Source organism: Lathyrus oleraceus, chromosome 2, assembly GCF_024323335.1.
Source record: "Lathyrus oleraceus cultivar Zhongwan6 chromosome 2, CAAS_Psat_ZW6_1.0, whole genome shotgun sequence".
In the NCBI taxonomy this organism is placed as follows: domain Eukaryota; kingdom Viridiplantae; phylum Streptophyta; class Magnoliopsida; order Fabales; family Fabaceae; genus Lathyrus; species Lathyrus oleraceus.
In genome coordinates, this window is record NC_066580.1 from 50,067,166 (window position 1) to 50,139,254 (window position 72,089).

At 35.0% G+C, this 72,089-nt stretch overlaps 3 protein-coding genes across 3 annotated transcripts; 2 read left to right on the forward strand and 1 right to left on the reverse strand.

The window, feature by feature from the left end:
• The first annotated feature begins 8,363 nt into the window (after positions 1 to 8,363).
• Positions 8,364 to 25,395, forward strand: LOC127118036 (E3 ubiquitin-protein ligase BRE1-like 2). Its single transcript, XM_051048168.1, has 19 exons — positions 8,364 to 8,589; positions 9,780 to 9,941; positions 10,082 to 10,169; positions 10,247 to 10,477; positions 10,632 to 10,799; positions 19,359 to 19,552; positions 19,633 to 19,716; positions 19,831 to 19,950; positions 20,035 to 20,221; positions 20,305 to 20,465; positions 21,959 to 22,030; positions 22,667 to 22,743; positions 22,967 to 23,158; positions 23,617 to 23,689; positions 23,950 to 24,036; positions 24,272 to 24,409; positions 24,510 to 24,712; positions 24,847 to 25,009; positions 25,177 to 25,395. Exons 1-19 carry the CDS (start codon positions 8,479 to 8,481, stop codon positions 25,306 to 25,308), a joined length of 2,643 nt encoding a protein of 880 aa, XP_050904125.1. The 5' UTR covers positions 8,364 to 8,478; the 3' UTR covers positions 25,309 to 25,395.
• An 11,346-nt stretch (positions 25,396 to 36,741) lies between these two features.
• Positions 36,742 to 45,165, forward strand: LOC127118037 (triacylglycerol lipase 2). Its single transcript, XM_051048169.1, has 13 exons — positions 36,742 to 36,959; positions 37,035 to 37,107; positions 37,203 to 37,267; positions 37,487 to 37,599; positions 41,274 to 41,391; positions 43,299 to 43,400; positions 43,491 to 43,631; positions 43,725 to 43,835; positions 43,933 to 44,076; positions 44,170 to 44,210; positions 44,341 to 44,420; positions 44,515 to 44,610; positions 44,693 to 45,165. The coding sequence occupies exons 1-13, from the start codon at positions 36,840 to 36,842 to the stop codon at positions 45,010 to 45,012; spliced, it is 1,524 nt and encodes a 507-aa protein (XP_050904126.1). The 5' UTR covers positions 36,742 to 36,839; the 3' UTR covers positions 45,013 to 45,165.
• Positions 45,166 to 46,783: 1,618 nt separating this feature from the next.
• On the reverse strand, positions 46,784 to 49,064 carry LOC127118038 (triacylglycerol lipase 2). Its single transcript, XM_051048170.1, has 9 exons — positions 48,760 to 49,064; positions 48,539 to 48,640; positions 48,322 to 48,462; positions 48,128 to 48,238; positions 47,887 to 48,030; positions 47,731 to 47,771; positions 47,548 to 47,627; positions 47,348 to 47,443; positions 46,784 to 47,260 (listed from the first exon to the last, which is right to left on the reverse strand). The coding sequence occupies exons 1-9, from the start codon at positions 48,934 to 48,936 to the stop codon at positions 46,941 to 46,943; spliced, it is 1,212 nt and encodes a 403-aa protein (XP_050904127.1). The 5' UTR covers positions 48,937 to 49,064; the 3' UTR covers positions 46,784 to 46,940.
• Positions 49,065 to 72,089: the final 23,025 nt, after the last annotated feature.

The window sequence follows — 72,089 nt, forward strand, 5'->3', positions numbered from 1 at the left end:
CTTAGGAATAAGATCTTGACCCTTACTTTGGGAGTTGGTGATTTGAGACCTTGAGATTCATCTGGTACCTTTGACTTTGGACTTCTTTTGAAGAGTTGGCATGGTTATCCTGGTTTCATTTGATACATGGTATATTCTTTGATTATTCGGCTTGCTTGGGGCTTAATCTAAAGGAGGAAATTCTTGCTTGGCTTATGTCATAAAAGTTGCTATCTCTTAGTTAGATATTTCCTCCCTAACTTTTACTTTATGCTCTAGGATAATCTCTTTTTCTCCTCTCCTTCTTTAATTTTCAAAATCTTCTCTCTTTTTAAAAACCTTCTTGTTTTAAACTTGAACCACTTTCTTAATAAATCTTGACTTTTGTCAAGTAATTTTCAAAAAGGTATTATTAATAAATGCTAATACATCTTAAGCATATTCAGACTAATTTCAAAAGAAGACTAAAAAATGTATAACTCATTTAAATCATTTTGTGTCCTTGGTGAATTTTTTCTTTTAAACTTTTCTCAAAACTTAGACATGAGTCATTTCCATAGTTGTGATGTAATTCTCCTATCCCCATAGTATTTATGATAATTTTTTTCAACCCAAGAGAATTAGTGACATACTTGTTGATCTTTATCCAAGTTGGAGCCCTTCTCTATGGTGATGAAAAGTCCTCATACTTGTGAGTGACTAGTTGAGTATTTTCCTTAAAATGACAAAATAAATTTTCATTAAAAATGAATCAAAATAAACATCTTCCATTTTTTTATCATAAACTACGAGGTTTTGATCATCCATTGCACTTTGTTGGTACGTAGGCATGAGAATACAAAAGTCTTGGCAAACATAAAAATTGTAAAAAAAAACATTTCTTTTTTCATCTCCCAAATCATTTGTAAACAACACCATTTTTAAGACAAAATGTAAAGATTTTCAAAGAGGTTCCTATATAGTACTATAGATGTTTAGGGTGCTAATACATTCCCTTTGCATAACTAACCCCCAAACCCTTATCTCTTTTTTATTAGTTTTGTTTTAAAACTTCTTTGGGTTTTGTTCGTTCTTTTTCCCTTTCCTTTGGAAATAACAAAACCACGGTGGCGACTCTTGCTTTATGAGTTAAGTTAATCAACAGCTTAATCTAAAAAAATTTACCGCTACAATTATTAATCATTATCTACCCTTGATTGAGAAAATTGTAGCTAGAATCGATCATTGCAGCTCGAGGTTGTTGTCTTTTGCAGGTAGAACTCAACTTATCAAAAGTGTCTTGTTTGCTTTAACTAATTATTGGTTGTAACTTATGCTTTTACCTAATAAAGTGATTAGAAAGATTGAAGCATTTTACATATCATTTCTTTGATTAGGCAGTGAGAAAATTACCAGAAAATCTCCCATAGCTTGGAAGAGATTTTTTTGCCCCAAGAAGTAAGTCAGTCTTAACATTATAGCTTTGGAAGATTGGAACAAAGTTAATCTTGCCAAATTATTATGGAACCTGAATGGGAAAGTAAATAGCATGTGGATCAAGTGGATTCACTACTATTGTGTCAAGAAACAGAACATCATGACAATGGAAGTAAGAATCAACACATCTTGGATCCTCAAAGATATCATGAAGCAAAGGTAAGTTGCCTTTAATATTCAAATTTGGAATACGATGATGCGGGGAGACAAATTCCAAACCAGAGGGATATATGAACATCTGGTAACTTTTTAGGAGGTTAGATGGAGGAAAATATTTTATAGTAATGTTGTTAGACCCAAAACATTATTCTCCCTTTGGATAGTCTGCCATGAAAGAATGGCCACCAAGGATATGCTTGTTAGGTTCAGAATGATAGCATATGACAAGTGTTGTTTCTACAGGGATAGAGAGACCATGAATCATATATTTTTCCAATGTAGGTAGTTGAAAGAGATATGGAACCACATCTTGTGTTGGCTGCAGATTGACCATTCTCCTAGCATATGGAGTGATGAGATCAAGTGGATAATTGACAAGAGTAAAGGCAAAGGTTGTAAAGTTAGCATTCTCAGATGTGCATTTACAGAGACAATCTATGAGACTTAGAATTACATTATTACGAACTATTTTGGGAAAGACACTAGTAAAAGCTCAATAAAACCCAAAATCATTGACATTATTGTGTATAAATGTTGGCTCAAACCTAAACATATAAAGTTTATTGGTAGACTTATGATGCCAAAATAGGTTGATCTTGTGTTTTGTGTGGTTTCCTTGTTTAGCCGGATCCCCTTTGGAATTGTTTCGTTATAATCGTTTTTTTGGTTGAATAAAGTATTCTCTCTCTCTCTCTCTCTCTCTATATATATATATATATATATATATATATATATATATATATATCGAGCCTAATTCAACCCTACAAAACCGGTTGGTAGAGTGAGGACTGCCCCCACTTATAAACACATGTTCATGCCATATATTGTCCGATGTGGGACTCTTAACACACCCCCTCACGCCCAGGACTGGACATCTGAAGCGTGGAAATAAATGGTGGGTGGCCCAATAGCGGAAACCATAGTAGGTGGCCCACCGGATCTTAGACGAGGCTCTGATACCATGTTAAGAAAAAATCCACTTTTCAGATTAATTTTCAAATTACCCCACTTTGAAGAGGTGACGTCAGATGAATTGGCGTCTGCTCTCTAAGTTAAAAGGTGACGCCAATTGGATTGGCTTATGCACATGGTGTCGTCAATCCAATTGGCGCCCATGTGTAAAAAAGGAGAGGAGACGCCAATTGGTCTCGCGCCTCTGTGTATTGCGTAATTTTTTTTTGTATAAATAGAGATGTTGTGTGATTCATTTTTTCACATCTCTTTTCATTATATTGCAAACATGATTCGTCTTCGTCGCCACTATGGAAAAATGATTTATTCAAGAGATAAGTCTCCGATGGAGATGCTCTTTTGGAACATATGTCGTTTCGAGGAACTACAGAGCGAGTTGGTTTGTTGGTTAGACGAAAATATATACCTAAAGGCAAAAAAATAGAAGTATTGAGAGACTCGATGCCTTACGTGGATGGGTGCAAGTACAACATGATAAGGATGCTAGGGAAGTGATGTTTTGACCAAATGATATTAGTTTGATTGTTGTAATCAGTTAGAAATGTTGTTTTTAAATGTTGTGGTTGTCACGCAAAAAGTCAATTGTTGGCCAAAAGTCAACTATTGTATAAATGGTCAATTTTGTAGTCTTTGTACATGTATGGACTTTGAATGTGATTGTATGAAATGATATTTGATATTTGAATGCATTGACTATTTAAAATTAATTATATGGATATGAAAGATATTGAAATGAATGAACGTGATAACATGAATCAATGGACACAAATTTTGAATGAATCAAGACCTAAGGACCAAAATGGATAATGATTAGGACCTATCTAACGATTCATGAACCAAACACCAATGAAAATGACATGTAATAAACTAAGTGATGAACTTGATGAATACCTAATCATGGATCAATAGACATGACCATAAATTGGATGAACAATGTCAATCATGAAACAAAAACTCTAGCAAGACCCAAGATGTACAATGAACTAGGTCATAATCAAAGATTCATAGACCAAACAACAATGACAATGTGCATGGTATGAATGACATTGGCCAAATGAAACAGGTTATGCATGGACTAAGCATGAGGATATGATCAGATACAATGCTAGGGATGAATTGAACCAAGTGGAAGTTGTGATGCCATGGAAATGGGCTTGAACCAATGAACATAGACAAGTAAAAGATGAACATGTAAGACCATGAAGTGAATGCTAAACAGATCAAAGAAACCACCATAATAGACCATGAACAAGTGGGCCTTGAATGGATCTTGACCAAGAAACTAAAGCATACACAATGGATGATGCAACAACCATATGGCTATTAAACACCACAATAATCATTTCAAACTTCCCTTGACGCATCATTCACACCAACGCATCCCTTTAATCGTCCTGATCTCCCTCCAATAACTCAAACACATCCCAATTACTTTGGCATGGGTCACGAACTCAGCTATGGCGGTAGCGCTTTATTGCAGGTGGTGGGGATGTTCCTGGGCCCTCAAATTCCCATACACCTTGGGTAGGCATGACAACATAACCCGTACCCGCGGGTTCCCACCCGAACTCGCCCCGAAGTTGACGGGGAAAACCCATTTTGACTGGGTTTGGGTTTTCCCCGATTATAAAATATGGGAACGGATCGGATAATGGGGATACTAGTACCCACCCCGAACCCGCCCCGTTTACTTAATTATGTACATTATTATTTATTTTTGATAATTTAGAATATTAAATAAGTGACCAATGTTTTGATATTTTGATTTATGTTAATTATTTAAAATATTCAAAATGTATGTATGAAATTTTTTTAGATTGTTTTATTTTATTATTTGTAATATAATTTGATTTTTAAATAAATAAATATTTCTATTTAAAAAATTGATTTTATTAAATGGATGGTGGCGAGGTGGGGATACCCGAACCCGTTTGGGACGAGTTTGGGTTTTAATTCACCATCCCCATTTGGGTTTGGGGCGGGGAACAAAGATTGTTTGGGAATTCGGGTTTGGGTTTGGGGGAGGTAAAAATCGTCTCTGACCCGCCCCGTTGTCATGCTTAGCCTTGGGTGAATCATCAACGTGGGTTAGGACCACGCGTTCGGGTAGCTAGGGAATGTGGCATCGGAGGTCGGTTAGGTCACCCCGGTCAACGACATTAGTCTTTATGGTATTCGTATGTAAACGCATACTAATATTAATATCAATTGGTCTGATTTCGACTTTTATTTAAAACATACATTATTTTTAAAAAAAATCACGCAATACACAAAGGCGTCATACCAATTGGCATCTCCTCTCCTTTTTTACACATGGACGCCAACTGGATTGACAACACCATGTACATAAAGCAATCCAATTGGCGCCACCTCTTTAACTTAGAGAGCAAACGCCAATTCATCTGGCGTCACCTCTTCAAAGTGGGGTAATTTGAGAATTAATCTGAAAATTGAGTTATTTTGGGATTTTTTTTTGAAAAAGTGGGTTAGTTGAGTAAAAATTTCTGATATAAAATTATCATTTATTAATAATATGAAAATGATAAATTAAAAACTTAATTAATCTCTTTATTCTTTAATTTAATTATATTAGTCTCATACTTTTAAATCTACTTCTGTTAGTCTTAACATTTAAATTTAAATATTTTAGGTGGAAAAACATTGTTGAGTGTCCAACATGAACATTTTTTTTAAAATTTAACCGTTCAATGGTTTTAACAAATATTACATTAATGGATATTGGTAATCTATACAATCTAAATGTAAACTATCACAACCTATTTTTATTTATTTATATGTTTTCATCTTTTTCCCCTTTCTTCTTCATCTCCTTCATCATCTTCATTCAAAACCTTAGAAAACTAAAAAAAAATTATAATTTTTTTCTTAAAACAATAAATCAATTAAAAAACAATAAAAGATTAAAATTTCTCATATACGTCTTCATAAAAAATACCTTAATTACATGGCTAACTAAAAAGATGGATTTACAAAGAAAACAAAGCAAATATTTTGAAAGTACACTTTTGAAAAACGTGTTTGTGTCCAAACAAGCGTTCAATAAAACATGTCTTCTTTGAATGTATGTAAGTAAGACTTGACTTGTAGTTAATTTTATGGTTCTATGTGTCATGCAGGTTAATGTCTTCTAAAGATTTTGATGATGACAACTGAATAAGGAAGAATAAATCATAAGTATCATCAGTCAAGAGGCAAACACAATATAAAGTGTTCACGTTTCAGTTGAAAGTGTTAATCAAAGTTAAATCAAGTAACGGAAAGAAACTGGAGTTGTGAAGTTGTGAAAGTTTGTCTAATCTTGCGTTTAATATTTTATCTTGTAGTTTGATCAATTAAATATAAATGAAACAATAATAGGTCTTGAAGTATTAAGTCGGTGCACACATACACCAAAAGAATTTCAAACCCTTCATATTTCTCTTAAAACTTATTAAAATTAATCTTTGCAAGAACTTAATCTATTAAGAAACTTTTTAATTAATTAGAAAAGGAATTCAACTGCCTAATCAATTAAGCCCTTCATCCAATCGCTAAAGCAAGAGTAACACTTCATAATCAATTAAGTAACCTTGTTAATTTATTAATTGTATTAGGTTTCTTTTTCTATCTCAACATAATCGATTAGGTTGATGTTCTAATCAATTAGGAAGTGACCGAGTCCATGAATTGTTACCTTTTGAGCCATTTTTTTTCAATATAAAGGAGTTCTTCCGCCACTTCTAAATACACCAATTTTCTATGCTTTACCCTCTTTTTATCTCTCTCATTTTCATTATATTATCAATTTTTTTACTAGAAATTGTCTAAGTGTTGAGAGAGTAAAAATCTTTATCTGAGAGTTGTGTTGTTGTACTATTGTGTTGATTTTGTTTATTCAAGAGCTTAACTCTCTTGTGTTGTTGTAGTAAATTTGAAGGTTGAAAGTTAAACCTATAAAAAAACTTTGTATAAGGTTGTTATGTTGAACTTGTAAGAAAAATCAAGTTTTTGGTATAAGGTTTATTGTTATATTGAATAAACCACAAATATTCAATTGTGTGATATTTGTTAAAAATTTTGAATGGTTAAATTTCTCAAAATAATAAAGTCTACGATAGACACTCAACAATATTATCTCACCGAAGACATTTGAAGTTAACCGTTAATCGAATGAACTAACTTGACTAACGGAAGTAGATTTAAAGGATTTAAAAGTAACAAATATTAATTATGAGACCACTATAAAACCAACAATTTAGTTAAGGGATTAAAAGTCTAATAAAACCTGAACTAAAAAAGTGAAAGAGGAAAAAATAATAAATACTTAAAGGTGCAGTAAAAAAATAACATTATTAATTTATTGTTATTATAAAATAACTTATAATTTGGTAGACATTTTGAAACAAGATTAATGAAGATAAGTGTTCATGTATGGTTCATACAAATGTCTTTAGAGAGCATTTTATCCTTACATGACTCATTTTGATGGGTCATTTGGGTTAGACCGACCTATGTATAATGCATGGTGACATTTGATTGAGATATGCTGGAGAACATATTTATGGATGATTAAGGATATCATAGGCCAAGATTTGGGCAATCAAGCCTGACTTTCAATCACCATAATGAGGTCGAACTAAACAGATGCAATCACATTCAACTGTATCTGGTGAGATTTCTTATAAGAAAAGCTCTATGAGAAAAGATATAAACAACTCACAAGAGAGAATTTGAATGTGATTTTATCGGTTCTCACTAGTAGAGTTATCATTGATATACTTTTACGAGTACATTTGACACCTACTGCAGGAACCAATAAAGGTTACTTAAGCCACACACACCAATTCCAAAGATACACTGACCCTATCTTAAGATTAAGAGTTGTATCGTCAGAACAATATCTTGTAGGATAATGCCCATATTTTACAATAACAACAACATGCAAAATCAAATGTGGTCGAAGAAGAGGAGCCCAAAGATCCCTAACCACTCACATGGTGATTTGGGATGCTTCGATGCCCAAAAATTTCAATCCATCATTTATGATGTCGTTCTGACGACAAGAGCAATCTCCAATGGTACATAATTGCATTAATATCCAGATAATTACCATTGGAGTGGATGACTCGCTGAAATGCAATGCAAACTAATGACATGAACATTCAAGAAGACACATCTCAATTGACTTTATTAATTTATTAATATTATAAAATAAGCTTTAATTTAATAAAATAATTTTTTCAAAATGACATACAATAAAAAAAAAGACAGCATATCAACATATTATAGAAAATGAAATAAAAAAGATCTAAATTATAGTTTCTTGAAAAACAATGTTAATTTTTTAATATATTTATAGTAAGAATATTTTCTTGGTCAAAATATTTATAATAATATAATAAAATACAAAGAGAGTATCAATATATTTTGAAATAAAAAAATAAAAAAAATATCTTCATAAATTTTAATATAGTTTTTCTAGAAACAATCTTAATTTTTTAATATAGTCATAAAAGAATATTTGTTTGGTCAAAATATTAATGTTTTTATAAATAATTTATATTCAAATTGAAATAAGATTTACACACTTCCGTAAATTTTTTAATATAGCTTTTCTAGAAACAGGCTTAATTTTTACTATAGCTATAATTAAGATAATTTTTTGGTCAAAATATTTACAAAATATATATATATATATATATATATATATATATATATATATCTAAATTTAGCAATTTACGACGCTAAATTTGAGTAATACAGTATGTGATTTTTACCTATGCTTTTTCCTTCTCTATTTCTCGTTCATCTTAAAAAGAGTTTAGCAATTTTCCACTCTCATATTCCTAATGCTTCGTTTGGTTTCGTTTGGTTCAAAATTGCAGAATCCAAATGGAAAATTCAGACCACGACGAACCCGACAAGAAGAGGCCTCATCTTCTCACTCCCGTTTCTTCCCGCATCTTCAGAAACTCTTCCAACCATTCTCCTAACACCAAAAATGTAGCCGCTTTTTCTCTCTGTTTTTTTTTGCAATAAATTGTTATTGAATCATGCTTATATATGTTGCCTTTGTTTCTGCTACTGATCAGTTATGTTATGTTGATTATATAGTTTTGAATTTTTGAACTGGTTAGGGTTCTGGCAACCTACTGAATTGAGTCTCTTTAGTTCATATGGAGTGGAATTTTGGATATAATTTGTTTTTAAAAACAAGGGGGTGAATTGGGGTTGATGTCTGATTTTGCTCGGTGCTTCTCACTTATGAAGCACAAACACTTGAAACACAACACCGACACTAGTAACACTGATAATAATTTGAAAAGAATAATAAATTAAACATAATCATAAGAGTCTGTGTCGGTTTCGAACATCGTCGACACTGATACACATTTTTTCAGAGGTGTCGTTGCTACGGAGATTCATCCTAACTAGTGATTAGGGCTTTGAAGAGTAGTAAGGGTGAATTTCATGTCATGTGATTCTTTACATTAGGTTATGTATGTTAGATTTATACTATGTCATAGTTTTGGGGGTTAAAGCTACTTGGCGTGTGCTTAACTATGTAATAACAATACTTATGTCATAGTTTTGGGGGTTAAAGCTACTTGGCGTCTGCTTAACTTTGTAGTAACAATACTTATGTCATAGTTTTGGGGGTTAAAGCTACTTGGCATTTGCTTAACTATGTAGTAACAATACTTCAGATTATATGTCAAAGTTTTGGGGGTTAAAGTTCTTGTCATGTGCTTAACTATGTAGTAACGAGTAACGACACTTCAGATTGAAAGGTTTTCCTTTGGTATCTGATACTGATACAACATCTACACACCAACACTGACACATGTGGTTTCATTCAATTATTCCATTATTTCAAATTATTACCGGTGTGGATTCGTCAGTTTCAGTGTTGTGTTTGTGTAAGTGCTTCATAGGTGCTTAGTATTTATGAAAGGGGATTTTTTCATGTCATTGAGAATCCTTCATTTTAGAGAAGTGGTTATTTTTAAGCAGAAAAAAATGTATAAGGGTTTTTACCGGCTTGAAAGTGCTAGGCCAGAGGTATAGAGGTGAAAGAAAGGACGGTTTGGATTAAATAAGCTCTCTATCTGTGTGTGGCTGGCAACAAGTTCTTTTTAACCATGATTTGTATATATGTTTTGATTGCATAATAATTGGAGATGCTTCCCCAGGCTGATGCAGAAGCCTTACAACTCCAAAACCAGAAGCTTGTTCAACAAACAGAAATCCAGAAACAGGCTTTACAGGATCTTGAAGAAAAAACAAGAGAATTAAAAGAAAGACAAAATTCCTATGATGACTTATTAATTGCATTCAACCAACACTGGGAACAGGTTATTTCCTCTTTCAAAATTAAACACTATCATAAGTAGCGCATGTTCTGATGGCCTTGTCGGGGATCATAGGTGGAAGACTAGGCACTTTTTTCACATTCTTGTATGTGCACATTGGTTTAACTTTTTTTCTCTTCTAGCTGGTTGATGATATGGCTCTTCTTGGTATACAAGCCTGGAGGGACAAAGATTCTTTGCAAACTTTAGATTACCTTGATAATCCTCAAGGTACGTTAACAGGCATGCCGATTTCTTTCATGCAGTATTAAGAAAAACCAAGATACTGAATTTACTTTTCTTTTTAGGTTCTCTTCCTCCTTGTCCTCCAAACGATCTATTTCTATGTAAATTAATCCAGAAAGATTCTATTGAAGGAAGCAGTAATGATGAGATAACTTATTTTGTTGAGGAAGCCCTTGCTTTGCGTCAGTTATCTACTAGGGAGTTGTTGGAACTCATTCATAGTACTGTTGATGATCAGATGAAAAGAGTTGAAGATATGGCTCATGTTTTACATGGAGATTTATCTACGGAAGGTATGATACATATGAGATACCATGCAATGATGGAACTATATTGCTATTATTAAGGATTGAATTGATAGTTTTCTACCATATATCATTGATGTTGGATTACTTAAGAGAAATATGTATGATAAATCTTTTCCTTTTTTTATACTTGGGTTTACAGATGTTATCATCCAAATGTCTAAGATTGACGATATGAGGAAAAAGGAGGTTGACAATTTTTGTGAAGTAATTAATACTCTCCATGCAAAACACAAAGAATATACTGCTGGCATTCAGAATTATATAGACGAGTGCTTACAAGATCAATCCGACATAAAACGCCTTAAAGGTATTTGAAATGTTTTTTTCCTTTTATTGTTTTAACTACATCGGTTATTATGAAGTTAGGAGTAACTAAACATTGATTTAAATGATCTTGATTACCATATAATGTGGTTTTTAAATGGTTAGCGACACAGTTTAATAAAAGGAGGGTTTCCTTTTGTTTAATGATATTTGTTTAGTTATAATTGACAATTATATTGTGTGTAGATCTCAAATTTTTTAGAACATCAATTTGACCTTCGGAAAATTAACAAGGATGATTTTTGTTTACTACATGACATCAATTTGGCCCCCACAAGCACTAATATTTGTCAAATATCATTCAAGGACCAATTTATGTGATAATCTTTTGAGGGACATATTGAATGTTTAGAAAATCATTCTAGTATTTAAATGGGTTTATCATAAATTTTATTAGGGTATCTCTGGCTGCTATAATTGCACAAGAATAATGTCTGCATGCTGTTTATTTGTTATTATTTTGATGGTTGGTTAATGTTAGAATAATAGAAAAATATCTCAAACTCAATATTTTTGCATCTTAAAACAAAGGCTGCTGCGGAGGAATGATTTCCATAAATCCTTATATTTCATGATTTGTTTCCTCATTTAATCCAAAAGGTTATCTATGAGGAATGATTTCCATAATTCCTTATATTTCATGATTTGTTTCTTCATTTAGTCTGGTCCAAGAGTCCAATTCAAGTATAAATAGGGTTTAGTATTTTGTCTCTTGTAAATCTCACATTAAGAAAATATGAAATTTAGGGCATTTTTTCTGTATTATCTCCTTTTTCTCCTTGTTTGGATAAAATGAAGTGGGACTAATAAAGTAATAGCTAAGTATATGCAAATATAGCTTAGCCAAACCAGGACTGAAGGCTTGTAATAAATTGCAGCTGGGCTGAGTCAGCACAGTTTGATAACCTACTGAGTATTGTAACTAATTCCCTTTGAGATTTTATAATAACAACAAATAAAATACTTTCTCTCCCTCTCTCTCTCTCTCTCCATATTTTCTAGGTTTAAAGGTTAATGAGCAACAAGATTACTCTCTTTTCCTATCTCAGGCCAAGTACATCATGAATCTTCTCTCCAAACCAACATGGCTGATTGCGTGCGCTATAACTCCTATGGCATCTAATTTGGAGCTTTCGAAGCGTGACTTAGGTTACCTTAATGATCCCATTGTTTATAGATCCTTTGTGGGAGTTTTACAATATGAACCATCATAAGGCCTGAAAATAGCTATGCTGTCAACAATGCTGGCCAGTTCTTGTCTCAACCCTGGGATGTCTATTCTCTAAACAATAAATCTAAAACTCCATCATTTGAAAAAGGCATCTCGTCACTGACATCAAGATGTGATGGTTACTCCTTTACAACTAACCTAGAAATTTGTCACAAATTAGTTTCATTGCCTTGACGTCCGATGTCAATCATCCGTCCCGAACTTCGATCCTGCAGGGTAACATTACCGTTAGTGAAGGTGACAATACAATCAAGAGAACGTGTTAAACGACTGACTGAAAGTAAATTAAATCGGCAATTAGGTACATAGAGAACAAAAGTAACAAAGAGAGAAGGTAGAATTTGAACAGTACCAATCCCTTCGGATCGTGTTTGAGAACCATTGACAAAAGTTATAGTAGGTAAGAAACCAGAGGTAGAGAGGGAAGAGATAATACTTTTATTATCGGTAACATGATTAGATGCACCAGAATCAAGGACCCAAGGGTCAAGGGAAAATGACTGAGAGAGGCAAACAAATGGATTACCAGTGTGTGCAACCGAAGCAATAGAACTAGAGTTCTGATTATTCTGACACCACCCGATGAAATCATCGTAGCTTGGCGTAGAGCTCTGAGGAGAAGGTGCAGCCTAAAGAGTGACTGAAGGATAATTTGAGTTGCATTCACTTGGCGTGCAGGTGGGGCCTGCCATGCAGTTTCTAATAACGGTTAATAGTATGTCCAAGCCGGTTACAATTCACATTTGGGACGAGGTTTGAAGTTGGTTGTTCCTCCTCGAATGCGATTCTGATTGTTGACAAGGGATGCAAGAGCAGCAGTATCACCTGGTGTAGGGGCGCCAAGAAATGGAAGGGAGAGCGGTCCAAAAGCATGAGGTGTAGCCGAGCGCAATAGTTGTTCACTAACTGCGTCATAGTTAGGAACAATAGATCCTGATAAAATCTGGTTACGAACGGACTTGAGTTCTGGTGGTAGTCCGATAAGTGCCATGATCATGAAAACCTTACTTTGTTGTTCGACATGAGTTGTTGCATCTTTTGCGAAAGGCATCAGGGTTGCGAACTTTGCTTACAAGGCATCAAGCTTACTCAGATAGACTTGCATATCCATATTCTCCAATTTCAGAGAATTGAGGTTGAGAATGACACTATATAGACAATGAACATCGTTGGATTCACTTTCTTGGCCTTTTCCAAACCTCGTAGCAAGTGGAGAATGTTTGGTACTGTGCTCGGAGATTAGGTGCTATGGAAAATCATAATATAGGGCACAAAGAGACATCGGTTTTGTTCCATTTAGCGAGTTTGGCGGGTACATCAACCAATTTTGTGGTTAGGAGATCTTTGAATCTTTGACCGTGGAACCACATCTTGACAGTACGAGCCCAAATGTTGTAGTTGGATGTCCCGGTTAGTGTATATATATATATATATATATATATATATATATATATATATATATATATATAGGATTTTGAGATGACCTGTTACCTTTACGGAGAGCAATGTGTAGGTTCTTGTGTAGGATGCAGAGGCTGAGAATCCGTCAGAGTAGTGCAAGATTCTTGAGGAACTAGTGGTGGACGTGACCTTCGTTGATAGGTGCGAAAAGCGAGGATAGAGACAAGTGCGGGGATAAAAACAAGCGTCGCTATAATAGAGAAAGTTAAGACCTTTGGAGAGAAGGATTGTGACTGACAATAATTATTGGGCTCTTCAAGTGTAGAAGGGAAGAAAGGATGGGTCTCGAAGAAGCTAACACCGACATAGACAATGTATCGACGAAGATCTGGGGAATAACATCAATAGCCTTTCTATAGAGAGTAGCCGAGGAAAAGACACTTGAGGAATTTTGCAGCAAGTTTATCTTTACCTTTACCTGGAGTAAGGTCATGAACAAAATATGTCTGTTCGAAGACACAAAGTGGTAGAGAATAAAGATGTTGGGGGAACAAAATAGAATGTAGTACCTGGTTGTTGAGTACTGGGGAAGGCATGCGATTGAAGTAGCATTCTATAAGGATCGCATCTCCCCAAAAATAAGGAGGTACATTATTGTGAAGGAGCATGGTACGAGCCGTTTCAAATAAGTGTCGATTCTCTCTCTCTCTCAGCAACACCTTTTTGTTGAGGAGTATGAGCACATGAGCTGATGGAGGATTACTTGTGAAGCCAAAAAAGATTGAAAAGAGAGAGACAAATATTCACGAGCGTTATCACTTTCCAAAATTTTAATTTGGTTACAAAATTGTGTGTTTATTTCTAAGCAAAAAGTTTGAAAGATTGAGAATACATCCAAGTGTTTTTTCATCAAAAATGTCCAAGTGCATCTAGAAATCTCATCAATAAAAGTAACAAAACATTGATAATCCAAGAATGTAACAACACGGCTAGGACCCTGAATATCAGAATAAACTAAAGCAAAATGAGACGTAGCTCTTTTATTGACTCTGTTGTGAAAGAAACTCCTAGTATGTTTCCAAAATTGACACGACTCACACTTTAAGGTAGACACTTTTGACAGACTTTAAGGTAGGGTACGAGTGAGTTTCCTGATGGATATTAAATTAAATGGACAATCAGGAACATAAAGCACAGAGTCCAAGGAAAGTTTAGTATGAGATTTGTTTGGCCAATGCCTTGACATTTGGTTTGTGATCCATTATGCAAAGTAATACTCGAGAGTGTCCATGTAAGTCAAATACGAGAAAAGCAATTTGTTATCAAACATATCAGTGGCGCCTGAATGAAGAATCCAAGGTTCAAGTGAAGAAGATTTTGTAACAAAGACAATAGGATTACCATTATGAGCAATCAGGGCAATAAGTGATGTAGTTTGCATTTGTGCCTTCAAAGTGATGTAGTTTGCATTTGTGCCTTCAGCTGGAGTTACTTATTATACTCAGTGGTAGAAAGGGAGCGATCGATTATCAGAGGCTTTAGTTTGAGCAGCATTGGCAACTTTTGGGAGCGATCGATTAGCTTTCATTCAGCATTGTGCCTCAATATGGCTAAAACGGTTGCAATAGCTACAACCAGGCCGAGTCCTGTTATTTCCACGTCCTCCTCCTCTACCACCTTGTTGATAAGAATTAGAGACGAGGGCAGTAGAGTCATTTGACTCATTGAAAGAAGCAGGTGTTGGAGTAGAAATTGCAGGAGCAGAGAGACGTGTTAGTTGCTAGCAAACAATGTCATATGAGGGGACATTTGCACTAGACAAAGTTTGGTTTCGAACTGAGTCAAGGTCCGGTATAAAACCACCAAGTGCTAGAACCATAAAGAATTTTTCACGTTGTTCAGCATGTTTGTCGACACTGGCAGTAAAAGGCATAACTGCATCAAAATCCGCAATCAAACTATCAAGTTTCCCCACATAGCTTAGCATGCCCATGTCCTCTTTCTTCATGGAAATAAGATTAGAGACAACTACTGATACCATATAAGAAAAATGTAGAACAACCCTTCATGAAGCACTACTGATACCATATAAGATTCTGTGAATTTTGTGTCTTAAGTTAGAGCACACTAATTGTATTTATACTAATGTTACAATAAATACATTGAAGCTTAATTAATAAGCACTAAACTGAAAGTTGTTTAGTCTAGGAATACTATCAATCACTCTAGAATATCTACAATAATAATTAATTCTAACATGCTTATCTCTTTGATGTCTCCAACATTCCTTAGTTGCCTTTTCTTTTCCAAAACTTTGGCCATAGTTCCTTGGCCTCTACTCTTCCGTGACATTCAATAATTGTCAAGGATATGCCATTGCTGCAACTGCAATTCAAGCTCATCATTTCCCATGATATTAGAATTGTCAAGGATAAGCCTTGCATTATCACATTTTGCAATGTTAGCCCTTCTAGTCCAACATTGTGTTTAAAAAGAATATGTCAAAGGAGAAGCAACGGATACAAATTTATTATAAAAGAAGAAAAAAGTACCACTTTTAACTTGCTGAGACCCACCAATGATTTATACTGATCCAATTCAGCAAATCAATGTTAAAGTTGATCTTTTGCCAAATAGTATACTCGGAAAAAGTGTACATACTTACATGGAATTGCTTATGGAAATAAAATGCATGAAAATTGATTCTTACACGGAACACTAGAATGAATGCACTTGAATTACTCTAGAAATTATGACAAAACCATTACATGTAACCCAAATTTATAAACCTAATATACTTGGAATTGCTTTGTTAAGATTTGATTTTCTTCGCGTGACAATTAACATCAAAAAGCTAAGAAGGCTTAGATGATCAATCTTAAATTTTGCTGTTAAATGTCACGGGAAATAAATTAAATCTTGCCAAAACAATTCCAAAAACTTCAAGTTTGTACAGCGGCAGATAATCCAAATAGATCTGAAGCCATCTTTTTTGAATTGTTTTCATATTTTCCTTACATTTCATGATTTATTTTCACACTAACTAGTTTTAAGGGTCTAATGCATGTGTAAATAGGGAGTGGTGTTTTGTTAGGAGCATTAGTCCATGACATTTAGTTTTCTGTAGTTTTTTATTTCACTGTTTTAGAGGATTCATTCCCTGGTTGAGAGTTACATCAATATTTACATCAACTATTTTTTATACTCTGCACTTAATTTAGTCAGTATGATTTAGGAATCGCTAAAACCTTCATTTTCTCCTCTCCCCTCCACGAAATTGCATCGGTCACCCACGCGGTGACTTCTACTTTATAAACAGTGTCACATGCCCCATCAATTTAGCCAGCCAATGTTGCTGGCTTTTGATTGTCACTCACTGCTCTACTTTGATCGATACACATGGTAAAATTTACTACCAATTATGGTTTACGATGTTGAATTGCCGATACTGAAGTCATTAACTTTTTCTCATACATTGATTTGGAGAAGGAATTTGTATGCATGAGCTTTTGGGGAATAAGCAGCTGATTACCACCCATGACTTAACATGGCTCCTACTCCCTTCCTGAAGCATCACCTTCCATGAAATAACTAACTAAAATCAGGCGGAGCTAAGACAAGGGATTCAGTTACCGCTTTTGCAGTTTCCTCTCTTTCAGCATCTGAGTTCCAAGAGAAAGACCCTATGTTAAGCAATTCTGTCAAAGGTTTGACAATCTTCCAATAATCCTCTGTAAACCTTTGAGTATGATAGTGACTCCTCTGGGAAATGCCAGTTCAGAATACATTCAACCTTGTGAGGGTGCGTGGATACCTCTCCCCTGAAAATAATGTGTCCCAAGTAGTCAGTTTTTCTTCTTCCAAAACTTCATTTATTATTAGCATAGTAGAGGGGACTTTTTATGGGTGCTAAGAACCAACTCAAGATATTGTAAGTGTTCTTGCCAAGTCTTGCTTTATACCAAGTATGCCATAAAACATACCAATACAAACTTGTGAAGATATGGCTGTAGAGTTGAGTTCATTGCACATTAAAATGTGACCGGCGTTGCTTAGCCAAAGGAGATAACGAAAAATTCATGGTAACCTTGATGAGTTTGAAAGCTGTCTTTGGAAGGTCACCATTGCACACTAAAATTTAGCAGGGTCATTGGTTAATCAAACCATAATATGACTACATCAGCCAGTTTATCAGATCAGGCATGCAAGAAACCAACTGTAATCCGGTCTGACTAAGCCAAATTTTTTTGAAAAATATTTGTGACCTGACCGTTCACAATATCCGGTCAGGTCATAGTTACAATGCCTTCTAAATACATATCGGAAAAATAAAGGATAAATTCACCCGAGCTGGTCTAAGTAACTCACAAATTGGTGAATGTGAATCACTATCACAAATGACAGCACCCTTGCACGATCTGGCTCTCGAGTCTCACTTTTCTCAGCCGTGTCCTTGGGAATAAGAAGTCTGTTGGTCTTAGCAACCCCAACCACTCTCTTGAACACTATGTAGCACCGATACCTCTGAAAAACGGCGTGTCCGTGTCGGTACCGGACACCTGTACAGACACTTGCGATTACGTTTCAATTATTCATTTTTTCAAATTATTACTGGTGTCGCTGTGTTAGTGTCGGGATCGTATTTGGGGTGTCCGTGCTTCAACAGGAAAGAATGACAACTTGCGATAGAATGTGACGTAAAAGGAAAGTAGGGGGCAGGGGGAGGAAGTCACGTGTCAAGTGAGGGATGGTGGAGTCTTGTGTAGAGGAGAAATTTTCTATGGGTAAAAGAAAGAAGTGAGAGTGATGTCACACTGGATAGCATAAAGCCAACTGATTCCAGACATGGGTCTGTGTGAAAGGCTTGACTTTGAGAGATTCCTATTCAGTTATGTATAAAATGCCAATAGTAGGATTTCACCACAAGAGTTAATGTTAAAAAAACACATGAACCATTGTGTAATAAAGTTTTCTGAAGTTGTTATCTGTAAGATTTATTGTATTCATTATGCATACCGGTTTGACTGGGGATTCATCACTCTTAATGAGTCAGAGCACCCATCCGAGTCTAATGATATGATTTTAGGATAGAATATCTCATTATTTCCTTTCTTCTTCGGTACGTATCACCATAATAGTGTGTAATTACTGAAATAAATCTTTCTTTTTTCCTGATTATAATTTATTCAAAGTTTTTTACATTGGTCTCTATAGAGCTTGTACTTGCAAATAATCAGAATCAGTATTCCGCTTATTTCCATAGTTTTAACTTCCATGTCTTTATAATTGTAATTTTTCATTTGGAAAATTATGGAATTGGATATCCTTTGTTTTTAAAATTATAATATAGGAATTGATTTGATTTTAAAATCCTTTGGATTCTAGTTTAAGAAAATTAATAAAAATCTATGCAAATTTAGTTGTTTTGAATTGATTTGATTTGACCTTTAAATGATGGAATTGGGATTAATTATTCACCTCAACAAGCCAAGTCATTTAGCCTATTCTAATTTTGATTCATAAAAAAAATTACTAATTGAAAATTTAAAATCAATTCAATTACTAGATAAAATCAATTCGGTTACACTGCAGTTTGGTTGAACCGAGGTAGGTTCAACTACATTTTATTTTATTTTTTACATATTTTATGTACTTTACTTACTTTTTAAATTAATTAATTTATTTGTCACCCGCTTCAACTGTGATAAACCGGTTGAACCATGACCTAGAAGTCTCGTCGGTTTAGTCTCCAATCTAGGTTTTAAAACATTGGAATATATATGACCCGATATAATGTCCTGAAATTCATGCAGAGATTTTTTTTTACAATTCTGAAGATCGTATTGGCTCTTAAAAATTTGGCTGATTACAATAAATTGTGTATTGAGAGTCTTTTTTTAATACTTAAAGGAGAGCTTGACGAGATCGTGGCTGAACTTGAAGAGAGTAGAAGAAAACTAGTCAGTCTGAAAATGCAAAAGGATGCAGCTACAGGAATGAATTCCTCCAGTGCAGATGCAGTGAATGGAAACGTGTCTCCTGAAAAGCCTGCTGACAGAGCCTTGGGTTTGCCTGAGTTGAAGAATTTAATTGAGGAAGCCAAGGTTTTTGTTGAGTGATTTTCTCTCCTTTCGTCATTCATTTGTCCATTCTCTGTTTAAGATATGCTTGGCTGATGTCATAGATAGTGGATGCTGATCGTCTTTCTGAGCTTCAAGATGCACAGGAAAAAAATCAAATCTTGACAAAGCAGTTCCAAGAACTTCAGGTTTGTATATTTGCATTATCTGAGATTGTTTTTGACATAATTTATTGAGTAATGGAGATGAAGTCATTGTAGGTTTCCATGTAAAAGTGACTTTAAATGTATGTTTATTTTCAGAATGAACTGAATGACGATAAATATGTACGCTCTTCTCGAGTATATTCTTTGGCAAATGATCAACTTCAACATTGGATTGCGGAATTGGATCGATATAAATCTTTGGTGGAGTCTCTGCAGGTTAATAGTGATTTTTTCCTTCTTTTATAATTGATTTTTTATTTGTAAGTTTCTCTGACATATTCTTTTCAAATACAATTTTAGGCTGGAAAGGCTAACATCGCAAAATGGGAGAAGGAGTTGAATCTTAAATTGGAGTCTTGTGATAATGCAAGGCGCATACTTGACAATTTTGACTCCAGGACTGATGAGCTCAAGCTGCAGTTGGAGAAATGTATTATCGAAAGGAATCATCTTGAAATTAGGATGGAAGAGGAGAAACAGGATACTGGTCTGCATATCACATTTTCTGCATTTAGATTTACGTTGTGTATGTTTGAATCTCCTAGTTTCTTACAATATTACATGTTTCAGGGAGAAAAGATATCAAAGCTGAGTTTCGTGTGATGGCCTCGGCTTTATCTAAAGAAATGGGGATGATGGAAGCACAATTAAAGCGATGGAAGGATGCTGCTCTTGAAGCTGTATCATTACGTGAGAAAGCACATTCACTAAGAGCAGAATTGAGTGGGAAGGTTATTCTTCCCTATATTTTCTGTTTTCACCTACTCTCTGATAGGCCTTTTACATAAAATTTTCTCGATAATTTAATTATGTGATGTTCTTTGCATAGATACTTTGACTTAGTATAGTGATTGGAAGTGCAAGTCTTTTAAGTTGTCATGATTTTTGTTGTTAAAGTGTGGAAAAAGTAGAACTACGCGGAACTTTATGGAGCTATGCTGATGATGAAGATTTCTCACCAGGGAGGCTGGCATAGTCTCTTGGTTGGAGTATGATTCCAAGTTGGTCATTGATGTCTTCACAAATTTTGACAGTCCCGTGGTTCATTATAAGCCAGTCGTAAAATTGTTTTTTACTTTGTTAAGATATGCATTTCCCCCCATACATTTATAGGAAAGCAAATAAATAACTATGCTGATAAGATAACTATCTCTGATTTTAACAGGGAGGATTTTTTTGCAATAGGGCATGCCTAATTTTTTTAAAATGTAGGTGATTTTTTCTCATCTTGGCACGCCCTATTGCCTAAGTTTCTTTTGCATGTTACTTTTATATATAAAAGAAGTAGAATGACATGTAGTTGAGTCTAATAAATATTGCTGCAAAGTTCTTAGTTGTTTCAGAAAGGCATTGGAACTGCAAATCTCAATATATTTGTTTAATGAAACTGACATAGTTCTGTATACATGTTAATTTATAGGAAGTGAGTGCGAAAATTCCAATTTGGTGTAAGTCATCAAAAGAACACTCACAATTTTGTTGTAATAAATCATGCCTGCCGAATGAATAAAACAATTTGGCTAGTAAATGATAAAATGCGGTACTCAAAGAATTTGGGTTCGGCATATCTTAACCCTTACAAGATCACTTTGCATTCCCAATAGCTTCTTTGGTCGATAGTAATACATCACATGGACTCTCACGCTGTTCATTATGTCCTATTTGATCTTCGCCACATGCGCCGTGATTGGCTTGCCCGTTTCGGAAGGCTGTAACAAACAGTCCCCAGCTCTTACTAATTTTTTTCCTGACCTCGTTTTTGCCATCTTTTAAGGTCTCATTGATCCATGTTAGGTATACTACTACTATTGATTTGAAGAAGCTATTGGGGGTATGCAAATCGGTTTTGTAAGGGTTGAGTTAGGTCCAATCCAAATTCTAAGATGATATATCTAAGATCTGTTGGATCCCCCGTTATTGGGTAACGCTACATATGTCCCGTGGTGGGGTGTTGAGAGTCTCACATTAAATGAGATATGGTTTGAAAACATTTTTATAATTGGTAGGCAGTCATCACTTATCACCTTATAAGCCGGTTTTGTAAGGGTTGAGTTAAACTAAAATATCTTTTGTGGATTTACACCTTTTTGAATTTAGTGACTTAACAAATCACTTTGATTGAAATATACTGCAAGAGATTATAGTCGGGTTTTCATCCTTGATTTAATATACCGGATATACTTTTTAAGCATTAAGGTTTATTGATTCCTTTGTTTTGAAGCAGACAAGCGAACTCAAGAGCCTTGCAAACAAATGTGCCGATCAGGTTTTGGAAATAAAGTCTTCAAAATCATTGGTAAGTCTACCTTGGCTTTTACCTTAATGTTTTTCTTTATCTATAGGTATTTTTTTCTTCAATGCCTCTCTTGTCTAACAATAATAATAATTTCCTTTTTCCTCATTGAGATTAAATTTAATTGAGTGTCACTTATCTTTTACTTCTGAATCATAGAGCATGTCTGTGACTGAATCAGATTTGACTGCAATGTTTTTCTTTTCCTTTGTTTTATGTTTTGCTTATGTATCTGCACTTATATTTTCCACGATTCTCAAACATTATATGCATTATGATTTTAGAGGCCTTCAAGATCATTAGAGATACTCAGTTAAGGCATGCCAGCTGGTGCCTGTGCCAGCTGGCATGCAGTTAGCTTCTGTTATAACAGCATGCAGTTAGTTTCTGTTATAACAGCATGCAGTTAGTTTCTGTTATAACAGTAAACAGTTAGTTTCTGTTGTAACAGCTCCTTGAATTCAGGAACTGTTCCCTTGATTTAAGGGAGTTAGTTAGAAGTTAGTTTAGCCTAACTACAACTCTATAAATAGATTCTATTGTATTCAGTAACAATGAAATCATAGTAATTGATTCTAAAATTTTCAATCAAGATTGTCTATAAATAATCTTCAGATAACTCATTTAGTTTTGTTACAGATTGAAAAGTTACAGCAGGAGAATCAGGAGTTAGAATTTGTTCTGGATATGTATGGCCTGGAGGATTATCAGAAAAGGTATGCTGATTTGAGGTTTGTTCAGTAGTGCAAAGTTTTGTCTAGTTAATGCAGTTTTTTTTCTTGTTTTTCTTAAAGGTTAACTATTAAATTGAACTTATGGCAAATGTTTTGTTGCAATTGGTAATTGACCGAAGGTTTTGTTTCACATTCAAAACAAGATTTTGTTCTTTTCTGTCTACTTGGATGATTCATTCTGAATATGCTAAAAACTTGATTTCAGCTTGCCAGAAATTAGAGAATCTGAAAGTAAAGCTCGCTCTCAAGCTGAAATGCTGAAAAATGCTTTAGATGAACATGGTCTAGAGTTGAGAGTAAGAGCTGCTAATGAAGCTGAAGCTGCTTGTAAACAAAGGCTCTCTGCCGCAGAAGCTGAAAAAGAGGAGTTAAGGGCCCAGCTTGATGAAACTGAAAGGTTTGTGTTTGTGCATACTACTATACTGATATGGATTTGCTGCATTGACAAACTGGTGGAGAACATATATTATATTTCTTCTTTTTTTAGTTTCATTTTTGTGGTTTTTTATTTGGGAGTGAATTTTCTGGTGATGATTAGTGTAAGGTAGATGAGTTCAAAGTTTATATAGAGTTGAGGACTTTGTCCTTTGGTCGATATATTATGCTACTTTAGATAGTGTATCCCTTGGGATGTTTGTAAGAGCTGCATTCCCATAATGACTTTGTCACTAGTTCATTTGGGTCATTTGCCTGTCAAGAACCAATTATTCCTAAAACCTAAGTTATTCATTTTGTTAGCATCATCTTTCTTTTTTCAAATTGACTGTCTTCAAATGATTGGAATTAATGACTGTACAAACTTCCTCCTTTTTGTCAATCTGCCTTCTTGACCATGTTTTATATGCGACTATTCAGAAAAAAATCGGAGCTGGCCGAGGCTATTAAAGTTAAAGAGGCTGAGGCAGAAACCTACATCTCTGAAATTGAGGTTTCCTTTATGACTCCACTTATTTTTTGTACAGCTGTTGGTGATGGGTTTGCTCTAACTCTCTTTTCTTATAATACAATAAAATATTTGTGTTGACTTTTTATATAACCAACATATTTAAATATTTTTTTAAGTATATGTTAGTATGTATGAATCGAATTTGAAAATATTCAGGCCTATTTGCTTTGCAAAACAGCAATTAGTGATGCGTTTGCTCTAACGGTCTTTTCTTATAATACAAATTAAATGTTTTCCTGTAGACTATTGGTCAAGCGTATGAAGATATGCAGACACAGCACCAACATCTGTTGCAGCAGGTGGCTGAGAGGGATGACTATAATATCAAGGTATGTTTTCTTATCACTACCTATTGTAAATGCTACCTTGCTCTTGTCTTCACCATTTTTCCTTCCACGACTCCTGGAATGCTTAGTTATTGTGTAGGCTTCTGCAACCCAGTTGATGAAAAATAATTCATCGTTTTTGTAACAAATATATAAATTTTTGCATTGACTTCTACTTAAATAATTTCACTACATGTTCGTGAGACTTTGTTCTCATCATATTGCAAACTTTATGCAGCTTGTATCAGAAAGCGTGAAGGCAAAACAGTTACATAGCGCTTTACTGTCTGAAAAGCAAGCTTTAGCAGATCAACTTAAACAGATTAATTCTTTGATAGAAAATTCAAAGAAAAAGATTGCAAGTAGTGTAGAACAGGTAATGTTTCCCTTGCTGCATAGCTCCCCTACTTGTATATTTTATTTTGATATTTCTCTAAACAACTTCACTGTTGTAAACAACTATTTGAACCCAACAGATACAATGTCTTCTATCAGAAGCCGCCAAATGTACTCAAGAGGAAAAACACATTGCAGCGGCTTTAGAGTTTGCCAGGAGGGAATTGGCTGATGCTGAGAAGGAATTGAAGTTGCTCAAGTCTATTGCTTCATCCTCAGAGAAAGAATACGACCAAATTCAGAAAGATGTGGAAGCTTTTGAAAAGGAATTGGATAGTGAAAGGTATTTTCCTCTTATACAATTAAGATCTGTGTTAATGTTATGCATTGATGATAAGGTTGACTTTGGAAAATGATTACCTCATGAAATGCCCTCTCAATTGGCTAAACAAATGCTTATCCAATTATGTGAGGCAGGAGTTCACGGAAGAAGCTTGAGGAAGAACTAATGGAATTGAATAACCAAATTGCTGAGCTGAAAACTGAAAATGGAGAGACCGCAGTACAACAACTTGAAGAAGAAATAAGAGTTTGCAAGAACATGATCAAGTGTACTGTCTGTTCTGACCGTCCAAAGGAGGTAAAGAAAGTCCAACTTATCCAACGGCACTTCTTGCTTTTATGTTAGTTAAATTAACTTGGGAGTGTTGAAACCTGAAAAGGCTTATTAACTTTTTGAGCTATGAAGAAGCCTAAATAAAACTTATTGCAACAGCATCATCTAAGAGTTTGATCGGTATTTGGCAGGTTGTGATTTTGAAGTGCTATCATCTGTTCTGCAATCCATGCATACAAAGAAATCTTGAACTCCGTCACCGCAAATGTCCTGCCTGTGGAACAGCATTTGGGCAGAGCGATGTTCGCTTTGTTAAAATTTGAGACTGACTCATCACTCATGTAATGATACCCTGTATTTTTAGACAAGCATTCTCATCCAATATGCAATAAATTTTTGGATTATAGACATTGATATTCTTGCACTTGTTTTGTGTATGATTCAAATTATGTTGCCTCATTTTTAGAGGTCTATAGAACATGGTACCTAAAAAATGAGTTTGACAAAAAGGTCTATAATTCAAATTCTGACTATTAACATAATGTTCTTGTAACAAATAACATTTATTCTGCCAATAACTCAACAACAGCAGCTGAGAGATATTCAATTTTTGGGTCAAATGATACTTTTTTTCTTCTTTTTAGATTTTAATTTTATGGGTTTGAACTCTGGAGTTTTTATGGATTACAAATTAACGGGTTTGGTGTTTCAAATTTATGGATTCTCGATCATGAAACTTGAAAATAAAACTTATCTTAAAACCAAGGAATACAAAAATAAACAAAATTACAGTTGTGGTTCTTTATGTTAACTCTAAATTTTGCTTTCCCAATTGTCTTTATGATATATTTTTGCAGTATTAGCATTACCCATTTGCAGTTTGAATCGAATTGTAGAGAATTTAGAATAAAGAAAAAAATGGGTTCATCTAAAATTAAGAAATTGAATCTCTTTATCTTAAGTTGGAGAAATTGAATCTTATTTTGAAATTGAATGGATGAAATGAGTTTAATTCCAAATTTATTCGACCATAGGGTGTGCTGAAGAAGATAAACTTTGAAAGAGAGATGGGTAATATTTACTTTGAAAGAGAGATGGGTAATATTTTATCTATTTCACTTGTGCTATTTTATCAAGGTGAAAAGTCACAATTATTTATAGATTTTTGAGATGTATTTTCGAATGTAATTAAATTATACATAAAAATATCCAAACAGTATATCCGTATCCATTAGTCAGGAGGTGCATGAGGTGCATGTCTTTAAGGATCTTTATTTCAAAGCTCTAAGAAGTTTACAAATTTGTATCTAGTATACTTGTTAGCTCATATGTATCTAGTATAGATAGCTCAAACCACAACCACATATGGATGCAAAAAGTTGAAAAAAAACTATAAATTAATATCAAAATATTACTACCTCCGTTCCTTTTTAAGTGTCACTTTTTGACTTTTTACACATACCAAGGAAGCTAATCATTAGTGTTACTTTTCAAACAATAATTCTTCTTTTACCTATAATACCCTTAATTATTTATTACATTCACTTTACTTTTTCTCTCTCTGCAATCATTATCTAAGGATAATTTTGACAAAATTGTAATTAATACTACCTTGAACTTTGTAAGTGACAATTAAAAAGAAACAAATTTTTTGCAATAAAGTGACACTTATAAAGGAACGGAGGGAGTACATAATAACAGTAACATAAATATATAACATAAATGTAATATTATATTTTAATAGGATGTTGCAACATCTTCGGAATATCGTTAATCGATCTCATATTTTTCGTATCCAACTCGATTGAAATCAGACTGTTTGTTTCGTAACAGTGAAATGTACTTCACATAAACCTTAAATCTTCATGTCTTCGGTTCAAAGTTGCTGAATTGAATCTTCCATTTTTTTTTATAAATTTAAGGTGAATGGTACTCGGGCTTCACAACTATTCGATTGTCTGAGTGAGATTCTCCAGTATAAATTTCAAATCTACAAGAGAGGTGTACTCCGCGACCTTAAATTCATGTGAGGGCTTCGCACGGTTGAAATAGACAAATACGACATGTAAATATATGTTCATTCTGATGTGGTGTGTTTTTGTGAACAACATGAGGGTCAGACTCCATATTTATATAAGTGTTAGATCATTATGGATCTTAGAAACCCTATCCTATCTTAGAAGATATTTTGGATATGATATTCTGAATCATCCTAATTTTTTTTCCAATGTAAGAGTTTTTATAGAGATGTATCTTCGAAATATCCTATGTTTGATATTTATCAGTTAAAATGGAACTATTTTGGAAACGCATCTTCGGAAATGCCTCAAAGTGTTATACAAAGCCTGTTTTATGCAGGGAGAAATTCTGAAATAGGTTGAAACATAAAATTTTCTAATTGACCCTAGTTGTTATATAATTAATATTGAATATACATTATATATTTATCGAGGTTATGTCAACATTACATATAAAAAATGACTCATCATTTAAATACATAGTTAGATAAAAACTAAAAAACAATAAAACATGTGTCATCACTTAAATCTACTTCTATGGATGGTTCCACCTTTGAATTTTTCTTATTTGATTCTCTTTCAATTCCGCTCAACTTTGAGAACTCTTCCATCCTTTCACAAAAGTGATCGGGTCAAGTTTCAACCTCTTTTCTGAAATGTGTCGTCCACTCTAGTGATGTATTTGATATATGGCACCTTAGTTTCAAATAAACTTTAATAAAATATTGTATTTTTGAAAGTCATTCAATACATATGATGCATCAGGATGAATTTTGAGGTGCCCTACTCCAAAGTGGAAAAAATATTTTCGAGAAACCATATCTTGTCAGATCAATACACAACCTACCATAAGAATTTGTTATAAGATGTTTCAATTCAGGGAAGCACATCCATTTTCAAATGGTGTGGGACCATTAACACAAGGAACAAGAGCATTGAGAACCGCATCATAATTTTCTTTTTTCCGTATAACGATGTGTATGCTTTCCCATGCATCGTCAACTCTTGTATAAGTTAATGGCAGTCAAATTGGTGGTTCTCATCTCATTTACCGAGCAAACCCGAAACAACTCGAAAATCACAACTTTTGTCACCTTTATAATCCGCTCAATGTATTTGTGCATAAAAAGCGACATCTCTTCAATATGGATGTTTTTTGGTAACAGTGGTGGGGGAGATGTATTTGTGCATAAAAAGTCACATATCTTCAAAAGCGACATTTCTTCGTTTGCTAAAACATATTGATTGCAGAAAACTCCCATTAAAGCTCCTACTTTCTTAAGGAGGATATCATCTAGATGTTCTTTGATCTCATTAACCCTTAGTCCACAAGAACTGGGGGATAATTCGAACACTGATTCATAAAAATGAAGCAATGGGAGTGTCTCAGTTAATAATGTCAAACCAATGAAAACAAACAACGACGAATGACTTGAAAATGAAACTGTTCGAGTTAATCCTAATGAAGCACACCAAAGAAAAAGTTTATCTTAAAGATCATTGCTTGAGTTACTAAATCCTAATGTCTTAGAAACCAAACTAGAGCCTAAAGCTTTCAATCGCATAAATCCTCATTCTAGTGACAACATCCAATTTCATACAAGTCGAAGATGCATATCTATAAGTAACTCTTATGCTCGAATTGTATGACTGTCCAGGTATTCTGTTCCAATGACAGATACATGCCACATGGCATTAGAAAAGTTTAATGGGTGAGATTATAACTCTAAAAATTAGTCAACTATCTATATATTAAAATTAACTATCTCAAATTTCCTAATATAACATTTTCTTTTATAACAATTGTACTAGGCAAAGAGCATATATTTGTAACTAATAAATGCTAAAAAATTGAAATTCTCTCCTTTTGCCACCTCATTCATTTTCCATTTTTCATTTTCTTCTCTTAATTTAAATTTCAAATTTCTCTCACATTTCTTTTTCTCATACTTTCTCACTTTCATTTTATCATATTTTTTCTCTCCATTTTCTTTTTCCTATTTTATTTTATTAAAGTATAAATAAGAAAATTTGAACCTCCTTTTTAATTTAATGAAGAAAAACACATAAAAATATTAAACTTTTAAAACAAAAAATTTAATCTCAAAATAAAAACATAATTATTTTATAATTATTAAAAATTTAATTCATTATTTATATGATCATTGTTCGTTTTATAATTAAGTAACTAATTTGAATTGATATGTGTATCTAAATATATTTTATGATGCATCAAATTGGATAATACTCAATGACGGTGCACATAACTAACGTTCAATTTCATGAACCAATATCAAAACAATATCTATTTTATTTTAATCAACAATTATTTTCGTTTGAAAGACAAATTCTTTATTTTAAAATATGAATTTTTTTTATTCTATTTTTCATTTCAAATTTACATGTGTATCTAAATATATGTTATACCATATTAAATAAATTTATCCATGCATATTACTAGTATTTTGTCTCCCTTATACTCTATCTCCAACAATTCTTAATTCTTAGTCTTCTACTCCATTGTATTCATCTTCCTTCTTACAAAAACAAAATATTCTGATATAACATAAGAAATAAAAGATCTAAACTTTTTAAAGGAAGAAACTCATTATTTCTTTACTGAATAAAAATTGGATTTTAGGGGAATAGATATTTTTTTTAACTTGAACAAAAATGAGTCTTTGTGGTTACACTACCTCTTATCTACTTCACTCCATCTTCTTTGTTTCTTCTTCGTTTCAACAATACTCCGTTTTGTTAGAGGTCTTGTCATAATTCATATTTGTTATTGTGTTTAACTTTTTTTCCTTTCTATTCACCATAAGAAATTATTTACCCTCATTGTTGTCATAGTATTTCTACTAAGTGATATCAGATCTTGCATCCTAGATTTATATAAAAAAAAATTATCCTCAGTCGTAGTCGCATCATCACTATACAATAGGTCATCCGTTCCACAATGAGTGATTCAGTTGATCAGCTCATGCATATTAAAAAAAGGAATAAATGAAAGAGAGAATAATATATTTACTAAAGTACATTTATCATATATTGAAAATGATGAAAATAAAATTAACTAAAAGGCAAAATTGGAAAAGATACTTTGAAAATTGAAATAGATCATTCATTTTGGGACTTTTTTTTTAAATAGATCACTCAATATGAAACGAAGGGAGTCTCATCTTTATCCCAAGACTACACAATGAAGAGACGTAAGCATAGATGGAGAGGATGTGTGACAACTAGAAAAAACACTTGACAATAAGAAAGCTGCGATATGGTATGGTGGCTAGATGTTGAATCACTATGAATGATGGGTTGAATATTGTAAGGCAAAATGAGTTTTTAATTTTCTTATTAAACAAATACAGATTTTCTAACTTTTAATTAGGGTCATTAAAAACATTAAATACACTTTCAAAAATCCATAAATAGAATTGGATAAGCTAAGAAAATGGAGCGGATACAAAGTCTAAAAAAACTTATTTTTTTATCTCTCTATTAAATTTTTTGACCGGTTTTTTAGTCTTCCTCAATTTTTGTGTATGTGATACCTCAAAATAGTTATGTGTCCCAGAGTATGTGGCACCACATCGTTAAATGTAATGACTTGGAACTACCGACTTAAAACATTCATTATTCAATGCAATTAGAATTAAAAATTTAAAACTTGTACTCCTTAATATAGTTTTAATTGAAATAAATCCATAATTTTTAATTCATTCAATTTTTCCCTTTTTAATTGATTCTAATGCTCTGAGTTAAACTCCAGTTTAGAGCAACCACATACATCCCTTCGTATTCGTCTATAGAAATCACTTTGAAGTTCTACTTCAACCAACCAATCGTCATATGAGGTACATATCATACATTTCTGTCTCAAATATTTGAGAAATTTCTATTTAAAATATCTTTTTTCAACCATTGAAAGAACCGCAAAAAGGGAAGCACGATGAATATCCCTCATACGTCATTTATAGGCAAGGAAAAAAAATGAAATTTTGTCACAGGTAACTGATATTCTACTTTTCTGGATTTAGGGTTTTGTGCCATCAATATGCCACTTAAATGATTTATGTTTAAAAATATGGCTTATTTTATGCCTAACATATGTATTATTTTCTGTGTGCATGAAGATTACCTTCTTAAGCACTTACTCGCATATAATATACCCTACAAATGGACAACAATTATGGCATTGGCACTTCATTAATACCTCATTAAAATTATCCAATCTCTCTTGAATCCATACCACTATACCAGATCACACAAAAACTGAACCGAAGTCCGTACACCATGATGCATAATTTTCAATAACATGCAATACCACCAAAATTATGACCATACAATTACCACAATTATACACACCAATAATATATACTTAATTACCATATAATCATGCATTTCATACACAATACGAATCATATTCATACACGACACTCAATCATGTTAAATCATCTCAACATTGATTCATCATTAAGCATGTACAATACCTCACACAATTATACATACATTCATACATTTAATAATATATTCACACATCATTCAAACATGTCAATCAATCTCACAAGGTACTACTATAATATAACTCTGTGCATTAGCCTTCCAGCGCTTCAAACAGTACCTCATTTGGGCTTATGGAACTAAAGTTATGCCATTTTTAGTTTTACTTCAAGAAAATATTCGGTCATCCTGCATATAGTTGTTACAATTACTTGAAGGCATTTGATTTTATATTTATTTTGCACTTGATGAAAGAAATCATGGGAATAACAGATATGCTTTGTCAAACCTTACAAAAAAAATCAAGATGTAGTTAATGCTATGAACTTGGTTCGTTCAACAAAACATCTTATTCAAGGTTTGAGAGAAAATGGTTGGGATATATTGTTTATTAAAGTGGTATCTTTTTGTGAAAAGCATGGTATTGAGATTCCTGATCTTAATGATGTTCATTCAACAACAAGATTTGGACGTTCCCGTCTTGAAGAGAATCAAGTCACAATTCAACATTACTTTAAAGTTGAAATCTTTTTCACTATCATTGACAAACAGTTACAAGAGTTGAATAGCAGATTCAATGAGCAGGCAATGGATTTGTTAACTCTTTCTTGTTCTTTATCTCCTAAGGATAGATATAAAGCTTTTAGCATTGATACTATTTGTTCTTTAGTTGAAAAATATTATCCTATGGATTTTAGTGATCAAGAGAAGAATAATTTGCAATTTCAACTCCAACATTTTCTATTTATTGCTCGTCAAGCATCAAACTTGAATAATTTATCAACTATTCAAGAACTATGTTCATGTTTGGTTGCATCTGCACAGGCTGAAACTTACTTCTTGATTGATAGACTACTTCGTCTTATTATGATTCTTCCCGTTTCTACGGCCACAATTGAGAGGTCTTTTTCAACAATGAAAATTATTAAGACTAAGTTGAGAAACAAGATGGATGATGGGTTTCTTGAAGATAGCATGACAGTATATATTGAAAGGGAGATTAGTGCAAGCATTAGTTCGGAGTCAATTATTGACGATTTCAAGTCACTCGGAACGCGTAAAACATTACTTTAACGTAGTTTTAAATCATGCAATTTAAATTTTTAGTAATTAACTTTGTATTTATTTTAACTTTAATGTTTTATTTAAAATACTATTTACATTTTATTTATAATCTTTATTTTACGTTAGCGTCCATCCCAATTTTTTTTATCTGACTCCACCACTGATTATATACACCAAAGAACATGCAATTTCACTCATTTAATCATGAATTTTCATACTTTTCATCAAATTCATCACTCACATATGAACACCCACACATACAAACATCATCAACAAGAACGCATGAACCCCATAGTAAAATAGTGCACGAAAAATAAATAGTACATCGTATCATTCATGTTGTTTCAAAATATCATTCTTGTTCATCAACCATTCATAAAAAAGAAAGAGGTAAAGATAAACCTAAAGGAATTAAGGATTTCTCTCTACCCAATCATATAATATACACCCTATTATAGTAATTCCCCTTACCTTAGACTTTTCTAGCAGCAAGTCTCTTCTCCAATGATTTCCTCTCCTCTACTAGCTTTAGGATTCTCTTCTTGCCCTTTGCAAGTTCTCTATAAATTGGATGAACCATAACTCTCTCACCTTTTAGAATATATATATATATATATATATATATAATATATATATATATGTATATATATATATATATATATATATATATATATATATATATATATATATATATATAATATATATATATATATATATATATATATAATATATATATATATATATATATATATATATATATATATATATATATATATATATATATGTATATATATATATATATATATATATATATATATATATATATATATATATATATATATATATATATATATATATATATATATATATATATATAGAGAGAGAGAGAGAGAGAGAGAGAAAGAGAGTTTAATTGAAATACACTGACAGTGTAAAGAGATTTTACACCATCAATTAATCATAGCAGTCGGATATTAAAATAAGTTTGACTTTTATTTCAAAAATCTATAAAGTAATACAAACGGATGATGGTGATGAATCGACGGTGTAAAACTTTTTACACTGACAGTGTATAGTAATTAATCTTATATATATATATATATATATATATATATATATATATATATATATATATATATATATATATATATATATATATATATATATATATATATATATATATATATATATATATATATATATATATATATATATATATATATATATATATATATATATATATATATATATATATATATTTCTACACAATTCATTTTAATTACCTCATAGCCCTTAACACTTTTAATTCACACTATCACCCAAAACTCTCATTATTCTATTACTAAACTCATATTAGTAATAAATTAATTTTTTCACCCAATCTTCTATTTTCTCATCATATTATTATTATCCTATTATTTAAATCAAATAGAATTATTCTAAATCCCGATGAACTCAATAAATCCATATTTATTCAAATGATTCACATATTAATCAATAATCACATAATTTCACATATAATAAAACATGACTAATTCACTCAGAATCATAAATAAAATAAATAATTTTTTTGGATGTTAGAGTTAACATTAATCCATGATGTCATCAATAGTGCATCAAAACTACACATGCATTCATCTCGAATGGAAGGAGATTTTGCACGATTGCTTGCTTGGGAAACTGGGACATGATTGTTTATGATAAGGATGACATATGCGACATCCTGGGTTTAAGGTTTGTTTGAATTTGGAGACAATGAATGACAACCAATATACGAAGAAGATGATGAAGTGTGACAAACTAAAGGAGGAAGAGAATAGTTTATGATTTTCTTTTGGCATATGATTTTTATTAATAGGATAAATAATTTATCACATTTAAATGTTTAAAAGGAATAATTAAAAAAATATGAATATTTTAAGTTGATAATTCCATATCAATACATTTTATGATTTGACTCATATTTTCTGGTTACGACACTCTTATGAGGTGTCACATAAAGTGAAAGAAAATTGAAAAAATCAAGAAATAGAAAAATTTAATAAAAGGATTAAAAAATTAAATTTATTCAAAGAATCTTAAGAGTAAGAAATCGAAATAAGAGATTAAAATTACATTTAAATATCAATATAAATCTCAATTGAATCTTAAAAAAATAATAATATAACAATTGTCTTAATTAAATAATACAAATTTTATTTAGTATTTATCAAAATTCTTTATTTAATACTACGATTTTTATAACTAAAAAATCTTTTAAAATCTTAACTCATCGCATACCATTTGAAATTTTTTATTCAACTAATCCACTTTTTCAAAAAAATTCCCAAAATAACCCACTTTGAAGAGGTCAGATGAATTGATGTCTGCTTTTTAAGTTAAAGAGGTGACGTCAATTGGATTGACTAGTGTATCTGGTGTTGCCAATCCAATTGGCGTCCATGTGTAAAAAAAGAGAGGAGGCACCAATTGGTTTGGCGTCTTTGTGTATTACGTAATTTTTTTTTGAAAAACAATGTACGTTTTAGATAAAAGTCGAAATCGGACCAATTGATATTAATATTAATATGTGTTTACATACGAATACCATAAAGACTAATGTCGTTGACCGGGACGACCTAATCGACCTCCGGTACCACATCCCCTAGCTACCCGAACGCGTGACCCTAATCCACGTTGACGCGAGTTGGTTTGTTGGTTAGACGGAAACATACCTAAAGGCAAAAAAATAGAAGTATTGAGAGACTTGATGCCTTACGTGGATGTGTGCGAGTAAAAAATGATAAGGATGTTATGAAAGTGATGTTTGGACCAAATGATATCAGTTTGATTGTTGTAATTAGTTAGAAATATTGTTTTTAAATTTTGTGGTTGTTCCGAAAAAAGTCAACTGTTGTATAAATGGTCAATTTTGTAATTTTGTACATGTATGAACTTTGAATGTGATTGTATGAAATGATATTTGATATTTGAATGGATTGACTGTTTGAAATGAGTTGTATGGATATGAAAGATATTGAAATGAATGAACATGATAACATGAATCAACATGGAATAGACTAAGTGATGAACTTGATGAATACTTAATCATGGATCAATGGACACGACCATAAGTTGGATGAACAATGCCAAACATGAAACAAAAACTCTAGCAAGGCCCGAGATGTACAATGAACTAGGTCATAATCAAAGATTTATGGACCAAACAACAATGACAATGCAAATGACATGAATGACATTGGCCAGATGAAATAGGTTAGGCATGGACTAAGCATGAGGATATGATCAGATGCAATAATAGGGATGAATTGAATCAAGTGGAAATTGTGATGCAATGGAAATGAGCTTGAACCAATGAACATAAACAAGCAAAAGATGAACATGTAAGGCCAAGAAGTGAATGCTAAACAGACCAAAGAAACCTCCATTATATACCATGGACAAGTGGGCCTTGAATGGATCTTGACCAGGCAAGTGAAGCATACACAATGGATGATGCAGCAACCATATGACTACCAAACACCACAACAATCATTTCAACATTTTATCGACGCATCATTCACACCAATGTCTCCCTTCAATCATCCTGGTCGTCCTCCAATAACTCAAACACATCCTAATTACTCTGGCATGGGTCATGAACTCAGTTATGACGGTAACGCTTCATTGCATGTGGTGGTGATGTTCATGAGTCCTCAAATCCTCAAACACTTGGGGTGAATCATCAATGTGGGTTAGGGTCACGCGTTCAGGTAGCTAGGGGATGTGGTACCGGAGGTCGGTTAGGTCCTCCCGGTCAACGACATTAGTCTTTATGGTATTCGTACGTAAACGCATATTAATATTAATATCAATTGATCCGATTTCGACTTTTATCTAAAACATACATTGTTTTTAAAAAAAAATTATGCAATACACAGATGCGCCAAACCAATTGACGTCTCCTCTCCTTTTTTACACATGGGTGCCAATTGAATTGACAACAGATGCACTAGTCAATTCAATTGGCGCAACCTCTTTAATTTAGAGAGCAAACGCCGATTCATTTGACGCCACCTCTTCAAAATCAGTTTGAGAATTAATTTGAAAAATATATTATTTTGAAAAAGTGGGTTAGTTAGTAAAAAAATTTCAAATGCGAATTAAAATCATTTTAATTTTGTTTTCTGATTTTTCATATCTCATCAATTCAATGTTGATTGATCGAGCGAAAAGTAAAAACAAACTCAAAAGCGATTTTCCTTTCAAAACACGCAGTATAATGCATTATGCAGCGACTAAGGAATTTGAGATCAATCTCAATCTCAAATTCAGCTTCCGCTGCAAACCTAAAACGCAAATCTCTCAATTCATGGGCTGCAATTCAAGAAACCTACCTCTCCACCAAGGTTCGTTCCTTCATTCTTCCTTCTTCTTCTTCCTCTCTCTCATCATTCTTTCTCTCTCATCATTTTCTGTTACAGGATACGTTTGAGAGACACCGAGTTGTTTTCACCGTCGGAACTTCCATTGCTTCCGTCGCAACTGCTTTCTTAGGTTTGTTTTCTCATTCATCGCACCAGTATAACCTAATTTCATTATTATATGCTTAATTTTGTATTTTTAATTTTTTTTTTTTTTTTGAATTTTAGGGTATTCGTTGCGTCATGTACATGATACCAGAGTTGATGAAAGGCTTCAATCCATTGAACATGCTGTAAATATCTATTTATTTTTGATTCATTTTTTTTACTGTTTGTTTTTCACTATGAAGCGTTCACCGGAAACGTGACACTGACGAGACTGACGACACGGATAATAATTTGAAAAAATAAATAAATTAAATGTAATCACAAATGTCAGTGTCGGTTTTGGAAAAAAGGTTTTTGGTTTTACTTGCTTTCATTACTGATACTTTGTTTCTGTTTATTGCTAGATGAAAAGCAATGTAAATCTTCAACATTCTGAAATCAAAGATATTGTTGGTCGTCCGGGAGGTTGTAGTATTCCTGTTTGTGCAGCCACTGCTGGAACGACCTTACTTATCGGGTTTGTTTTGTTTACCATCAGTGATTCCTGTGCTTAACTATGTAAATTGATCTTTTTTATAGCTAAATTGTTAGTGGTTAGTTTGTTAGGGGGAGAGGGATTTGTTAGTAGGAGGGATTAAACCTGAATCTCCTTGGTGTCCTAGCTCTTTCTGTTGGGCTACTCCTTCGGGGACTTTCTGAATTTTCCTTAACATCATGCCACTCTTGGCTATTACAATCAGATAATTTGTTGATTGGTTTTCAATGTATACATTATGATTTTTATACGGTATCATTTAGTTTTATGACTTTTATCATTAAGGTAGTTGAAAAAATGAGTAGAAAGAGTATTGATTGCATTTTTTCGTGGAACATGCATACAAGTATCAACATAAAAGCAAAATCTCCACATCACGGAGTTCAATTTGTTTTATGTTGTGTAGACCAACTATGGATGCCATGTAGTAGCCCCAAACACCAATGTAGAGATATCATAGGATCAGGAATTATAAAGACCTACACATGGTTTTTATTGATTTAGAAAAGAATATGATAAGAGTACCTAGAGAAATGTTGTGGAAGGAATTAGAAAAGGAAGAAGTTTTCATTGCTTATATTTGAGCAATCAAAATATGTGTTAAGGGGTCATGACTAGTGTGAGAATGCAAGTAATTTTCCTATAAGTATGCACCGAAGGTCAATTTTAGTGATTATCTTTTCATCTTGACTCCAAGACATGTTTAAGAAACATATTAAAGAGACAATGCCAGAAGGTCAACTTTAGTGATTATCTTTTCATCTTGACTCCAAGACATGTTTAAGAAACATTAAAGAGACAATGCCACAATGTCTGTTTTATGCAGATGATATGGGATCCGAGAGAAGAAATGGATGGAAGGTTAAGGAATACAAAGAAAGGCTTTAGAAATACTCGATTTTTGCTTAAGAGTAAGGCAACATATATGAAACGCATAGTTGGCCATAGACAACAAATATTATAACTTAAAGATAAAAACTGAAGAACACACAATACCCCAAGTCTCACGTTTTCAAGTACCTTAGGTTCTTTCTTCATACAAAGTGAAAAGAAATAGAGATGTATAGGGTGGATGAAATCGATGAATATTTTGGATGTGATTTGTGATAAAAACTGTACCATTAAAGCTTTAAAGAAAGTTTTGCTGTATAGCTACAAGACATATAATACTCTATGGAACTTAATGTTTAGTTATGAAGAACAAACAACAAAGTAAACTCGGTGTTATAGAGATGAAAATGTTAACATGGTCAAGTGGTCAAAGAAGACAAGGTAGGGTTAGAAATACAATTATTAGGAAGAAAATTGGGGTTACTTCTGTTGAATTAAAGATAGTAGAATTCTGCCCTAGCAAATATGGACAATATGTGGAAAAGGCTCATATACTTATAAGCACTTATACGAAGGCTAGACCTAATAGAGAACAGTCCAATAAGTAAGGTTTGCAGGAGACAAAAAGAAACTTTAGACCCAACCAACCCACTAAGAGATTTAGAAGTAAGCTATCTGTCTTTGAACTTAATGTTTTTAGATCCATGTAGTCAAACTCAAGGTAGTCAAACTCGAGATCTTACACAAGATCGAGTAGGGATAACAAGATCGTGAATTAGGGGACCGTAACACCAATCGTAAGATCCTACCAAATTTATAAATTCATATATATTGCATGTAGATTCATAATATGCATATGAAGCAACATAATTTAGTATGAAAAAAACTTCAAAACACTAAAATCACTTTAAAAACTGAAATTTCTGATGATAATATTCATAGCAACTAACTCAAGACAACTCAAAACAACACAAACCATTTAAAATAGTAACAAATAACAATTAGAAACTTTTTAAAAAAACTTAATGATAATTTACTCAATTCCCAGTCGGTCATTATGGTGCAACCAATGTTCATCCATTCCTTCCTATGTTCTTCCAAAGCTTCATTTGTCAACTTCACTTCTTGGTTTAACAACTTAACTCTCATGTGGTCATGATAAAATGGTGGTTTGAATCCATTACCATGTATTTAAATCATATCACATATAATAGTGAACTCCTCACTCCTTGCTACATTGAATGGTATGAAATTGTTGTAAAAAAACATTGCTATTGCTTGACATGCATCATCTTTTAAACCCTTCTTTAGAACTGCCTCCACCGTGGTAGTCAAAATCACGATTCCACTCGTAGGAATTGGTTTTTGGTAGGCGCGGCCGGAATCGCCGCGATAACACGTGAAAACGGTGTAAGCGTCATTTTTGGGAAGAACTGTCGTTTATGTTCAAAAACCCGGTTCAGAATAACCCTAAAAACGTTTGTTTTCTGATTGAAATTTGGAGTGTTTCTTTTCTGCTTGACATTGAAACCATTTCATGCATAATTAAAATGAGTAATCAATACCCACCCATGATTAGTGTAACTTCCCAATATACACCCATGACTAGTGTAACTTCCCAAAATACATCAATTCCCTCCTATTCATTCCATCTCTCTTACAACAATTATCTCCTATTGAGTATTTCATCCTCTATCTTCTCTCTCACGTTTAAAACAACCTTTCATTCTCTATATTCTCTCTCACATTAAAAACAACCCTTTGAGTTTCAACCTTTCTTCAATGGCTTCAAGCTCTGCGGCTGGAACTCAAAAAGATGTCAAAGCATGTAAGGCTGTTCCAGATGAAATCAAGAGAGAAATACTGCAAATTTGTTCAAGATTGCCAGAAAATTTGATCAAAAGAACAGATGCAATGGTGGAGGAGGAGAAAGTAGAGGTTGGTGAAAAAAGAAAGATGGAGGCGGTTCTAAAGAAAGGTTTAAGAGATGATGCATGTCAAGCAATTGCAGGGTTTTTTACAACAATACCATACCGATCAATGCAGCAAAGAGTGATGAGTTCACTATTATATGTGATATGTTTGAAGACATGGTAATGAATTCAAACCACCATCTTATCATGACCTGAGAGTTAAGTTGTTAAACCAAGAAGTGAAGTTGACAAATGAAGCTTTGGAAGAACATAGGAAGGAACATTGGTTACACCATAATGATCATTGGACGGACTTGGAATTGAGTGAATTATCATTAAGTTTTTTTAGAATTTTTAATTGTTATTTTCTATTATTTTGAATGTTGTGTTGTTTTGAGTTGTCTTGAGTTAGTTTCTATGAATATTATCATAAAAAATTTCAGTTTTTTAATTGTTATTTTCTACTATTTTGAAAATTTATTTTGGTTTTGATTTTTCTATTATTTAAGAACTTTGGAAGTCGGAGGAAAATGGGCCCCTCCAGTTGGAGGTCACTCTCTCAAAGTATTAGTTTATTTATTTTCTTCTATTTCTGTTATCTTGGACATATCATTTCAATAGTCTTGCTTCTAAATCGGATTCGTACTAGTAAGGTGTCAAACTTATTCATTACATATTAGGTTGGTGTACACAAGTCCTCTTAATGTGTCTGTGCTTCAGAAGTAGAGCACACAATGATTTAACGAGTAGGAAAATTTTCAAATTATATACATCATGCCAACTAGATGTTAGAGTCTTGGATAGAAGTATCACATTTGCATATTTAGTGTATTGAGTGTTGGTATTTTGCAATTAGTTCAATCGTTTTAATTTCCTTCTACTCTTAATTTTTTACTTTTTGCTGATATGCAGGTATGGCTTGGGATGGAGAGGTGGAAGCTGGTACACAACAAAGAAGTTCAGGAAGGAGCAGATGAAATTGCTAGGTCAGATTAAACCTAGAAGATGGCAAATGCTTGGGAACATAAGAGCTAAAGGGTGGAAATTCCAGTTCCCTAGAAGATCCAAAGTGCAAGATACTGCAGTGAAAACATCTGAAACAATAATAAAGGACACATCCTCCACGCACATTGCTGGAAAATCTCATTAGAATTTATACATTGATTAGTCTTCGAAACAGATAAACCGAGGAGCAATGTAGTTACACTTATAGTTAATCACAGTCAGATTTTGCACTGGCACTGGTATTATATTATTTTGGCCTGCAGTTCCTCACTCTTAGCTTCATATTCTTCATCCTTCATGTGATGAGTGTCTAGATCCTTCTGCTGCATTATTTTGATTATAAAATTTATAATGTAGGAAATACTCATACTTATGGGGTTTGACAAAAAGATCTCTCAATTTTCAGTTTTGTTGATTCAACTTTCATTCATTTTAAAATTGTTGGAATAACAATTTTGTTTTCACTTATATGTATAAGCTCTTATATTGTGTATGTGAATGAAATGCAGTGATTCTTATTTGATAAAAAAAAATTACATTTGATGTTGTTCTTTTTTTATGGTCTAGTAGTATAATAATAAAAAATTTCACCTTAGGTTAGAATCTGCTCCCTTGCAATCAAATATTTTTGTAGTTATCAATTGAGCTGGATTAGTAAGATTTTGATGATTTTTATTTTATTAGTCTCCAATAAAGTGAATCATGGGATTAGATAGATATAATGAATCCAAGAATGTGTGATGAAAGAGAAATTATGGTGTCTTTGGTTGATTTTAATCATTTTTGTTAAAAGAGAAATTATATAATAAAAAAAGGGATGAGAGAGAGTTTTATGTAGAGAGAAACATTCAAAGGCACCATGATTTTGGTGCTTTAAAAGCACCTAATCCGTACTCATGGAGAATGAACTTTTGATCTTTTATCAGAACCTTTTAAATCACTCATTCCAACTACAAGTCATCCTGTTGTGCATTTTTATCGAATATTTTCAAGTGTCACTGGATATGTTTACCACCTAATTTTAGTTATTGTAATATGTAAAAAGATTAAGAAATGTATAATGTTTTTTTTAACCAAGCTTAAGGAGATGCATAATATTTGTTGAGTAACACTTTCTTAACAGAGACTACCAATTGCATAAAATTTGGAGTTTAAGTATTTGTTAAGATTAAGCCATAGTACATGTACAAACTCCATGCTTCTATGATAAGAAAAGTCTCTAGTCTAAGTTTCTAATACAAGGCTTTGTTTGGTTTGTGATAAAAAAAAAAGGAACTATTACACAACATCTTCTTCATGGCACATGTTTTGGCTTTTTATATGCACCACATTGGTCTGGTCATAGGTCACCTCTCAAATTCATAACCATCCACACATTTCATGTTAAGCTAAGGAATCATGTCACCGAAATCCAAAACACAGTAATTTAAAAGTATCCAACAATTATTGACCCCACAATTGCATTTTTTAAACCACTATGTCCAATCTATTGACAAAAAGGTGGTTCAAAACTCCTCATGTGAATAACTTTTTTAACTTTATTTTTATCTTTTCCTTCCTGTGTTTTTATTCTGTTTTCTTTTCATATAAATAATGTCTGAATTAGGAAGATTAATTCATCAAGAAAAAATAGAAGATGGCAAAGATTTCACTCTCAATAACACTTGTGATTCTCTTGTGTGGTTTAACTCTTGCATCAAGAACTAAAATATTACCCCTCAGCAACACTATTACTGCATTGGCTCCAGAACTCAATGATGGTGTTTGTTCATCACTAGTGAAAACACAAGGCTATGCTTGTGAAGAACACTTGGTATGTATACACTGTGCAACATTGCTTTCATCTGTTTCTGTTTTTTATTAGAAATCAGCAACTTTTAGAGAAATTTAGTACTTCTAACTAGCTTTTTATGTGTATGTGATTGCTTTTAGGTAACAACAAAAGATGGTTATGTTCTCAACATGCAGAGAATTCTACCAAGGGGGAAACCTGGAAATAGCATACCAGTTGTGCTACAGCATGGACTATTCATGGTTACTAACAAACTTTGTTTTTTTTTAATGATTTTTTGTTATTATTGTTGTTGATGTTGGAAATTAATGTAATATTGTATGTTTTTGTAGGATGGTGTGACATGGTTATTGCTACCACCAAGCCAATCTCTTGCATTCCTTTTGGCGGATAATGGTTTTGACGTTTGGATTGCTAACTCGCGCGGAACCAAATATAGTTACCAACATACATCCTTTTCTAGTAACAGCTCGGTTAGTCCTCGAAATTGGAATTCTCCGAACACGTTAGCACTTTTATGTAGGCCAATTTGAGTCCATTGCTTATATGAAGTTTCCGTTGTTTAGGATTACTGGAATTGGTCATGGGATGAATTGGTTGCTTATGATCTTCCAGCAACATTCGAGTACGTGCATGATCAAACTCGACAAAAACTACACTATGTTGGTCACTCACAGGTGATTCATTGGTGAATTTTTTTCATGTTTTCACCTCTCCATATGTATAATTCATCGCGATATTAAAGAACGAAGGTTTTTGGATTGTTTTTTGAAGGGAACTTTGGTTGCATTGGCTGCCTTTTCCAAAGATCAACAACTGGACAAGTTGAGATCAGCTGCCTTGCTTTGTCCAATTGCTTATGTTGGTCAGATGACCTCACAAGTAGCTAAAAAGGCCGCAGATAATTTCATCGCAGAGGTAACTGTTGTTAATCATAGATACATTGTAGATATGATTATTACTCAAAATTCAAATTATTAACATTGAATATATGCGGTTCTTTCTCAACAGACACTATACAAGTTGGGAGTTTTCGAATTTAGTCTGAAAGGGTAAGTAATTCTTATCATCTTTTCCGTGACGAACATTAAGCAAGTATAATAAGACTAATCTTATGATGCTGATTAATCATGAGTTCAGAAATATCGGCTTGACTCCATCTTTCCTCTAATGTTTGAATAGGGGATCTGTTGTAAAGTTTCTTAAGGACATGTGCGCGGGAACTTCCATCGACTGCACCAACTTGTTTACATCTTTCACAGGTTTTACGCATCTTCCAATTTAGCAATAAATCCTCATACAAAAGGTTTATTTTTACAGTTATCACCTACATTGATATTATTATAATACTTTCAGGTCCAAATTGTTGTGTAAACCCTTCGCTAATAAATACCTTTTTGGATCACGAGCCTCAACCATCAGCAACAAAGAACGTGATCCATTTATCTCAGAGTAAGTAGTCCTATAAATTCTAGAATAATTGTTTGTTCTATAAGAAAGGAATTGAATTTGAAACCTATGAATATTATGACAGTGATCAGAGAAGGAACCGTATCAATGTTTGATTATGAGAACCAAGACGAGAATATTCGACACTATGGACAATCCACTCCGCCAATATACGACATGACAAGCCTTCCGAATGAGCTTCCTCTTTTTGTTAGTTATGGAGGTGCTGATGCTCTTTCTGATGTGAAAGATGTTCAACTTCTGTTAGAAAGTCTAAAAGATCATGATGCAGATAAACTCGTAGTTCAGTATAGAAACGATTATGCACATGCAGATTTTGTTATGGGACAAAATGCTAAACAAGATGTATATGAACCACTCATATCGTTCTTTAAGCTTCAGTGATATTTAAGGAATATATAGTACACTACACATCTTATAGAATTTTTTGAAATTACTTTGTTTACACGTAAAACAAATTCTTAGTACAGAAAATTCAGAATGTAAGAATACAGAGATATCATTAATAAAGGAAATTACTATATACTTTTCGGTTTATGTTGACATCCTTTCAATTTCATTCTTTACGAAAGAAGATATTACATAAGAGAATCACATTTTAGAACAGATCATATTAAGTACAACAACAATTACAATACAATTCTCAAAAAAGACTTCTCAGTCTTTTAGCCCTTCGAAAATTCTAGTGAAAAAGGAATTTAAAAAAAAAAGAGAGTAGAAAAATTAGAGTTTTCTATACAAAATATGATGGAAATGAAATGAGTAAAAATCTCATTTATATTGAAAAATTTTGCTTTACAAAAGAAAATAATCTATGGGACAAATAAATGTGTTAATTGACTAATACATATTTTAATTGATTAAAACATCTTCAAAAATGGAAACCTTAGTCGATAAAAGGAAACCTAAAACGACTATACATGTTAATTGATTAATGGCTTTTCTAATTGATTATAAGATGTTTCTCATTACTATAATCGATTAGAAATACTTTCATACTTCCTTGGATTGATTTTGAGAAGTTTAATGAGATCAGAAGACGTTTGAAAAGAATTTTTGTCTATCTCTGTGTATGCGCGTTTCCTTAGTATTTTAAGACTTACTTTTTGTTCTTTTACAATTTAAATTGATTAAACTTAAACGTTAAGTGCAGGACCAGTCGAGCTTTCACGCTTTCTCACTTTCAGAATTCAATTTCCTCTACTTGATTTTGCTTTGATTAGCATTTCAACTGAAACTTTGAATCATTTGACGGAAGAGGCTTGAGATATCTTCTTCTTGATCAGATATCATCATCTGGAGTTACAAAACACTTATCATCAACTCCCATTTGACGGTTGTTACAAAGAACAATTGAAAATAGCTACAAATACCAAATTTCATTTGACTTGTGGAACTATCATCTTTAAAAGATGATTGTCAATTGTCATCATCAAAATCAACTGACGGTTTTACCTGCGCAACACTAGATTCACAATATTGATAAGTCTTGATTGAATCTTGTGATCCTAATGTTCCGTGCTCTTATTATTTGAAAGCGGTCACAAACAAAAAACTTGTTCTATGTTGAAAACATGAAAATAAAATAAACCTCCAAGAAACTAACCACAAAGAGTGTCAAAGAAGATATAGATACTTATCTGTTTAGACATTGTAGATCTGTTTAGACACAAAGATGAAACACCACTCCTGGTGCTTCGACATTGGATGCTCTCGACACATGATATGTGAGAAAACTTATCTTCCAAAGCCTCAAAATGAAGGATGGATGCAACAATGGTTTTGGAGGATATTGTTTCTTGAAAGATGTTAAAGAAAAAGTTGTGTGAACTTATATACCCTCATACATCTTCAATGTATCCACCACCTGTGAAATTTAAGTCCAAAAGAGGAGTAAAGAGGATTAAAAATGTGGAAGAGCCTTATGTGCAACATGAACTTTCTTATTGGCAGCATGTTGAGGCTTCACAAGGATCTCCAATATAACCGTCCCATAGATCCCTCAAGTCAACCGTCTCAAAGATCGACAAGTCAACCGTCTAATTGATTTGCAAGACACACATGCTTGTCACAATTTCTTGAATTTTTCATGACTACATTGAATACATTATTGATGTCGAGGCATTTGGTAATTCTGGTTTATTGAGAGTACCACAACAGAAAAGTATATAAAAATTTCTTATTGACAATATCTTCTGTATGCTTACATTCTCTGACATTTCTATACTATGACTATCTTTAACATGGAAACAAAGTAATTTCAAAAAATTCTATAAGGTGTGTATAGTACTATATAGTATTCCGTAGAAATATCACTGAAGCTTAAAGAACGATATGAGTGGTTCATATACATCTTGTCTAGCATTTTGTCCCATAACAAAATCTGCATGTGCATAATCGTTTCTATACTGAACTACGAGTTTATCTGCATCATGATCTTTCAGACTTTCTAACAGAAGTTGCACATCTTTCACATCAGAAAGAGCATCCGCACCTCCATAACTAACAAATAGAGGTAGCTCATTCGGAAGTCTTGTCATGTCGTATATCGGTGGAGTGGACTGTCCATAGTGTCGAATATTCTCGTCTTGATTCTCATAATCAAACATTGATATGGTTCCTTCTCTGATCACTGTCATAATATTCATAGGTTTCAAATTCAATTCCCTTCGTATAAAACAAACAATTCTTCTAGAATTAGGAAAATATGGACGCTTACTCTGAGATAGATGAATCATGTTCTTTGTTGCTGTTGGCTGAGGCTCATGATCCAAAAACGTATTCATCATCAAAGGGTTTACGCAGCAATTCGGACCTGAAAGCATGACGATAATATCAATATAGGCAATGATAACTGTCAAAAAGAACCTCTTTCGGGTGGCAAGAGAGTTTATTGCTAAATTGGAAGATGCATAAAACCTGTGAAAGATGTAAACAAGTTGGTGCAGTCGACGGAAGTGCTCTTGCACATGTCCTTAAGAAACTTTACAACAGAACCCCTACTCAAACATTATAGAAAAGATGAAGTGATTAAACTAATTATAAACTCGCAATTAATCAGCATCACAAGATTAGTCATATACTATAATAAGAATTACTTACCCTTTCAGACTAAACTCGAAAACTCCCAATTTGTATAGTGACTGATGAGAAGAAACACAGATTTTTAGTGTCAATATTTTGAACTTAAACCAATAACTGTATCTGTTTTCTTTCTTTTGGTGAAAAAGAAACAATCTATCTATGAACAACGAATACCTCTGCGATGAAATTATCCGCGGCCTTTTTAGCTACTGGTGAGGTCATCTGACCAACATAAGCAATTGGACAAAGCAATGCAGCTGATCTCAACTTGTCCAGTTGTTGATCTTTGGAAAAAGCAGCCAATGCAACCAAAGTTCCCTAAAAAAACAATCCAAAAATCTTCATTCTTTAATATCACATTGAATTATATACATATGGAGATGTTAAAACATGAAATAATTCAGCAACGAATCACCTGTGAGTGACCAACATAGTGTAGTTTTTGTCGAGTTTGATCATGCACATACTCAAATGTTGCTGGAAGATCATATGCAACCAATTCATCCCATGACCAATTCCAGTAATCCTAAACAATGGAAACTAATGAACTCAAATTGGCCTACATAAAAGTGCTAACGTGTTCGGAAATTTTCAATTTCGAGGACTAACCGAGCTGTTACTAGAAAAGGATGTATGTTGATGACTATATTTGGTTCCGCGCGAGTTAGCAATCCAAACGTCAAAACCATTATCCGCCAAAAGGAATGCAAGAGATTGGCTTGGTGGTAGCAATAACCATGTCACACCATCCTACAAAAACATACAACATTACATTAATTTCCAACATCAACAACAACAATAACAAAAAACAAAGTTTGTTAGTAACCATGAATAGTCCATGCTGTAGCACAACTGGTATGCTATTTCCAGGTTTCCCCCTTGGTAGAATTCTCTGCATGTTGAGAACATAACCATCTTTTGTTGTTACCTAAAAGCAATCACATACACATAAAAAGCTAGTTAGAAGTACTAAATTTCTCTAAAAGTTGCTGATTTCTAATCAAAAACAGAAACAGATGAAAGCAATGTTGCACTGTATATACATACCAAGTGTTCTTCACAAGCATAGCCTTGTGTTTTCACTAGTGATGAACAAACACCATCACTGAGTTCTGGTGCCAATGCAGTAATAGTGCTGCTGAGGGGCAACATTTTAGTTCTTGATGCAAGAGTTAAACCACACAAGAGAATCACAAGTGTTATTGAGAGTGAAATCTTTGCCATCTTCTATTTTTTCTTGATGAATTAATCTTCCTAATTCAGACATTATTTATATGAAGAGAGAAGAGAATAAAAACACAGGAAGGGAAAGATAAGAAAAAAAAGTTAAAAAAAAGCTATTCACATGATGGCTTCTGAACCACCTTTTTGTCAATAGATTGGACACAGTGCCTTAAAAAAATGCAATTGTGGGGTCAATCATTGGATACTATTAAATTACCAAGAGTTTTGTATTTTGGTGACATGATTCCTTAGCTTAACATGAAATGTGTGGATGGTTATGAATTTGAGAGGTGACCTATGAAAAGCCAAAACATGTGCCTAGAAGAAAATGTTGTTTAATAGTTCATTTTCTTTTGTCTCACAGACCAAACAAAGCCTTGTATCCAAATAAGGCGTTAGAAACTTAGACTAGAGGCTTTTCTTATCATAGAAGCATGGAGTTTGTACATGTACTATGGCTTAAGGTTAAGAAATAAACTCCAAGTTTTATGCAATTGGTAGCCTTTGTTAAGAAAGTGTTACTCAACAAATATTTTTTGAACATTTTTCTTTATTGACTCTGATTTACACTGATGGTAAAATTCCTTTTGTTGTTTTTAGGAAAACCACAATTGAATTCTATGTATGTCTCATAATTTTTTATTTAATACTTCACAAACATTTGATCTCTCCGGTCCAACATTTAAATTTTTTTTAACAAAAATGAATTTTATCAATAATTATATACCATAATTTTAAAGAGTTAACTAGGTTTATAGTCTCTACAAATATCTCAATTTCTACTTTTTAATTCTCTAAATTCTTTTATTTAACAATGATGCTTATAAACTTTTTTGTCACTAATTTTTTTTTTGTGAAAGATTATGTTATTGCTGTGTGTTCTTGTGATATCAATGGTGGTTATTGGTGTTAATATATAGAATATTGATAATGATTAAATTTCATATGTTGGAATTTGAGTGATATATAGGAGAAATGACTAATACACACTTTCATTGTCTTAAGTTTTTTAATAGATGTGTGGTGTTAACATCTCTTAAATCTTGAATGTTTAACCTATTAATATTTTTGAGATTTTTTAGACTCTTCTTTATCCTCTTTACTCTGCGTTTTTAAATTGTCGAAACGTCGACTTCTTTCTTTTTCTTTCTATTTGTTGAATTTTTAAAGTAACTTCTTGAATTCTATTTGAATAATAATTTGATTTCTCCTCGATCGAGAAATTATTTGAAGTGGTCAAACAATCATTTTTTAATTTTTTTTAGAGAATTATTTGAGTTTTTTCTTGTTTGACAAATTATATGGAATGGTCAAATGACCATTGTTGAGTTTTCTTTTAATTATTTCAATTTCTTTTCATCTGAAAAATTATAGTGTTATTTGTATCATAAATGATTACTTTTAAATTGATTATCTATCATGCAAATAATAAACGTATAATATAGAACTATTTTGTTTCATCTTAAAGGCTTCGTGGTTGATTGTCTCTCTTACACAATTTATGATAGTGCAACAAAATATTTTTAAAAAAGTGACTTAATCCACGATCTGACTCAGTAATTTCTTCATTGACAATTTTTTAAAACATTAAAATAACAAGAAATGACTCATACATTAATCGTTTTAATATTTTTGGTGGATATGTAGTATTAAGATCTCTTGTATCTTAAAAGTTTAACTTGTTGCCCTAATATGAGATGAACATGTGGACTATGATGTTAATGACCATAATGATGAGAACAATCATCAAGATAGGAACAAGACTAACAACGAGAGTAAGAAATATGGTGTTGATGTTGTTGCACTTTCAATGTGAGTGTTAGAAAATTCAAAGAAGAAGACCTACAAAATGCAAAAGAAACTGAATGCTCTTTTTGTTTTGTGTATGATGTTAAATATATAATTGATCAAGAAATGTAATTGTTGATGTTGTACTTGGTTAGTGTAAGACATTAATGTAAGTTGGATGTCCATGTATTATCCAACATTTATCTTCCAAAATATATACATGTTGTAAATATTATGCCGTAAATAGTAGTAATATTTAGATTTATCTCTATTTTAAACAAGTTATTCTAGGATTGCAATTATAACTGAGAAATATATTGAAATAACTTTTCTATATGATATCACATACTCCCAAGTGTGTGGGCCTTGCTTCAACATAAAACTTAGTCGTCATTCTTGTGGTTTCTTTTTTACTTGCATCCTTTATTGCATTCACTTGCATATTGCGTTGCATTTTTTCACGCTACACATACTTTCGTTTTACTACTAAATCTTTAAGTTTGACTAGGGATGGTAATTTGACTCATTCCTAATGAACATCTGCAAATTTATCTACGACGGATAGGGAAAAAACCACAAAAATGGGTACGAGCATGAGTTCAGGTAAGTATCCATAAAAAGAAGCGGGTATGGGCACCTTGGTACCCACTCCGCCCCATACCCGCACACTATATATTTATGTATTTTTATTTTTATTTATATATTTTAGTTTATATTATTATATAAAAATGTATGTATATAAATTATAAAACATATATCAATGTTAAGCCATTACATATTTAGTATAAGTGTTCATTTATTTCAACAATAAATTGTTTGAATTTTTTTTAATGCTGTTAAAAACTTAAAATTATATGATATTTTATAATTGATCTATTTATTTTTAATTGGAATGTGGGTCACGGGTATGGATACTTACATACCCATAGAACACGGGTACGAGTGATAACTTTGGCACCCAAACAGGTATGGGCTCAGATACGGGGATTTTTTTAAATTGCGGGTATGGGGATTGATACTATAGTACCTTGTCCAAACCTGCCCATTTTCATCCCTAAGTTTGATGACAATATCAATGTTAGTGCATTAGACAATTTTAGTAAGAGAAGGAATGAAAGAAAATAAAAAATAAAGATTTTTATTATTTAATGTTATCATTATAAAAACTGAATTTTACATATATATATATATATATATATATATATATATATATATATATATATATATATATATATATATATATATATATATATATATATATATATATATATATATATATATATATATATAAAATAATAATAATAATAATAATAATAATAATAATAATAATAATAAGAAACTCTAACCCCAATTAATTTGGACTTCGGCTTGGATTATACTTTTAACGTACTTTTTGATAATCCAAGTTACTAAGCACTAGTTAATCATAATCATATGAGTTATTCCTATTTCTTTCTCAAATTTAGGAATTTGTCAATTTTAAATTTTTTGGTGAAAATGTCGGTCAATTGTGTTTCACTCGAGCAATGTCTCACTTCAAGTTCACTCTGGTTTACCTTCTCCCTTAAGGAATGAAACATAGCCTCAATGTGCTTACTTCTTCCATGTAGAACTGGATTTTTTACAAGATTAATAGCTGACTTATTATCGATCTACAACACCAGAGGTTTCTTCACTTCGACCTTCATCTCTTCCAGCACAAATCTTATCTAAATTGCTTGACGCACATCATATAATTCTGCTATATATCCAGCCTCACATGATGATAATGTCACCACATGTTGCTTTCTCGAGCACCATGAGATTTGAGCATTAAATACTTGAAAGAAATAACAGTTGTGTTTCTTCGAACTTCCTCATCTGCACACCAATCAGCATCTGAATAGCAAGTAATCTCAACTTCTTTGCTTTCAGAATCTCGTGGAAATATAATTTCATAGTTTATTGATCCTTTTAAGTATCTCAGAATTCTTCTTGCAGCCTTCAAGTGTGACACTTTGGGTTCACTCATGTATCTGCTAACTAATCTGACTAAGAAACCTATATCAGGTCGACTGTTGCACACATATCTCAGAGATCCGACAATTTGTTTGAAAAAATTGACATTAACTTTGTCTTCCTCTTCATGATTCTTCAACTTTAAATTTGGTTCGACAAGTGAGGACACATGATTCGAGTCTTCCATCCTGAATCTCTTGAGTGCCTCTTTGACATACTTTCTTTGATGTAACACCATACGTTACTCCGGAATTTGAAATTCCATGCCTAGGAAGTACTACAACTTTCCCAAACCTGACATTTCAAATTCATTCTTCATCAACTCTTTGAACTTCAACAAGTTTCTCTAAGTTATTTCCAGTTACTAACAAGTTGTCGACATATAAACAAATGATTGTTAAATCTTGTGTCACAACCTGGACATAAACATCATACTCAAGTTTGTATTTGATGAATCCCAATTCAACAAAGTATAAGTTGATCTTCTTGTTTCATGCCCTAAGTGTCTGCTTGAGGCCATATAGCGCTTTGTGCAACCTGTATACTTTCCTTGCTTCCTCCTGTATCACAAACCCATGAGGTTGTATGACATAAAACTCTTCATCTAGATGACCATTAAAAAATGTTGATTTCACATCTAAGTGAATTATCGACAAACCTTGTTGACATACCAAGGCTACCACCAATCGAATAGTCTCTAATCTTGTTACTGGTGCATATACTTCAGAGTAGTCGAGTCCCACTCACAGAAGAAATCCTCGACCTACTAATATTGCCTTATGTCTTGCTATCGACCTATTAATATTATGCTTCAACTTGAACACCCACTTCACTTTGATAGCCTGACAATGGCTTGCTAGTCGCATCACCTGAATTCCAATCCCAGACAGTGTTTTCATCAATCATAATGTATCAAATCATCACGATCTTATTGTTCATTGGATTAAATAACCTGTAAACTCCAATTTTGTGATATCCTACCAGAATCATAAGTTAACTTTTATCATTAAGTTTCCTTCTTCTTGCATCAGGAACATGCTTGTAACAAATATAGCCAAATACCTTCAGATGACTCACTGATGGTCGTTTGTCACACCATACTTCTTCAGTAACCTTGTTCTTCAGCTTCTTGGTAAGGCACTTGTTCATAATATAAACATCAGTGGTGATAGCTTTACCCCATAATGATTTTGGAAAATTCTTCTGCTTTAACATGCATTTTGCCATATCCAATATGTTCATGTTTCTTCTTTCTGCTATTCCATTATGTTGAGGCATGTAAGGCGCAGTTACCTAATGATTAATACCATGTTCTGCACATAACTCTTCAAAAATCTTTGATGTGTATTCTCCACCTCCATCTGTTCACAAAACCTCTTCAAACATATTGGATTTCTTAAAGATTAAAAATATTTCGTCTTTACGCCCGATCACATAGATCTAAAGCTTCCAACTGTACTCATCAACAAATGAGACAAAATACATATTTCCACAAATGGTATGTGTCATACGGTGAACTGACTTGGGGTATTTTGCTTTTTATCGCAATGTCGCGGATAGCAAGAGTCGCCACCGACTTTTCTTTCATCCAATAAGGAAAGGTGGAAAAGAACAGGAAAGACCTCAATAGATTTTGGGTTCAGGAGGTACATTATACAAAGGGAAGGTATTAGCATCCTTTGTATCCATGGTTATCCATGGGCTCTTAATTGCTGGATCACTTATGTTATTTTTCTTGTCTGAAAAAGTGCTTGTGAACGGCTTAGAAAATGTTTTGAAAAGAGAGTTTAACTTTGTAATGATTCTCGTATGAATGTATACAAAGTGGTTATCTCGTTTAGTTTTGAAAGTTGTTTGAAAATATAACTCGGTAATGATTCTAGTATGAATGTATACCAAGTGGTGATTTTCCAAAAGAGATTTTGAAAGGTGTGAGGTGTTGAAAATATTTTAGGTTATGATCCAGTAATTGAGAGTTATACCTTCCTAAGGTCGTTATGAACGTTTCCTATCCTTATGAGGGTAAAATTGTCCTTACTATTGAGAAGTAAGTAATTTTACCCTTTGGATGTTTAAGGGTCATTGTAGGGTCATCGATAGGTCATTGAAGGCAACAGTTGTAAGGATACCTTAGCATTCGAAGGGACGATCATCATTTAACCGTAGGCTACACCGAAGGGTCATCGAGGGACAAAATCATATATTCGAAGGCAACATCCGAGGGACTATGATTTATTTTAAAGGGACATGATGATTTAATCGAAGGGTCTTTGCTAAGGGTATCCCCACATTCGCGGGACATGACCGTAATACCGTAATATCGTAAGGCAAAAGAGAGGTCCAAGATCACATATTTAAAGTCCATATTTTAAAGTTAATTAAGTAATTAGGGTGAATCTCCACATTAAAATCAAGACATTAAAAATAATACATTAAAATTAATACATTAAAATTAATTAATTAAAATTAATTAAGCAATTTAGGGCAGCTCTTCACAAGGGTATCCCACAAATAAAGTGGAAGACCTAAACAGCAATCTTTTCCTGGGGTGTGTGAACCTTTGCAACATTCAGCAAACGGGTTAGAATACCAAATCAGGGTGCAATCGAGGATTACACCGCAAAAGAAATCACAACAGTAATAGGATCAGATAAACAATGCCTGGCTATGATAAAACATGAATGAAAAATCAGAATAGAAAAGTCGGTTACTGTCAGGTTCGCGCCTGCCTCGCCTAGCGAAGGCTTAGCGAATACTCGCTGCATGCTCGCTTAGCGACGTGCTAGCGAGCGGCTGCGGATTCTGGTTTTGACATCAGTACAATTTCAACCACTTTTATGCCTTATGGCTTTCATTACAGCAATTATATGGTTAATCATTTAAGGTATTCAAGTGCACACTAAAATTCACATGACAAACTTAAGATATTTTCATAAATTTAATCATAATGCCATATGCAAATTAAGAACACAAGGCAGTAATAACGATGTAAACCTGTTTGCAATTGAGTTGCGACTTTGAATCGGTGGATCGGATTGAATTGGGCGGAAGTGACCTTGCTGCCGCCGGCTTTTCCTTCAGGGTTTCCTTTAGGGTTTTCCGTCTGTGAGCGCTAGGGTTTGCTTGCTAGGGTTCTCCTTTCGTCCGTTTTCGTTCTCCCTTTTCATTACTGAAGTGCTGGTATTTATAATGCTCTTTTTTGTGACCTAATGGGCTCAGAATGAAGCCCGAAATTTTCTGTTGTCTGTCAGCTTCGCTAGGCGAGCTGGTAGCGAACGCGTAGCGAACGTTCGCTAGGCGAGCGTGTAGCGAACGTTCGCTAGGCGAGCGTGTAGCGAACGCGTAGCGAACAGGCCAATTTGGGCCATTTTCATTCGTGATCTGGGCCTTTGTTCCTTTAAGACCAGTGTCATAAAATGAGTCGGAATACCCTGAAAAATGTCTTAAAATATTAATGGGCAAATTTTGGGGTATGACAGCTGCCCCTGTTCGATATTCTTGAACCGAGAGAGTTAGGATGGCAAGTATGCCGTTCGTGGTCTGGAGGTGGAAGATTATTGAACACTAGAATGCCCCAAAAATTTGCACTTGTCAATTAGTCTTGACGGAGATGGGCTTAAAGATGCCATCTAGGAAGTTTGATGATGAGAGCTTCAGAGTACGTCGTACGTTAGAAGATATCTGAAGTCATGGGTGTCACTGGGTCATACGCTAGACCGTATAGTGAGTCATTCATTAGGCCGTCGACTTCATTGGGGAGTTAGAATGGGTCATACGCCGCTGGAGATAACAGATCAGAATGGATCATACGCTAGATCGTATCTGAGCTGCAGAATGGGCCGTCTGTTAGGCTGTATCTGACGAAAAGTAGTCGTACGCTAGACTACACCTCAGAATGTACCGTATGCTAGGTATTATCTGAGGAAAGAACGTCCAAATGGGTCGTATGCTAGACCGTATCGGATTTGTTGGAGGAGTCGTATGCTGTGCCGAATCAGGATGAGATAAGAATCCGAATGAGTCATACACTGCTGGGGATAAAGGATCAGAATGGATCGTACGCTAGATCGTATCTGAGTTGCGGAACGAGCCGTCCGTTAGGCTGTATCGTTACTGGGGGTGAAGGATCAGAATGGATCGTATGCTAGATCGTATCTGAGTTGTAGACTGAGCCGTTCGTTAGGATGTACCTGATAATGAAGGGGGGTAGTCATACGCCAGACTACACTTCAGAATGTACCGTACGCTAGGTAGCATCTGAGGAGATGAAGGTCTAACTGGGTCGTACATTAAACCGTATCTGAGCAGAATGAGTCGTCCGTTAGGCTGAATCTGATGATAAAATGGGGTAGTCGTACGCTAGACTACACTTCAGAAATGTACCGTACACTAGGTAGCATCTGAGGAGATGAAGGTCTAACTTGGTCGTACATTAGACTGTATTTGAGCAGAATCTGAGGACTTGAAGGTCTAACTTGGTCGTACATTAGACTGTATTTGAGCAGATTCTGAGGACTTGAAGGTCTAACTTGGTCGTACATTAAACTGTATTTGAGCAGAATCTGAGGACTTGAAGGTCTAACTTGGTCGTACATTAGACTGTATTTGAGTGGTTGAAGATCAGAATGGATCGTACGCTAGATCGTATCTGAGTTGTTGAAGGTCAGACTGGATCGTACGCTAGATCGTATCTGAGTTGAAGGAGCCATATGTTGAGCTGAATCAGAATGAACCGTACGCTGGGCTATATCTGCTAGTATTTGTATATGTGGTATTTGCAATGAATGTCTGGGATGTACTTATAGATGCCACCGTTAGGAAGATGTCAGAATGAATGTTGACACGGAGTATATCTGAAAGATGTATCTGAAGAAGAAAGTAGTCGTACGCTAGACTGCACCTCGGAATATACCGTACGCTAGGCAGTATCTGAGGGATATAGTTAAATCTTGAATGTAATAGATAAAGATGCCCATCTGAATGGACCTTTGTTTTGACTGTGTCATGAGGATAATTGACCTGAAAAATAAAGTTAGCTTCATGCTATGTCATGATGCATGAGATGTTTTATGCTTGCGAACATGGTATGCATGTGCATGCTATGAAATGATGTAATGTATGTGATGCGGAATGAAAATTGTATGTAGGTATGTGATGTGAAATGATGTAATGAATGCACTATGTGTCTGAAACGTTCTTCCAGGGGATTCTACTGGGGAAATAACTCTCAGTCTTCTGGTCGGAGATATTTGTATTGATGATCCTTTCTTAGCTGGGGGATACTCGATTTCTGTCTGACGATGGAAACACTCAACAGGGCCTGGCTGGGGATAGAAGAGATGACCAGTCTGTCTGGTGATGCCGACCTCTTCTGGAAAATAGCTGGCTTTGCAGGGGAATAGGATTAGCAACGGATTCATTGGAACGCATGATTAGACATTCTCCTCGATCCTGAAGCCTAGTAGTAATCGCTATTTCTATTTTATGCACGCATTTTTGGTAAACATCGATCATATCCAAACGCATATATTAATTCGAATTAAATCAATGGACGTTTATGCAAACAAAACAGAGAAAGTAAAACAAGAGCATTTTTTTTGAAACTAAAATTATATTGATTTCGAAAGAGGGCCTATAAACAGGCAATTTGTGTACAAGGAGACAAAAATCCTAGTAAGAGGAAATTGTCAAGAAAACAAAGAGAAAGCTATGCCGAAACGTCCTATTGACTTTAATTCCACTACTGCCATTATGTCTTCAAGCCTCTCATCTCCTGCTGTCGGATAGAAGTGATTAGCTTGTTCAGTCCTTTGAACTTGGATGAAGCTGTCTGAGAACGGGACATAGTCATACGCTTTAATCCCTAATTTTTGCCTGGACCGCCTTTTCAGGTTTTCAATCCACCAGGATACCCCTTTTTGCCCAAGCCGCCTTTTCAGGTTTTCGACTTGCCGGGTGCATATTTTTTTATGTTTATCCCTAATTTTTGCCCGAACCCTTTTGGTTCGCCGGGATGCCCTTACTTTTGCCTAGATACGTCGACCTAGCGGGTCTCTTTTATGCGTAGTATTTTTTGACTATGTCTGCGTTCACGGGATGCGGGAAGTCTTCACCATCCATCGTAGCAAGTATCATGGCTCCACCAGAGAATATCTTCTTAACTACAAACGGCCCTTCGTACGTGGGAATCCATTTGCCTCTGGGATCACCTTGTGGTAGAGTGATGCGCTTTACCACCAAGTCGCCAATTTGATACACCTGTCTCTTGACTCTTTTGTTAAATGCCTGGGTCATGCGCTTCTGATATATCTGTCCATGACAAATAGCCGCAAGTCTCTTCTCATCGATCAAGTTTATCTGGTCGAGTCGAGTCTGAATCCATTCATCTTCATCTAAGCCCGCCTCTTTCATGATTCTTAGAGAGGGAATCTGGATTTCCACTGGTAAAACGGCTTCCATTCCATAGACTAAAGAGAAAGGAGTTACCCCTGTCGAAGTGCGTACTGAAGTGCGATAGCCGTGAAGAGAAAACGGTAACATCTCATGCCAGTCTTTGTATGTCACCGTCATCTTTTGTATGATCTTCTTGATATTCTTATTAGCAGCTTCTACAGCGCCATTCATCTTCGGTCGGTACGGAGAAGAGTTATGGTGTTTTATTTTGAACTGCGTGCAGAGTTCAGTAATCATCTTGTTGTTCAAATTAGTACCATTGTCAGTGATAATTCTTTCAGGTATGCCATATCGACAAATGAGATTATTCTTGATGAATCGTGCCACCATATTCTTGGTGACAGAAGCGAATGAGGCGGCCTCTACCCACTTTGTAAAGTAATCAATAGCAACAAGGATGAAACGATGCCCGTTAGAAGCAGTAGGTTTAATCTCTCCAATCATATCAATGCCCCACATTGCAAAGGGCCAAGGTGCTGTCAACACGTTCAATGGAGCAGGAGGCACATGTACTTTATCCGCATATATCTGGCACTTGCGACAGGTTCTGGAGTGATGATGGCAATCAGCTTCCATGGTAGACCAATAATACCCTGATCTCAGAATCTTCTTGGCCATCATATGTCCACTAGAATGAGTCCCAAAAATACCATCATGTATGTCTTCCATAATCTTTTCTGCTTCTTTTTTATCCACACAGCGAAGCAAAGTCGAATCATGATTACGTTTGTATAATAATCCATTACTCAAAAAGAATTTAGCGGAGAACTTCCTCAGAAATTTTCTGTCATTGATGGATGCCCCTGCAGGGTATTCCTGAGCTTCTAAATATCGTTTTACTTCGTGGAACCAAGGTTTCTCTTCCACTTCATCAGTATTAAGCTCATAACAATGTGCTGGTTCATCCAATCGCTCAATGGTGATCATGGGAGCTTCATTGTCCCATCTGAATCTGAACATAGATGACATGGTAGCCAATGCGTCTGCCAACTGATTCTCTTCTCGTGGGATATGTTCAAATGTAATCTCTTCAAAGTATGGGATTAATGTCATCACCCGTTCTCGGTAAGGGATGAGATTCGGATGCTTAGTGTCCCATTCTCCTTTGATCTGACTGATTACTAATGCTGAGTCTCCGTACACACTCAAAAACTTGACCCGCCGGTCCATAGCAGCCTTGAGTCCCAAAATACATGCTTCATACTCAGCCATATTATTGGTACAATGAAAACATAGTCTAGCAGTGAAAGGCGTATGGTAACCCTCGGGAGAAATGATCACCACACCAACACCATTGCCCAATGCATTAGAAGACCCATCGAAAACCATAGTCCATCGGGATCCTAGTTCGGGTCCTTCATCCGGTCCAGGTTCTTCATAATCAGTAACAAGCATGACATCCTCATCTGGGAACTCAAAATTCATAGATTGGTAATCATCCACCGCTTGATGAGCCAAATGATCAGCTAGCACGCTTCCTTTGATTGCTTTCTGAGTAGTATACTGGATGTCATACTCTGTTAAGATCATCTGCCATCTTGCTATTCTTCCGGAGAGAGCGGGTTTCTCAAATATGTATTTGATAGGATCCATCTTAGAAATCAATAAAGTGGTGTGATTCAACATATACTGTCTCAGTCGGCGAGCAGCCCAGGCCAAAGCACAACAAGTTCTCTCGAGCGGTGAGTATCTTGTTTCACAGTCGGTAAACTTTTTGCTAAGGTAGTATATGGCATGCTCTTTTCGACCAGACTCGTCATGTTGCCCCAACACACACCCCATTGAATTTTCTAACACGATCAAATACATGATTAGAGGTCTTCCTTCAACCGGTGGCATCAGGATCGGAGGTTCCTGGAGATACTTCTTGATTTTGTCAAAAGCTTCTTGACATTCCTCATTCCATATCATCTCTTGATTTTTCCTCAGTAGCTTGAAGAGGGGTTTGCAGGTGGCGGTCAAATGGGAGATAAATCGGGCAATGTAATTCAAGCGTCCCAAGAAACCTCTGACTTCTTTATCTGTACTGGGAACTGGCATTTCTTGAATAGCTCTCACCTTGGCCGGGTCAACCTCAATCCCTTTACCACTGACAATAAAGCCCAGGAGTTTGCCGGACCTTACCCCAAAGGTGCATTTGTTCGGGTTCAACCTCAACTTGTATTTCTTCAACCTCTCGAACAGTTTGTATAAATGATCGAGATGTTCCTCCTCAGTATGAGATCTGGCTATCATGTCATCCACATATACCTCTATTTCATGATGGATCATGTCATGGAACAAAACCACCATAGCACGCTGGTACGTTGCCCCGACGTTCTTTAAACCAAATGGCATTACTTTATAACAGAACGTGCCCCAGTGCGTCACAAACGTAGTTTTCTCCATGTCCTCAGGCGCCATCTTAATCTGGTTGTAACCTGAGAATCCATCCATGAATGAGAACACCTTGTGTTGAGCGGTGTTATCTACCAGAACATCAATGTGCGGGAGTGGAAAGTCATCCTTGGGACTCGCTTTATTCAGGTCTCGGTAATCTACACACATTCGCACCTTACCATCCTTCTTTGGCACTGGTACCACATTAGCAACCCATTGAGGATAAGAAGTAACAGCCAGAAAACCTGCATCAAATTGTTTCATCACCTCGGCTTTGATTTTCTCAGACATTTCAGGACGCATGCGACGAACCTTTTGCTTAACAGGACGACATTCTTCCCTCGTTGGCAGTCGATGCACTACTATATCGGTATCCAGTCCTGGCATGTCTTCATAAGACCAAGCAAAAATCTCTACATAGTCATGCAACATCTGAATCAACCTTCTCTTGACACTGTTTTCCAAGCCTGCTCCTATTTTGACTTCTTTCTTGTTTACTTCAGTACCCAGATTTACAGTCTCAACTGACTCCTCGTGTGGCTGTATAGTCCTTTCTTCCTGCAGTAGCAGTCTGGCAAGTTCCCCGGGTACTTCACAATCTTCCTCACTTCCGTCCTCGGCTTGGTAGATCGGATTTTCAAAGTCATAATGAACAGTAGTAGAACTATTGTCAGCAGGATCCAGAGTGGGTATGGATCTGCAATTCGTTACGTGAGTGTGTGTAAGAAAACATAGCTCGTTTGGAAGATGACAGAAAAGATAAAGAGCGCAATATTTGAATGCAAAAAGTCCATTGATTTATTGAATATGAATATGCTTATGAAGATGACAACCCTTAACAAATTAGCTATTGTGCCCCGGGCATAGACACAACGCTTGGAGAAGTTCAATTGTAAAAAAACAAAAATTTGCAACACTAAAATAGACAATAACAATTACTCCTGACTAAAGGAAATCGGGATAGTGTCTTCAGCCTTCCAATTATTGAGTCCGTCACCAATTGTTGGGAAAATCCAGCTATCCAGGTCGCAATCGCTGTCAGCATCTTCTACAACATTAATTTGACTCCTGTCAGAGCTGAACCCCAGGCCAAATTTGTCAGACTTGTACGGTACGTCGATCAATTGACCCCAGCCAGTACGACCACCATCTTCGACCACGGCTTGAGCGTCCTTCAGAGAAATCATAGCAGGAGGAGCACGAATAACCTTGGGTACACAGGAAGTTGGCTTAAGGACAGGATTGGTCGGAGGAACTACTTCAAATGACTGACAAGGAGTCTCAATGAATTCACCATCCATCTCGACGTATCTGAAGGTATGCACACTACTGACAATGTACTCTTCTTCTCCACACATGGTGACAATTTTGCCCTTTGTGGGATACCTCAACTTTTGATGGAGAGACGAGGCTACAGCGCCTGCCCCATGAATCCAAGGGCGTCCCAGTAAGCAGGAATAGGCAGGACGAATGTTCATTACATGGAAGGTAGTATTGAAGACTTGAGGTCCTATCTTGATAGGAAGGACTACTTTGCCATGGACAACACTCTTCGCACCATCGTAAGCACGTACCACAATATCACTAGGTTTCAATTCAATGCTTTTACAATCCAGCTTATCCAGCACAGCTGTCGGCAACACATTCAAGGAAGAGCCATTATCGATCAACACATGAGACAAAGTGATTCCCCTACACTCAATGGAGATATGCAGGGCTTTATTGTGATTCTTTCCTGTTGGTGTCAGATCAGCGTCGGAGAAGCCTAGGCCATTGTCAACAGCCAAGTGAGCAACATAATGTTCGAACTGATCGACAGATGTCTCCTGAGGTACATGAGCGGTCTTCAAGAATTTTATCAATGCATTGGCATGAGGTTCAGAAGATAACAGTAAGGATAACATCGAGATCTTAGACGGGGTATGCCCCAACTGTTCTACAACATCAAAATCACTCTTGCGAATGATTTTCAGCACTTCTTCCATTTCTTGTTTGGCAACATCTTCGGGAGTAACTTCGACCGGTGTCTCTGACTGAGAAGGATTGACTGGTTCCTTTCCTCGAGTTTCAAGGACAGGAGGTGAGATTTCTGGAGAGAAGATCCTTCCGCTTCGAGTGATTTTACTAGTCCCAACAATGCCACTAGTGTTAGCAGCATTATCCACTTGCTTCACGCTATGGACGTAAACATCACCGCCATAATTCCACGGAATAGCTTTGCTTGAGGAATACGGGATCGGGCCAGGTGCAGTGATGATTAGGGGAGCAACCCTGGGCTCAACAGTAATCTTCACAGGCGCCCTGGTAGCGGTAATCTTCACTGGAACTTTGGACCTAGCAACCACAGATATTTCTTCAATAGGGTTTTCCGCCTTAGGAATCCTTTCGAAGAGAACTGTACGATCGTCCATCAGCCGTTGAATACCATTCTTCAATTTCAAACAGTCCTCGGGCCAGAGTATGCAGAGATTGCAATCTTCAGCACAACCTGGAAATAAACCAGCTTGCAATAAATTCCTCTTTATGATCGGGAGAGGAGATGTTAAGTCCGCCACATTGGAAATGTGAGAATCGTCATCCATAGCATTAACAGTCTTGTCATGGTTAGGCATAGGAGCAGTGATGACATTAGGAGTCTCCGGAGGCTCAAACTCAATTTCTCCAGCTTCGATCATATCCTGAATCTTATTCTTCAATGACCAGCAATCGTTTGTATCATGCCCGGGGCTATCGGAGTGATATGCACACCTGGCATTGGGATTATAACGAGAAGAGGTAGTGTTGGGATTTGTAGGAGGATCTCTGAGGGTAATTAAATTTGCTTTCAGCATACCCTGCAATGCTTGTGCTAAGGTCATATTGATCCTGGTGAACTGCCTTCTTGGCCTGTCTTGTTTGGGCTGGAAGTTTTGAGATGGTGGTGCTGCAATCGTAACTGCTCCAATGTCGTGGTCACGGTTTTTCTTGTTACGACCCTTTTGACCGTACACAGCATTTGATTCATTCCTCCCCTGATAGGACCTTTTGGTGCTTGCAGAGGCAGCCGCCTGTATCTTTCCACTTCGGATGCCGCTTTCAACACGTTCACCTGTCAATATAAGTTCAGTGAAACCTGATGAAGAACTTCCCAGTAGATAGCTGTAGAATGGGCCGGTCAGTGTGCCCATGAACATGTCCACCAATTCTCTGTCAGTCATAGGGGGTTTGACTCTGCCAGCCAAATCTCTCCACTTTTGAGCATATTCTTTAAAGCTTTCTTTAGATCCCATAGTCATATTCTGCAACTGTAGTCGGGTAGGTGCTAGTTCAGAGTTATACTGGTACTGTTTATAGAAAGCTGTTGCTAAATCAGTCCAGGTGCGGATGTCAGAGCTCTCGAGCTGATAATACCATTCCAACTGTGTGCCAGACAGGCTCTCTTGGAAGAAATGGATCCATAGCTTCCTGTCAGTGGTATGCGGCTGAATCTTTCTCACATAAGCTCTCAGATGCATCTGAGGACAAGACGCACCATCGTACTTAGTGAAAGTGGGGATTTTGAATTTGCGAGGAATGGTCACATCGGAGACCAGACCCAAACTTTCGAAATCCAGACCGGGCGCCTTCTGACCCTCCATAGCTAGCATACGTTCTTCCAGCAACTTGTACTTATCATCTCTTGGAGAGTACTGTTCATTTTCATAATCTTCATCGTCATCCTCAGGGTTGGAGAAATCAGCATTCTCTTCCTCTGAATCATTCTCCGCTCCCTCTTCTGGACCATTCGGGATTCCAAACTTGACTCCTGTGGCCTGTCCTTTACGCCTTCTTCCCGGGTTAATGAAACTCACAGCTTTCTTGCCTTTCTTCTTTTCGAGCAAAAGAGCCTTCAGTTCTTCCTGCCCCTTGGATAAGCTTAGCATCATCTCCTTGAATTGAGCATTCTGAGTCTGGAGATCTTTGACAGTTTGTTCGAGATCCATTTTTCTGTTTGTAATGAAGACCGTGAGAACATTGAACTTGTAGAATACCTGTTATGCAGTGTTATGTTATGTTATGCAATACATGAAATGTTTTCAAGGACTTTTGGAATTTAACTTTGCGTAAATCACCAACAAGAGAGAAATGTTTATTGCTAATTTCTTTGATCAATGTTCATTACAAAAGGGATAATAATAAAAATACAATGAAAGCTCAAGTCTCCCAGGGGCGACTTCTTTTTGGGCGAAGATACGCATTAAGTCTTCGTTCCTCATTAAGCTGACTGGTAAGTTCTAACACTTTCTTCCTTTCTGCGACGAACTGAGTCTCGAAAGTATCCCTTTCTTCTCTCAACTGGATCCAGGATCTCTTTAATTCCTCAACATTGGTAGGCATATCTGGATAAGGAATGATCTGAGGAGCACCTCCTTCAGCTTCAGGTTCGACAATCTGGGGCCCGATTGCAAGATATGGCATGACAAGTTCACGAGCTCTGGCGCGTACCCATCTGAGATAAGGTTCCATAGGAATAGAATTTTTCTGTCCTAACGTACCTCTTTTCACCATGCCCCAAGCTCGTACAAATCTTTGACGGAGGCCTTGGGAATCGTTGTCATAGTCGAACATGATGCCTTCGATGATCATTTCATGTGGACCATCTCTTCGAGCACAACCAAACTATCGCAGAGCTAAAGCAGGATTATAAGTAATACCTCCTCTTATTCCTAAGAGTGGTACATTAGGGAACTCGCCACAACGGTCAATGATGGTAACATTTTCCTTGAACTGAGGACACCAACAGATGTCTGGGTGGGAGAGCGACATTATCCTTTGAGACCATTTCAAATTCTGCTCGTTCTTCAAGACTGATTAAGGAAGGTACGAAATAAACCACCTAGACAACAAAGGTATGCAGCACATGAGAGTCCCTTGCTTCTTCATGGTACGAGTGTGGAGGGAATGCAAAATGTCTCCCAACAAGGTAGGTACAGGGTTATGAGTGAGAAATATCTTAATAGCATTCATGTCTATGAATTGGTCTGGATTAGGGAATAACACCAAGCCATAGATTAGCAATGCCAGGATGTCTTCGAAAGCATGGACATTCATAACTTTTAAGAATTCTCGGGCCTTATTTGTCAGGAATTTGGCAAGTAAACCCTTAACTCCACTCCTTGTTACCCAATTAGCTTCAATGTCGGACTTCGTCATGTGTAAAGCTGCGGCAACTTCTTCAGACTTCGGAACCTTTTCTAAACCACTGAAAGGTATTTGATCAAGGATAGGTATCCCAAGCAGTCTGGAGAATTCTTCCAGTGTAGGTACCAACTGATAATCTGGGAATGTGAAGCAATGATGTTTAGGGTCGAAGAACTGGAATAAAACTCTCATCATATCTTCTTTGAAACCAGTGGTAACCAAATTGAGGAGAGAACCGTGTTTCTTGATGAACTGGGCATGATCGGGGAGCTCTGACACTAAATTCTTCAATTGAGGCGAGATTGCTACAAAATTGATCCGGATGGTCTTCCTGGGAGCCATAGCCTTACAAAACAGAGCAAAGTTAAATCCCTAAGTCCTTGAAATGGTTAGTATAATGTTATGATGTCATGATGTTATGATGTTATCATGTTATGAGGTTAAATAAATAACAAGCACAAGCAAGTCACACAACCATCATTCCTAGGTTTTAAGGCTTGCATGAGTTCCATAGGTAAGTACCCTCCCCACTGAAGTTTGGTTGGTTCCACCTGTCCTAGAATAGTAACCGGGTTCTAGAAGGATCTCAAATCATTGACCTTCCTTTAAGTCCACTTCAGTGCAACACCAAGTGGTTGACCGAAGCTTCCCTAAAGTCCAATCTCAAAGAGTGTAGTATCGAGTCTCAACCAACCCCAGTCGGAACCGAAGTCAGTTATCTCACTACTTTCTAATGGCTAGGATGAGTCAATTAGGGTTCTAAAGGTCTGGTTAATGCTTTGATGACACCACGCAGATGCCAAATTTTTCCTCAAGTAAACATGAGGAACATCAGGACATCCAAAGTGTCACATTAACCGTAGCCATCATTTTAACCATTCCAGTATACGCCGGATAGTCGCGATGATCTATTGCTACTTACCTAAGGTACACTAGATCTGGGTGTAGGATCTTTCACTCAAGAATACCCAAGCAATCCCTTAAAAGTAAATCAAACAATTTTAAATAAGTGATCTTGTTTTTTAAGGTAACCTCTCTTTTTAAAGTGTCCCCAGCAGAGTCGCCAGTTCTGTCATACGGTGAACTGACTTGGGGTATTTTGCTTTTTATCGCAATGTCGCGGATAGCAAGAGTCGCCACCGACTTTTCTTTCATCCAATAAGGAAAGGTGGAAAAGAACAGGAAAGACCTCAATAGATTTTGGGTTCGGGAGGTACATTATACAAAGGGAAGGTATTAGCATCCTTTGTATCCATGGTTATCCATGGGCTCTTAATTGCTGGATCACTTATGTTATTTTTCTTGTCTGAAAAAGTGCTTGTGAACGGCTTAGAAAATGTTTTGAAAAGAGAGTTTAACTTTGTAATGATTCTCGTATGAATGTATACAAAGTGGTTATCTCGTTTAGTTTTGAAAGTTGTTTGAAAATATAACTCGGTAATGATTCTAGTATGAATGTATACCAAGTGGTGATTTTCCAAAAGAGATTTTGAAAGGTGTGAGGTGTTGAAAATATTTTAGGTTATGATCCAGTAATTGAGAGTTATACCTTCCTAAGGTCGTTATGAACGTTTCCTATCCTTATGAGGGTAAAACTGTCCTTACTATTGAGAAGTAAGTAATTTTACCCTTTGGATGTTTAAGGGTCATTGTAGGGTCATCGATAGGTCATTGAAGGCAACAGTTGTAAGGATACCTTAGCATTCGAAGGGACGATCATCATTTAACCGTAGGCTACACCGAAGGGTCATCGAGGGACAAAATCATATATTCGAAGGCAACATCCGAGGGACTATGATTTATTTTAAAGGGACATGATGATTTAATCGAAGGGTCTTTGCTAAGGGTATCCCCACATTCGCGGGACATGACCGTAATACCGTAATATCGTAAGGCAAAAGAGAGGTCCAAGATCACATATTTAAAGTCCATATTTTAAAGTTAATTAAGTAATTAGGGTGAATCTCCACATTAAAATTAAGACATTAAAAATAATACATTAAAATTAATACATTAAAATTAATTAATTAAAATTAATTAAGCAATTTATGGCAGCTCTTCACAAGGGTATCCCACAAATAAAGTGGAAGACCTAAACAACAATCTTTTCCTGGGGTGTGTGAACCTTTGCAACATTCAGCAAACGGGTTAGAATACCAAATCAGGGTGCAATCGAGGATTACACCGCAAAAGAAATCACAACAGTAATAGGATCAGATAAATAATGTCTGGCTATGATAAAACATGAATGAAAAATCAGAATAGAAAAGTCGGTTACTGTCAGGTTCGCGCCTGCCTCGCCTAGCGAAGGCTTAGCGAATACTCGCTGCATGCTCGCTTAGCGACGTGCTAGCGAGCGGCTGCGGATTCTGGTTTTGACATCAGTACAATTTCAACCACTTTTATGCCTTATGGCTTTCATTACAGCAATTATATGGTTAATCATTTAAGGTATTCAAGTGCACACTAAAATTCACATGACAAACTTAAGATATTTTCATAAATTTAATCATAATGCCATATGCAAATTAAGAACACAAGGCAGTAATAACGATGTAAACCTGTTTGCAATTGAGTTGCGACTTTGAATCGGTGGATCGGATTGAATTGGGCGAAAGTGACCTTGCTGCCGCCGGCTTTTCCTTCAGGGTTTCCTTTAGGGTTTTCCGTCTGTGAGCGCTAGGGTTTGCTTGCTAGGGTTCTCCTTTCGTCCGTTTTCGTTCTCCCTTTTCATTACTGAAGTGCTGGTATTTATAATGCTCTTTTTTGTGACTTAATGGGCTCAGAATGAAGCCCGAAATTTTCTGTTGTCTGTCAGCTTCGCTAGGCGAGCTGGTAGCGAACGCGTAGCGAACGTTCGCTAGGCGAGCGTGTAGCGAACGCGTAGCGAACGTTCGCTAGGCGAGCGTGTAGCGAACGTTCGCTAGGCGAGCGTGTAGCGAACGCGTAGCGAACAGGCCAGTTTGGGCCATTTTCATTCGTGATCTGGGCCTTTGTTCCTTTAAGACCAGTGTCATAAAATGAGTCGGAATGCCCTGAAAAATGTCTTAAAATATTAATGGGCAAATTTTGGGGTATGACAGTATGATCTTCAAACAGACCACATACATCTAAATGTACTACTTCTAGTATACAAGAGGACCTCATTGGCATAGTCGAAATGAAAGACTTTCTAGATTACTTCCCTACTAAACAACATTCATAGAATTTGTCGGGCATCTCAAGACTCGGTATACTAGTTACTATATCTTGAGTAATCAGTTGATTGAGTAACATAAAACTCAAATGACCAAACCTCAAATTCCACAACCAACTATTCTTGTGATCGATAATTATTTTGAGGCGTTGTACCTAAGTTGAATTAATCATGGTCTTAAATGTCATGTTCTTCGATAGAGGATATTTTAAGACCAAACTATTCTGGGAGTCGAATAGTTCTAAGGCTCCATTTTCATAACCACTAAGAAACCTTTTCTGACCAGTTGTATGACACTTATCAGGTTGCACTTCATACCAAGACATATAACACATCTTTGATCATAGCTTTTGGTCCATTGCTCCTTTGAATAACTATGTTTCTAGTATCTTCTACAAGTTTGACCTTTCTCTTCTTCAACTCGTCGAAATCTTCCAACAACACTTTTTGACCTGTCATGTGATTCGAACAACCTGTGTCGAGAAACCAGATCTTTGTATCGACATGCTCATTTGTAACTGCAACCATAACCATCATCTCTTCACAATCATCTGAATCTTAGAGTGCAAGGTTTTCTCCTTCATTCTTTCCTTTCTTATACCAATAATTATTGACCAAGTGACCCCATTTTTCACAGTTATCGCATTGCGCACTTTTTTTCTCTTCTTTTTCTTTCTGATAGGAGTTCCCTTCTCCTCTTTTCGAGGATTTGGAAGCCCTATCATCGACCTTATGCTTTTGAGGGTTCAACCAAGACTTCTTGCTCTGAGTCTTATATCATTTTCCCTTGAATTTGTTGGAACCTCCATGCTTCTTCCATGTATGGGCCTGTAGAGCTTGTGTCAAATCTTGAACACCTTTCCTTTCGACAATCCTCGTCTCATTTTCCTATAGTGAACCAACAAAATCTTCCAATTTCAATGTTTCAAGATTATTGGATTCTTGAATAGCAACGATAATATGATCAAAATGAGAGGTCACTGTACACATTAGCTTCTCAACTATCATATTATAAGTAGGGTTTCACCACAACCTTTCATGAGATGAACCAACTTTTGCACCTTTGAGACATAGTCTGCAATCTTTTTTTCTTCTCCCACACGCAGTAATTCATATTGCCTTCCCAACATCTGCAATTTGATGACTTTTACCTTCTCACCTCCTTCGTAATACTTGACAAGAATATCCCATGTCTCTTTCGTTGATTCGGCATGAGAAATTCGATCAAAGTTCATCGTGTCTAGTGCCGATTGAATATAAATCGCAACCTTGCAGTCTTTCTTCTTCGCCTCCTTGTTCACGACTCTCTGAGCATCATTTATTCTCAACAAGCTCAGGGACGCCATTAGTAACCACATTTCATGAAAGCCAAACATATATTACATCTATTTTCTCCATCAGATTCAATTGATGCCGCCAAGAATTGGAAGAGATTTCAGAATGCCATTGTTATAATTCATCTTTGCAGCAAACACAATTAATAATCCGTGATCCCATAAACACGATCACCGACGTTTGATTCTTGAAAACACGATCAAGAAACTAACCTGAGTTATAGATACCAATTTGTTAGTGTGTGAGGCACTTTTAGTGAGAGAAAGAATGATATATATATATATATATATATATATATATATATATATATATATATATATATATATATATATATATATATATATATATATATATATATACACACACACACACATATTACTTGTATACTAAGTAACTAATATAACAAACTCTAACCCTAATCAACTTGTGTTTGTACTTGGGTTACACAACTTGGATTATACTCAATAATTAAAACCATGACAAAATTTTGAGTCGAGCAACAAAAGAATCATCACCACTCGCCTCCATGCACGACTTCTCTACTAGTGTATGAGGCCCACTCATAAATTTGTATTTTGTGCATGAGTGCCACACGCCACCTTCTGGGCTTCCTCTATCCATTGTAATTTTTTAATTTCATTATTGACACTTCTTTATTCCATTGGAGTGTTCAAAATTTAGATCGCACATACTTAGTTTTTTATTTTTTGTGTGGGCGTTCTGTTCAAATTTTCTATTTGATAATGATTCATGCTTATTGGTTGTTTACTTTATAGTTTGGCAACAATTTGAGTTGTTGTCTTCTTTGAGACACGTTGTTTCTGGTATTTTCAACTATTTATTT

Coding starts and splice junctions, on each gene's coding strand:
- LOC127118036 (XM_051048168.1), top strand. CDS start 8,479: ATGGAAAATTCAGACCACGACGAACCCGACAAGAAGAGGCCTCATCTT. Junction 22,031..22,666: donor TAAAGTCTTCAAAATCATTG/GTAAGTCTACCT, acceptor GTTTTGTTACAG/ATTGAAAAGTTACAGCAGGA. Junction 22,744..22,966: donor CTGGAGGATTATCAGAAAAG/GTATGCTGATTT, acceptor ACTTGATTTCAG/CTTGCCAGAAATTAGAGAAT.
- LOC127118037 (XM_051048169.1), top strand. CDS start 36,840: ATGCAGCGACTAAGGAATTTGAGATCAATCTCAATCTCAAATTCAGCT. Junction 36,960..37,034: donor AAACCTACCTCTCCACCAAG/GTTCGTTCCTTC, acceptor TTTCTGTTACAG/GATACGTTTGAGAGACACCG. Junction 41,392..43,298: donor AAATGCTTGGGAACATAAGA/GCTAAAGGGTGG, acceptor GATTGCTTTTAG/GTAACAACAAAAGATGGTTA.
- LOC127118038 (XM_051048170.1), bottom strand. CDS start 48,936: ATGGCAAAGATTTCACTCTCAATAACACTTGTGATTCTCTTGTGTGGT. Junction 48,239..48,321: donor CCTTTTCTAGTAACAGCTCG/GTTAGTCCTCGA, acceptor TCCATTGTTTAG/GATTACTGGAATTGGTCATG. Junction 47,261..47,347: donor CATGATTCATCTATCTCAGA/GTAAGCGTCCAT, acceptor ATATTATGACAG/TGATCAGAGAAGGAACCATA.